We start from the raw sequence: 72,089 nt of genomic DNA, 5'->3' as shown, positions 1-72,089 counted from the left end.
GCTACGGCCAACTTCCGGTTTGGTATTTCCGGCGGACGCGCTACCATTTTGGTAATTGGCAAAAATACTTTTTGGTTAACCGGCTGGATACTTCATTCAATAGAGGGAAAAAAGGGAAAATATGGAGATTATTTCTATAGTAAATTTGAGCTAGATTTTAGGCTCATGGATACCAGGATACACAGGTTTTGGACAAAATAACGGTTACATCAAATAACGGCATAATAAAGGGCATAAAAAATGTTAAGCTTAAGTGAATTTCCATATGGGAATACATATAGGTATCTATGAACATAATTAAAATAATTAAAATAATTGCTAAGGGTGGGATGAATCTATTTTAGATGAAATATATAAACTTTAATTCTAACTTATTAGATATCAACCACTCAGTTGCTCACACTAGTGGTTATTGATGTTAGAATGTTAGGAGAACAATTTGACAGATGTTCGAAACAATTAGATGAATTACAAACAATACAATTGAAATATTGATTATCATACTTAAGGGGTATCTAACACCAAGATTATCCCTTGTACATGGCACCGGTAAAAACCACAGAGTTTCTTGCCTGCAACTCCTAAATAATTTTTTATACTGGTATTGCACTTGGGGATGCTTGGAGCCAATGTGGACTTTAGAATGTCCGCCTTTCTATAAATGAAGTGGGGTTGTTCAGATAGATGTTCCCCTATAATATCATCATCCTTGAGGAGGTGCCAATGTCTTTTCACTATGTCTTCTATTGTCTTTTTCCTCTCATTGTATTGGGTTATGAAAGGGATCTTGAGACTTTCATCTGAGCCTGTGTTTTGTTAGATTTTATATTCGAGAAGGGTTTCTCTTTTCATGTCGTTCACATCCCGTATGGTTTTATCTATATGTGATTCATTATAACCCCTTTCAAGGAACCTGTCCTTAAGTATTTGAGACTGTTTGGTCCAAGTATCTTCTTTTGAACAGTTCTTTCTTATCCTCATAAGCTGCCCCTTTGGAATATTAGATATCCATTTATTATGGTGACAGCTTGATTGGTGGATGTAGTTATTGGAATCAACTTCCTTGAAGTGTGTTGAGGTCTCAATTCTCCCATTCTCGACTTTGATATCCAGATCTAAGAAGACAATATGGTCCTTGCTGATGGTGTTCGTGAACTTCAGATTTGACTGGTTTTAATTCATTACCCCTAATGTATGTTCCAAGTCTTCTCGATTCCCTTTCCAAATGATTAGAAGATCGTCTATATATCTTTTATAGAGAACCAGGTCCGCGCTCACTGGGCAAGACTCCCAAAAGATGGTTTCCATCTGCCCATGTAAAGGTTGGCGTAACTGAGCGCGAACCTGGTCCCCATGGCGGTCCCACATACCTAACGATAAAAGACCCCATCCCAACAAAAATAGTTATGCTTTAGGATGTAGTCTATTCTGTCTAATATAAATCTTCTCTGGGCTTCAGGCATGCTTTCATCTTTGTCCAGATAATTTCTGATGGATTCTAAACCTTCATCATGGGGGATAGAAGTATACAGTGATGTTACATCGCTGGTAACCATTATGTAGGTATCATCCCATTCCATGTTCTTTAGTAAGTTCAAAACCTCAGTGGAGTCTCTTAGATAGGAGGATAGTGTTCTTACATATGGTTGTAGTTGTTTATCGATGTATTCAGATAAATTGCTTGAGAGTGATTCTATACTATGATATAATTGGTCTCCCAGGGGGGTTGACTAGGCTCTTATGGATCTTTGGTAGATGGTAAAATACAGGTATCTTGGGATATTGATTAGTTAAATACCTGTATTCCTTGTCATTCAGTATGCCCATTTCATTTGCTTCAGCCAATACATCATCTAAAACAGTCTTGTAATGGCCCGTGGGGTCTGAGTTCAAGATTTCATACGTCTCCTTATCATCAAGGATCCTCTTGAACTCTCTCCAATAGTCCGTTTTATTCATCAGGACTACCCCACCTCCCTTGTTGGCCGATTTGATCACTAGGTCTTTGTTCTTTTCCAATTTTGATATTGTCTGTAGTTGTTTTGCATTCAGATTTCTTTTGTATGCTCTGGTGGAACTTAATTTCTTGATGTCGCTACACACCATAGCTTCAAAAGCTTCAATGGCAGGGCCCTTACAATGGGTGGGATAAAAGTTGGACTTGGGTTTCAAATCCGAGTGCTTGAAGTAATTATCATTAGTCTGTCTTTGTGTGGTGGTAATACTTCTTTCTACTGATGATTTCAGGAAATACCTCTTGAGAGTGAGTTTGCGAACAAACTCTTTTGTATTCAGGTACGTTTGAAACTTGTTCAATCCTTTCGATGGGGCATAGGAGAGACCTAGCCTTAATACTGAGAGTTCCTCTGAATTGAGGTTCGTATCACTCAAATTGAAAATCCCTTTCACTTCTTTAGCCGATTTACTAGTTTCTGACTCATTGGTATCTTCTTTCAATCCTGGTTTGGTCTTGTATCTTGACCCTGCTCTTCTTCCCCGATGTGTCTTCTTTTTATGGGAGTGTCCACGTTTTCCAACGTCACCTGTTTCCTTTTTCCTTTTGGTTCCCTTAGGGGTGGGTTGTTCTGACCTAACCCTAAAAAAGGAGATGAGGAAGATGCTTCTGTGTCCTCTCTGGGGGCATTGTAGGGTTCCTTGGGGTTGGGGGTGACCAAAGGGGAAAACCTATTCGGCATTTCTCTGTAGTTGTCCTTCCAGTCTTGTTGTCATCCCCTCAAGTTCCCTTGGGGATACTGATTGATCATATAGTCATCATAGGTTCTTTGCCTGTAATGGTTCCTTTGTTGTTGTTTCCTCATATTGTGTTGGTTAAAAACATTGTGATTCTTGGGCCATTGCTGTTGGTCTCCATAAGTCTCTCTGTCAGAGTAATGGTTAGATGGTCTGTGTTGGGGTACATAATCCCAATGGTGTGGGCGGTAGCCCCTCCTGAAGTCCTGTTGATATGTGTTATAGGGTCCCCATTCTTCATATTGTCTCTGTTGACCATTAGCATCGTCATGCCAATTTTCTCTGTACATATTATTTCTTCTAATATTATTCGGTGGTCTCTGATAATGAGATTTCCCATTAATATACCGGTTGTCCCTGAAGGGATTCCCTTGACGTTCTCCATTGGAGAATCTCCTTTGTTGTGATCTATTAATACCATATGGAGAATGGATCTCATGTGGATTTTTAAATCTGGCACCTTCTCTGGTTTCTATGTGTCTGTTGGTATAATGTTCCTTGAGGGCAGGCTCTCCCCTGTCCTCTCGGATTTGTGGATAGGTAAGGGATGGTTGTTGTGTCAACTCTTTGTTGTTGGGATCACATCCTTCATTCCCACTGTTTCTGGAGTTGTCCTGAGCAGCATTCAGGTCCCTATTTATTTTCTTTGTTTTCTTTGCAATTGTGTCATCTTTTAGTTTGTTAATTTTGGTGTATAGATGTTCTTGTTTTTCTTTGAAAGTTTGGGAATCTTTGAATATCTCCATATTCTTTTCCTCAGTTTGTATCTCTGAGTCTATATGCGTTAAGAGAAGTTCCCTATACTTAATAATACGTTTCATCAACTCTCGGGAAGCCTCAATGATAATTTTGTTCCAATTCTCTGAAAACTCTTCAGAGTTGGTATTGAAGGAACATTCTTTTGTTATCATTAGCCCCTTGGGAACAATGTTTAGTTCCAAACATTTTTTCAAAAAGGAAATTTCAATTTTGTATTTGGTCTCCGAGATTTTTAAAAATGGTGTTAATATCTAAGACAGTATTAGTGCCTGTGGAATTATCTCTGTTTAGAGCTATGTTGATGTCTAAACTGACATCTGCTCTTAGATTTCTTATAGACAATGTGGATTCCATTTTATGGACCAACCAATTGTTTATCAGAATTTGTGCAATGTGGTATAAGCAATGGAGGAGTGATCAACCTGTGTCCGGCAGCCGTGCGCCCAAATAGGTTAAGGATGATAGCTAAAAATGAATGAGAGGGCGGACAGCGCCTAAGACTATATACCGGCTACACTATTAAGAAGACCCCCTATTCGGTCTAGGTACTTTCTGTTGTGGGGGTTGGCGGTTTAGGTGTTTATAGGTTAATTAGGTAGATTGGGTTGTGGGGGATGAAAGATTTGGGGTTAAAACATTTATTAGGTACTTTGAGTTGTTGGGGGTGGCGGATTAGGGGTCAATACATTTATTAGGTACTTTGCGATGTGGGGGTTGGCGGTTTACAGGTTAATAGTTTAAATAGGTAGATTGTGTTGTGGTGGGTAGCGAATTAGGGGTTAATACATTTTTTAGGTAGATTGTGTAGTGGGGGGATTGCGGTTTAGAGGTTAATACATTTTTTTATTATTTACTATGTGGGGGATGGTAGATATAGGGGTTTTGATGTGCCAGGTTTATTTTGGGGAGGCAGGTTGGATTTCAATGGGAACTAGGCATCAAAAAGCTCCTTTTTCCTCTTTTACACCTAGATGAGCTGGGTTTAAGTCTTGTCAAAGTATTGACAACCTCCGGCAGTGTATTAATGGTTTGTGCTGTCATTGGAAACCTGGTATAAGTTAACACTTAACAGCTTCTAATACTTTCTATGGGACGCAAAGATTTTTCCGGTTGAAAAAATTGAGGTATAACGCCCCATTAGAAGCAGTTGATGACCAACATTGCTTCCGACAGTATATTTATCGGTTTGCGAGTGCACGCAAACCTAATTACAGCTCAATGGAAATGAGCCTAAATGTCTTTTTCAAGGTAATTTTTAGAGTAGGTGATTTTAAATAGACTTTTTTGGGGGGGTTGGTGGTTACTTTTATTTTAGTATGTGCTTGTTTTTTGTGTGAAAAAGAGCTTAATCTCTTTAGGGTAATGCCATACAAAAAGCCCTTCTAAGGACTGTTGCTATAGTTTATTTTAGTGTTAGTATGGTGTTTTTTATTTAGAGGTGGGTTTTTCTTTTAAGTGGGGCTTTAGTTTTATAACAGGCATAATTTTTCTTTTGGTATTTATTTTTTTCTGTAATGGTAATTTTTTTATTTTCTATAATGGTAGGTTGTTTTTTCATGTAAAGTTTTTATTTAAGGTAGTGTTATTTTTTTTTATTTTTTAGGTAATGTTAGTTTTTTTTAGTTTTTTTAGTCTTAGGGTTTTTTATTTTATGTAAAGCATCCCCTGATGCACAATCATAATTAGATACCCTCTTTGGTTCAATTGACAGGCAATGTTTCTGCCAAACATTATGTCATTAATCCTCCAGATGCGTATAATCCACTGGAATGATATGGTAACATTGTTTATGTATTTTGTATGTGATCATATAGGATAATACGCTGGAGGGGTGTGACAGGGTTGTCAGCTTCCTATTGGTCAGTTCCCTATTGGTTGCACATTGTTTTTGTTTACAGTTCACGTAGATTCCCTATATTAACAACTGTGATGGGATCAGGGGTGATCAATCTTGATGTTTAATTTGTTTACACCATTGTTTTATTACACATTTGTTTACTTTATGTTTTTCACAATATTTGACGATTTTTAACACTTAAGGATATGTATAACACAAGCACATGATGTCATTAATTGATTACACACTAGGGGTGCCATCTGATATACAGCATAGTTTTCGGCGCAATCGAGGGAACCCGCGCCGCCTGTAATTTCACCTTGCACATCGGGCTATCCAATATACGGTGCCGTCAGATGCTAAAGTGGCGTAAGTAGGACATTCTGGCGTTGTTCTGAAAAGTGCGCAAATACACATTTTAGTCGTCGCAAGTACTTACGCCAGTAGTTTGTTCACGTAAAGTCTCAATAAAGTGTATTTTTATGCAAATTTAGCTACATTTGGCTAAATTACCCGATACTCCATCTAAAACTGTGCAACGTAATTACGCTATTCAAAGTCATATATAAACCCATGCGCAGCTGCCATTTTCTTCAGTGTGTTTGGATGGTTCGTTGAGCTACAGCACACTACAGTGAGTTTAGGATTAGTAAGAGTAGTGAGAGAGGCCCGGCATAATAGTTAAGTCAGATTTTTGTTTGGGTAAGCTTGTACATTTACTTACACTTATTTTTACATATTGCACACATATTGCATACATACATATACAAAATACACAACACTTTTTTTTTTATTTATTTTTTTTTTTTTATCATTTTTATTAAGAATGAAAATAAATAGAAACAGTACAAAATTGCAGCATAAGCAGCCAGCATGAAACAGGTGAAGACAATCAGCAAGGTCATTGTGATACATGGCATACCAAAATGTCCATAATATAGTACTGTACTTGTAGCAAAATAACAATAAATTAACCTCAGATTTTCTTAATATGAGTAAACAAATCAGCAACTTCCTTAAATCTAAAAAAGTATAGAAGATAATATAATATATAGCATGTAGTATAGTGCGGTACATAGTGTGATATAATGCAAACTCCCTTAAAAAATAAACAGAATCTATAGAATAGCGATGGTACCAACACCTCAATAGAGGCAGCCGGGAGCCTAAATAAGTTTATATAAGTAGTTAGTAGGTAGTTGTGATCAGTCCTGCTGATCAAAATAAGGTATATAGACTCATTGCTATGTGTTGTGGGAGCAAATACATAGGAAGTAGTGAAAAACAAAAATTTAGGGTGCGGTATAGACAAGACTAACCGCTTAATTTGTCCTCCTAAAATAGGGGGCTCATTATTATTGTGGGAGGGTGGAGGTGGTAATTGAAATATAATAAGCAGGGCACAACAAAACTGGTCTATATAGTAGCCTCTGTAGGTTTGGGGGTGATTATAAGAAATAGTGATGAGAAACAAAGATTAAATACAGGAAGTTAGCTTGATTAGTTTGTTAGTGTAATCCTAAGTGATGTATAAGTTATAATTCTTAAAGAGTGTGAAGAGTAAATATACAAATAGGAGATCTAATTAGTCAGGAGGTGCGAGGTGTTAAGTTAGGGTGGCTAGACATGCGGAAAAAATATTGGGTGTAAGAACCATTAGCTCTCCTCTAGGCCCTGGCTATAAAAAGTACAAGAGGTCATCAGCATACACCAATATTTTTTTTTTTTTATTATTTTTTTTTATTTTAAACAAGCTTTATTTATAAAATTAAATCAGTATACATGTTACACATCATAATCAGCAATAACACAGTCACCAATACAGTACAGTCATCAAAGTATATACAGCTCATGGATCTTCTTTGAAAAGAGAAAAATAACGTCAACAATCTAGGTTAGCGTCATATTAAGATCTGCGTATCATATGACTCCTCTAGTTCCAACTTATTGCAGGATAACATTGTGGTCTTATAAATGTCGGTGTATGACCTATTTTCCATTACTCTAACACTTTTTACAAAGCAATAATTTGAATAATACAGTATATCATATATCTACCTGTGAGGTGTTGTTGAAGTTTGCTAAGTATTTCTACATGGTATCTGGGTTGTGAAGTGAGGGTATAGGTTGAATAGTGTAGGCTGTCAGAGAATGTAAATATTCCTCCCAAATAAAGGAGATGTCATGAAATTCCCCTAGTTTGCCCATTTTGATGTAATGATATTGTTCTAGCTTTAAGGCCACTGTCACTCTGCCTCTCCAAAACTGTAGTGTTGGTAGTGTGTTTTTCTTCCAATTGTAAGGGATATATCTCTTGGCCGTATTTATCATTGTCGTCAAAAGTTGAAGTCTGTACATACAACGTATCTTGGGGCGAACATTGAACAGGAGTGTCCATGGTGTATGGGGGATGGGGGAGCCCAGGGCTTTTCCTATTTCTCTTCCTATATCTAAGCATACACCAATATTGGTTAGTAATACGTGGAAATATTTAACATACTCTAAATATGCTTCTGAGAGTGTATAGGACATTATAGTTTGAATGTGCCGTCACATGATATATTGGCCAGGCAGCCCAAGATAGAGGTGGGCTATAAATATAATATAGCACTAAACCTGCCGCTATTTAATTAGTAGGAGTACCATATAATAGTCCATATTGTCGGGAAGCAGATTATGTATGACCTCTTGCTGCAGCAAAGGGGCAAAGTTCAGTCGCTGGCACCACTAGATCCCGTTGGCTAGACATGGGCCCTATGTCTAGCACAAGTGTATTATAGCAGTAAGCAGGTAATCTACAGCTAGAGGAGAAGCATATACAGTGCAGTTTACAAGGCTTAAAAGGGATTTAGGACATAAAACATTATGGCACTTAAGGCTCCTGTATATACACCAGGGGGGCAGGAAAATAGTATGATCTCAGATGCAGAACAGCATATATAGATATGGCCGTGCGACTAGTCTCATCTCAAGCTTCCATGTATTTCTGACATCAAGGCATTATAGCTCGTGTAGAGCACTCTCATATTGCAAAACATATGGATCTAACTGGAGATAATGTGACTTTACAAGGAAACAAAGTAGAACACTCATCAAGCAGATGTATAGAGCCCGACCAACAAAACTCTAACTCCCAAAAGTATACCCCAATAACAGAAGTCTTCTTAAGGATGCGCAAGGTGAACCTTATATCCAAGTATTGAGACCTAAAGTAACGTTCCCGCCACTTACTACTAGGTAATGTAATAGTAGTATTCTTTGCGGCAAGGAAATAGATTAAGATGAAGCATGAGAGAGAAAAGTAGATTGGTAATCTCCCTGGGGTGTTTGCAACAGGACAGCTGTGTCAGTGAAAACTTTTATAAATTTCTAGTATTTGTAGGTTAAGCTACATAATAGTAAGGAACCGTTTCTCAAACAGAATAATAATAAGGGCCTGAATTATCAAAGTCGTAGTAGATTATAAGAGCAGCAGAGAAACAAAAAGGTACATATGTCCCTTAGGACTTAAAACATTGTAAACAGTCAATAGCTATTGTAATGGCCACATAAATATGGTCAATAGAAAGTAAAGTTTATGCATCCTATACCCCACTTTCTGTTTTGCCCCATTAAACTTGGAAAATAAATCTAGAAACTTGAATAATAGTGTGCCAAGGCAAATATGGCAAACACAAAAGAAAAAAAAAAAAAAGGAAAACTGTGTCAAAAGCTCCATACTACACTTCATCATAGGCTAGCAGTTCTCAGATTCATCCGGTTCATGGGTGCAGTTAAACAAACAAGTCCCTGAAGGCGTTAATGCTGCTCCTAATATGAGTGCGGAGACTGTGTCCAATTTAGCCGATACCACTTCTGAGTTCATAAGGAGCATACTGCACATGCTGCGTAGATCGTAATAATGATAACCAGTCTGCAACTGTGACAGAGTTCTGAAGGGCCCCACACAGCTGTAGCGCATCGGTTTCCGAGGCCATGCAGCTCTGAGTTGTCGTCGCTAGAGAGTCCATGTATCACATAGTAGCTCCAGTAAATTGGCTGAAAGACAGAAGTAATGTGCGGGCCCCTTGCCCTGAACCTCTCGCTAATACACTGAGGTGTATCAATCAGTGGTGCTTCTCTTTTTTATAAAGCATGTCTAATTGCAAATCCTGCAGCTCAGTAATGGCTTCTAGATCTTTACCATCACCCTGCCCATCTAGCTCCTTTATGTGACAGTGTAGTAGAGACTGCTCCGATTTTGGTATTGAAGATGGCGGCTGGCGGGGATCAATTACACCTTGTACCCATTGCTTCATACAAGTAGTTAGGGCAGCTGAAGAGGAAGTTTGAACAACGGAAGGCTTGAAAGCTTTATCCACTGCCTCTAGAAGAGCTGCACTGTGGCGATCTAGCAATTCATTCATCTGACTGATAAGGAGCGCGGCCATGTTTTCACACGTTCAGCACACAAGTGGGAGTTAGAGAACCGGGGTTGTAAAAGTAGCTAGCAATGTAAAGTTTCCCCAAAGGCAGCACAAAGGTAGACCTCCATAGATATATCCGAAATAGTTGTAAAAGTGGGTAAAATAGGTAATAAAACCTTTAAATTTGTTGTATTTATCAGGAGCTCTTGAAATGTGCGACTTGCTTCACTGGTAGTTGGCTCCGCCGCCCCCCCCTTTTTTTTTCTAACACCTCACACATTTTTTTCAATTTTACAGTGTGATAGGCTGAGTGTTTGGTTGTGATTGTGTGTGATTTAACTGGGAGTGAGTGTGAGTGTGTGAGTGTGTGTAGTTTGAGGATGGCAGGGAGAGGTAGGGTGGAGGGGAGGAGGGGAACAGAGCTACAGCGAGAGGATTATTATAGTGGACAGGAGGAGCAGCAGTTAGTGGAGTGGGGAGAGGGAGAGTTAGAAGGGATGATGGGAGGAGAGATACCCAGAGACCAGGCACACTTAGAAGAGGGACAGAGGGTGCACATGGGGACAGAAGGGAGGAAGCCAGGTGGCCACAGAGGAGGAGCGCATGAGATGCCCAAACTGCTCCTTTGATGAGAATGTTGCGCTAGTCCAGGCCATCATGGACAACGACAGTACCCTCTCTGGCCAGGAAAAGGGCAAATGTGTTGCCCGAAGGTGTAAGGCAGCATGGTTGGCGCTAGAGGATGCTGTAAACAGTGTGGCCCCGCAGAGGAGGACTGTCGAGGGACTTAAAAAAAGATGGAATAATTGTAAGAGGCGGGTGAAAGAGAAGATGGGCCAGGAAGCCATGCACCAGAGGGGAACAGGTGGTGGTCCACCCTTGGAAGCAGAATACAACGTCTGGCAGGAGATGATACGCAGGTCCCTGAGTATCACAGCAGTCCGTGGACTTCCAGGGGCTCGTGACTCAGGGATTGCAACCACAGCACCTCATGCTGGTGAGTAACATCCCACACACCAGTATGATATGTATTTGAGATATAACATCCTTTAATGTCACGCATTCATGTACACAATGAGGAGCATGGTATTTGGCCTACTAACAAAAACATCTACAATTATATTTGACATTAATGCTACTTAACACAATGCAATTCATGATATGAGGTAGAATAGTGCTATACTAACATGTCTCAGAGTAACACAGGCCACAAGCCACATGTAGAGTTTTCAGTTTAATGGACACTATAGCCATAACAATTCTTTTAGCTCGGAAAGCAGGTTCTGTGCCTACATCAGGCTAAAGTAAATTGTGTGCCCATAGTGTCACTTAAAGAACACATATTCTCCATCACTGACATGTACACATAACTATTATATGAAACACATACCTGTATACTGTGCAGATTAAAATCCCTCATATCACAAATCACATTGTGCACATGCATGTTATACAGTTTGACATGAGAATGAGTATTGTCCCTAGCATGTATCAATGTATATTGTATGCCCACATGGACATATATATGACTGTACTAATCCCTATCATCATTTGACTCCTCCTCAGAACCTCCTGTCACCAGGCTGCAAACAGGCATGCCGCCACATCCACCACCAGTCACAGGCATGCAGCCACCTCCACCACCAGTCATAGCCATGCAGCCACCACCACCACCAGTCTTCAGGCAGCAACATGGACATTATGCTCCCAGGCATCAGCAGGGTTGGATTGCCTCCGTTGAGGACCCAGAAGTGATGCCACCACCATTGGCATAAGACCCCTGGCAAGATACCTGGCTGGAGGTATATCCTTTTGGCTTTGAGGGGGAGCCAAGTCAGCCACGAAGGGTCGATGTCTTTACCCTCCCCCCAACACAATATCAGGCCAGTCATGGCTTTTCCACACAGGGGATGTCACAAGATATGCAAACTGGACAGGCTGAGTGGTCACACACTAGTCATCAATGGGACTACCAATCCAGCCTGAGACCTCCACCATCCGCTTCCCTTGGGAGACCTGCACCATCCGCTTCCCTTGGGAGAGCTCCACCATCCGCTTCCCTTGGGAGAGCTCCACCACTCTCAGATGAGCATATAGCTGAGGTTGTCCCTGAAGCACCAGCAGCTGAAGTTGTCCATGAAGCACCAGCAGCTAAAGTTGTCCCTGAAGCACCAGCAGCTGAAGTTATCCATGAAGCAGATGCAGCTGAAGTTGTCCCTGAAGCACCAGCAGCTGAAGTTGTCCATGATGCACCAGCAGATAGAGCAGAACCTGCACTGCTGCTCAAGAGCCTGTAGATCCACTGTATTCTCCCCTGGGTGAGGAATACATTTCACTCCAGAGGAGGCTCATAACAAGCTGCAAGAGCATTCAAAGAGGCCAACAGAGGTTTCACAGGAGCCAAGAGAGGTTACCCCAGCGTAGCATGGAGCTGCAGAGGGACATTGCAGCCTCATTAAATGGAATTGTACAAAATTAGTCTCAGATGATGAGAATCCAGTCTGATATGCAGATGCAGATGGACAATAGAGGTCGGGCACAAAACCAACTCTCCGGTGTGTTGGTTGAGCACTTCACACACCAGCAGGACACTGCCTCCAGCCTTTCATCTGTGGCCAGCACTCCAGCAGAATAATCTGAAGCTTCCCAAACCAGGAGAACCAGGAAATCCACTCCAGTCACCTCTGCCCCCTCATCCAAGAAGCCAAAAAAAAAAAATATTCTTATAGTTCACCATAAATCTTGTCCTCTGTTATTTACCATATAATTGTCATCCACATCCATGTGAGGGCTGTTTTAGTACACTAATATTGTTAAAACATATTGTTTCTGACATATTCTTGTACTATAACTCCCATCCACAATAGTTGGTTCTGATGGGTACATATAGTAATATTCAATTGTAAGATGTAAATCAATGTATCTCACATCCAATATAAATTGACCCATTGGTATATATAGCAGTGATGTTACTGATAGGGTGGGCATTATCAGGTGTTTTAAGTCTGCAGGTGAGGGTTGTGGTGTGTGTGATTGGTTTGACACAATTGCAAAGAGGCAGCCTTCAAGAAGGTGTTAGAAATGATCATATGAGCCATCCTAGGTTTTACTTTCAACTAAGAATACCAAGAGAACAAAGCAAGTGTTCTAATTAAATCTTAAAGTAGTTTGAAATAACATGCCCTATTTAAAAGAAGAAGGTTTTCTTTGGACTTGACTGTCTCTATATATTTTTTGGCATCAGTGCCAAGCTGTGTTAGCATTAGAATAAATTACACTCCAGTGGGTTCTAAAGAGATGAAGGTAATCCAATTGATAGTAAATAAGCAAGTATATGTCCACAATGTGATAAAGTACCTACAAGCTCAATCCATTTGATTATGTTGTGGCTTCAAACTATTTCAAATACACAAATAAACCTTAAAAAAGAAATATCATAGTATACTGTCTCTTTAACCTTGAGATGCTGCTGAAATGTATGTGTTTGTTAAGGCTTCCAGAGAGTTACGTTGTTTTTTTTTAGTCAGTGCAAGGGCTCCTGTGCCTGCAATTTGTGGCGAGATGAGAATGGAGTAGATTTTCTGAAATCTGCGCGCATAAGTCCTTACGCTGTATATTGGATACCAAACTGCGCGTATTTTGTATGCCAGTCTATGGGTAAAAAAATTACAGACGAAGGCAGAAATATACGCGCGTAACTTCTATGTTACGCCGTATATGTGATACCAAACCAGCACAAAATTTGGCATCGCCGGCTTTTGCGGGCGATGCTGCATATCGGATCGGGCCCTAGGACAGCTAGGATTGGCTGAATAATGGGAGGAGGGTCACATAGAGCAATAAAAGGCTTGGTTTGATCACTTGTTATTTATATATATATATATATATATATATATATATATATATATATATATATATATATATATATATATATATATATATATATATATATATATATATATATATATATATATATATATATATAGGAAAAATGGGCAGACACTCAAATGATTGAAATCCAGAAATACTTTACTTCATGGGCAGCAGTACAGACATAGCAACGTCTATCTATTATTAAACTAAAATAGCTATCATCTATAGATGTATATCATCATCTATAACTATATTTTTAAAAGGTATTACTAAAAAAAAATCAAATATATTACTATGCATTTATCTAAATGATGATGATTACTAGTACTAATATAAATTCTTTTGCTAAAGTTTTTATATGAGATGCCATTACAGTTAAATGAGATATATATGTATGTACTGCATATGTATATTATACATAGGAAGTGCATTACAATTATTATAAAAGAAACACATTTAAGCATAGAGATAAATGTCATCTTACCTGTATAATAGCACATGATAATGTTTAGTATTTATTTAATTAAAATTCTTTTAATGGACTCCAAAACCTCTTTATTTCTCAAGCTATAAACCAGCGGATTTACCATGGGAACCACACCAATGTAAATCAAGGAGAACAATTTATCTATTTCCAGGGAATTTTCTGACTTCGGTTTCACGTTCAAGCTAATACAAGTTCCGTAAAACAGTACAACAACTGTAAGATGGGAGGAACAGCTGGAGAACGTCTTGAGTCTTCCAGATGATGATCGGATCTTTAGGATGGTAGATATGATACAGATATAGGAAATCATTATAAGGGTAAATGGAAAGAAACCCAATACTGTGGTTTCCACTGGTACAAACAAATTAATAATATATGTGATATCACTACAAGAGAGCTTCAGGAATATAATTATATCACAAAAGAAATTGTTGATTTGTTGTTTATTACAGAAGGTTAAATGAGACACCATGAAAGAGAAAACAGATGCATTCAGAAAGCCACCAAACCAAGAAACAGTGATGAACAGAGCACACACCTTTTTACTTATGATAAGAGGATAATGCAGTGGGACACAAATGGCTACATAGCGGTCATAAGCCATGGAGGTCAGCAGGAAAAATTCTGTATCAATGCAGAATCCAAACAGGAATATCTGTGTTATGCAGCCTGAGAACGTAATGCTGGTGTCACCTGTGATAGTGATGGCCAACAGCTTTGGCAAAAAAGCAGATATATATATAATGTCCTGGACTGATAGGCTGCACAAGAATAAATACATTGGTGTGTGCAGCTGGGGCACCAGGGACACAAGTGTGACAATAGTAACATTTCCAAGTACAGCCAATAAATACATAAGCAAAACACCAATGAAAACCACAAGTTGGTTGTTATCGGATAAATTAAATGTCTTTAGATAGAATTCTCCCAATAATGTGCTGTTAGTAAGAGACTCACTTGTGATTTTTTCTAAGAGATGAAAATAAAATATATTTGTATCTAAGTGATATTTTTAGCTGATTGATGATTTTTCCTACACATTAAACATACACAACTGCTTTACTACATTGTTGTATTACAGTGAATTGGTAAATTGTAAGAATGATATGTTTCTTCCCACTCAAATGCTTTAGTTGGTGTAGAAGAGTAGACTTCAGGATGCCTATGGTTTTATGACTTTAGAAAAAATGAACTTAATTTTTTTTTAGATCTGAATTAGAAATAATTTTCAAACAAATCATATTACTCCTGTATCTATTTATGCACATAGACATGTAAGTACATAAATCTGTATACATATTGTATATGTATCTTATTTCTTGAGATGTGCAGAAAATACATTTTTGTTTCAGATTAAATTTTCTTTGCCTCCAAATGTTTGGTGGCTGCACTATTCGATATTCATTTAGTTTAAAATGAAATTAAGGCTGAATTTTAGTAAAACATTTAAATGTCATTTTCATTAAATAAATGTAAATGTTTCAAAGCTACAGGTGAAAAGTTTACCTGTAGCTACAATATTTACCTTAATGCGCTCTGGCGAGTAACCGCTGTGTTAACTGTGTGATAGACAGTACACACCTTGTAATTACAATATTTTCTGGAGTCCTCCTATAGAAAACATATCAGCAGAGTTTGAACTTTATTAGAACAGATTAGCACTTTGATTTTTGCAATTGTAATTCAATGGTTAAACTCCAACAACCATTTTCCTTATTTCAGAAACAATCTGGACTTGAGAATATACAGTATATATTTTTGAGGTTTTTTTTACTTTTCACCCATCTGGACTTGAGTTTGAAAACAGCAGGGCTTACCACTGTCATTTGGTTACCAAAATCTCTTGTTTGGTTACAGAAGAAAAGATAAGATAACAAACTTAAAGTTAGGGACAGGTATGTTGCATGATTAGGCTTGTAAAGCTGCCATGATTTCTTTCAGTTTTCAGAATGGGAAACGCCACAAAATTTAGAATAAAATTACAGATAAAGGGACAAAATTAATAACTATGGCAATGTTGTTTTACTATGCACAATCATTTTATACTACAGTCCGAAGTGATTACTGTTCCTTTAAGACATTTTTGCACATGTAAATTAATTTGCACAGAAATGCACATTGTTTAGACTAGACATGTGCACGGCTAAAAAATTTGGTTCGTTTTCGGTTCGGATCGATTCGGACTTTTCGAATTTCGTTTCGGATCGAATCGGATTCGGCAAAATTTGAATAAATTCGTTTCGGATTTATTCGGATCCGAATAAATTCATTTCGGATTTATTCGGATTCGGCTGAATTCGGTTCTATTCCGTTCCGAAATTCGGTATGTTTTTAGTACACTAACACCCATTTAGTACACTAAGTCACTAACACCCATAAACTACCTATGAACCACTAAACCGAGGCCCCCCCACATCGCAAACCCTATAATAACATTATTTAACCCCTAATCTGCCGATCGGATATCGCCGCAACCTACATTATAGCTATTAACCCCTAATCTGCTGTCCCTAACACCGCCGACCCCTACATTATAGTTATTAACCCCTAATCTGCCCCCCCCAACGTCGCCGCAATCTAACTACAAGTATTAACCCCTAATCTGCCGACCCGATATCGCCGCCACCTACATTATAACTATTAACCCCTAATCTGCTGTCCCTAACACCGCCGACCCCTACATTATAGTTATTAACCCCTAATCTGCCCCCCAACGTCGCCGCAATCTAACTACAAGTATTAACTGCTAATCTGCCGACCCGATATAGCCGCCTACATTATAGCTATTAACCCCTAATCTGCTGTCCCTAACACCGCCGACCCCTACATTATAGTTATTAACCCCTAATCTGCCCCCCCCAACGTCGCCGCAATCTAACTACAAGTATTAACCCCTAATCTGCCGACCCGATATCGCCGCCGCCTACATTATAGCTATTAACCCCTAATCTGCTGTCCCTAACACCGCCGACCCCTACATTATAGTTATTAACCCTTAATCTGCCACCCCCAACGTCGCTGCAATCTAACTACAAGTATTAACCCCTAATCTGCCGACCCGATATCGCCGCCGCCTACATTATAGCTATTAACCCCTAATCTGGTGTCCCTAACACCGCCGACCCCTACATTATAGTTATTAACCCCTAATCTGCCTCCCCCCAACGTCGCCACAATCTAACTACAAGTATTAACCCCTAATCTGCCGACCGCAAATCGCCGCCACTATAATAAATGTATTAACCCCTAAACCGCCGCACTCCCGCCTCGCAAACACTATAATACATTTTATTAACCCCTAATCTGCCCTCCCTAACATCGCCGCCACCTACCTACAATTATTAACCCCTAATCTCCCGCCCCCAACGTCACCGCTACTATAATAAGGTTATTAACCCCTAAACCTAAGTCTAACCCTAACACTAACACCCCCTAACTTAAATATTATTTAAATAAAACGAAATAAGTTTACTATAGTTAAATAAATGAATCCTATTTAAAACTAAAGACTTACCTGTAAAATAAACCCTAATATAGCTACAATATAACTAATAGTTACATTGTAGCTATTTTAGGATTTATTTTTATTTTACAGGCAACTTTGTATTTATTTTAACTAGGTACAATAGTTATTAAATAGTTAATAACTATTTAATAACTACCTAGCTAAAATAAATACAAATTTACCTGTAAAATAAATCCTAACCTAAGTTACAATTACACCTAACACTACACTATCATTAAATTAACTAAATAAATGAATCATATTTAAAACAAAATACTTACCTGTAAAATAAACCCTAATATAGCTGCAATATAACTAATAGTTACATTGTAGCTATTTTAGCATTTATATTTATTTTACAGGCAACTTTGTATTTATTTTAACTAGGTACAAAAGCTATTAAATAGTTATTGACTAATTAATAGCTACCTAGTTAAAATAATTACAAAATTACCTGTAAAATAAATCCTAACCTAAGTTACAATTAAACCTAACACTACACTGTCATTAAATAAATTAACTACAAGTACCTACAATTATCTACAATTAAATAAACTAAAGTACAAAAACCCCCCACTAAATTACAAAAAAAAACAAACACTAAATTACAAAAAATAAAAAAATATTACAAGAATTTTAAACTAATTACACCTAATCTAAGCCCCCTAATAAAATAACAAAGCCCCCCAAAATAAAAAAAATGCCCTACCCTATACTAAATTACAAAAGTTAACAGCTCTATTACCTTACCAGCCCTGAACAGGGCCCTTTGCGGGGCATGCCCCAAAGAAAACAGCTCTTTTGCCTGTAAAAAAAAAACACAATCCCCCCCCCCACATTACAACCCACCACCCACATACCCCTACTCTAACCCAAACCCCCCTTAAATAAACCTAACACTACCCCCCTGAAGATCTCCCTACCTTGAGTCGTGTTCACCCAGCCGGGCCGAAGTCTTCATCCGATGGGGCAGAAGAGGACATCCAGACCGGCAGAAGTCTTCATCCAAGCGGGGCAAGAAGAGGTCTTCCATCCATCATACAAGTACCAAAATACAAACAAACACTAAATTACCAAAAATAATAAAATATTACAATAATTTTAAACTAATTACACCTAATCTAATCCCCCGACTAGCTATTAATATAGCTTCAATATAACTAATAGTTACATTGTAGCTATTTTAGGATATATATTTATTTTACAGGCAACTTTGTATTTATTTTAACTAGGTACAATAGCTATTAAATAGTTAATAACTATTTAATAACTACCTAGCTAAAATAAATACAAATTTACCTGTAAAATAAATCATAACCTAAGTTACAATTACACCTAACACTACACTATCATTAAATTAACTAAATAAATGAATCCTATATAAAACTAAAGACTTACCTATAAAATAAACCCTAATATAGCTGCAATATAACTAATAGTTACATTGTAGCTATTTTAGCATTTATATTTATTGTACAGGCAACTTTGTATTTATTTTAACTAGGTTCAATAGCTATTAAATAGATATTGACTATTTAATAGCTACCTAGTTAAAATAATTACAAAATTACCTGTAAAATAAATCCTAACCTAAGTTACTATTAAACCTAACACTACACTATCATTAAATAAATTAACTACAAGTACCTACAATTAAATACAATGAAATAAACTAAACTAAAGTACAAAAAAAACAAACACTAAATTACAAAAAATAAAAAAAATTACAAGAATTTTAAACTAATTACGCCTAATCTAAGCCCCCTAATAAAATAACAAAGCCCCCTGTTACAGAAGCATTAGTTATTTTGTTGTGAAGAGCTTATTTCCCAGCAGCAATGCCTGAACCAGCAAGCCAGCGCCTAAGAAGGGCTCCAAGAAAACCGTAACAAGTATCATTTCATAAAGAGTTAACTCTTTTTTTTCAGCTTTTAGAAACTATTGCCTAAATACACGTTTGCTGGCTTCAGCTCTAAGTTTAGTGATAACAAATCCCATTGTCTAATCACCTCTGGAGCCAGACTGCTAATTGATAAGATGAACTTGTAAACTTGTTATCTTAAGTACTGTAATCCTATTGTGGCCTGTCAAAAGACAGTGCTCTCTATCTAAATGTGTGATGGGGAATTTTGTGCTTCCCCCCCCTCTCCCCCTGGGAGTGCCCTGTGTGCATGTAACCTTAATAAAAAGCAGGCTGGGCATCCCAGTCCTGAGTTCTTGTTTGACCCTCAATCGCAGCGTTGACTCGTTTTTGTGGGCAGAAGGGTATCCTAGCTGTACTGCAGCTAAGGGAGATTATTCTATATTTGCGAGACTCATATAGAATACTATGGAAAGCAGCTTCTCCCCTCTTTAGCAATAGGGATCCAGGCTACTAAGCGGTCCATCTCTCAGCGAGACTAAGGGTAACCGTAACATTTGGCGGCAGCGGCGGGATTTTCCTGGATTTCCTAGGAGAGGTACAGAACGGATGGAGAGCGCTTACGAAAAATTGAAACGTACAACCCTAAAGGATTTACTTGAAAGCAGAGGGGGGTACGCCAGCAACCGGCCGAGGAGAGAGCTGATCGCAGAATTGACCGAACTGGATCAGAGCTTCACAATGGCGGAAACACCGACCACGATTAGTGACGAAAAAACCAGGATTGTTCGGGAAAGGCTCTCATTATACGGGCCGAACCCCTCCATGGAATTGGTACAGCAGTTGATGGCGGAGGCGGACGAGGATATACGAGAGACTCGAGCCCACGAACTCAACCTAGCGAACGCACATCGCAATGCTGAAGCCCCGCAGGTAATCATCCCTGTCGAAAATGCTGAGATGCCCAAGATACCCTATGCGGCATTTCGACCCTTCCTAGAGAGCGAGACAGGGATTGATGAATATTTGGCGGACTTCGAAAGGCAATGTGCCCTGCACCAGATTCCCAACAGAGAGTGGCCCACGATATTGTCTGGGAAACTATCTGGGCGAGCCCTGGAAGCCTTTCGTACTCTGGGTGCTGAGGAAGTGACACAGTATGAGCTAGTTAAGGAGACACTGTTGCGACGGTACGCTGTAACTGTCGCCCTATCCAACATACAAGCGGATACGGTAGCGAATGCACTAGTACAGGTGTTCTCCCGGGTAGGATTTCCAAAAGAAATCCTATCCGACCGAGGCACCCAATTTACGGCTGAATTGACCCAACAACTCTGGCAGGTTTGCAAAATTAAGTCCCTCCTGAGCTCCCCATACCACCCCCAGACGAACGGGCTGTGTGAGAGGTTCAATGGGACCCTCAAGCAAATGCTCAAGACGTTCACTCAGGAATACCGAGACTGGGAACGCTTCCTGCCGCACCTCCTATTTGCTTATCGGGAGGTGCCCCAGGAAACGACAGGGTTCTCTCCCTTCGAGTTGCTCTACGGAAGAAAGGTACGGGGACCCCTAAACCTGATCCGGGAGCACTGGGAGGGAGAGATGGAGGCTGATGGTGTCCCCATTGTGCCATACGTGCTGGAACTCAGGGACCGAATGGAGCAATTAGCCAAATCCGTGCGGGCTAATCTCCAGTTGGCCCAGAGAAGACAGAAAGTATGGTACGATCGGGGGGCCCGAAAGAGAATCTTCACCATAGGACAAAAGGTGTTAGTACTTAAGCCGGTGAAGACAGACAAATTGCAGGCGTCCTGGCAGGGTCCCTACCAGATCGTAGAGAAAAGGGGAGACACCACTTATGTGATAGCTAGCTGCCACGACAACAATCTTAGAAAGACATTCCATGTAAACATGCTCAAGGAATATTTTGAGCGACCAGAGAATGTGACGGCCGTATGTTGTTCCCCTCAGGAAGACCCCGACAGTTTACCCATTCCAGACCTATTAGAAAAGAGCCTCCCCACAGGTATAGTGGCGCAGGTTCAGATAGGGGACCGACTTAGCCCCACTGAAAGGGAGCAGCTCAACCAACTCCTCCAGTCCAAACACCTCACCTTCTCCCCGAAGCCAGGGTACACTACTTTAACCACCCACCAGGTAGATACTCCGGGACAAGCTCCCTTGCGCCAGGCTCCGTACCGAATCCCCGAAGCAGTTAGGACAGGAATGAAGAAGGAGATCGATGAGATGCTCCAGCTCAGGGTAATTGAGCCCTCCGATAGTCCCTGGGCCTCCCCAGTTGTCTTGGTGCCCAAGAAAGATGGGACCACCCGGTTCTGCGTAGACTATCGGAGGCTCAATGAAAATACTGTGACGGACGCTTACCCTATGCCCAGGGTAGACGAGCTACTCGATCGTATAGCCAGGGGAAATTACCTGACCACTATTGACCTCTGCAAAGGTTACTGGCAGATTCCCCTGGCCCCGGAGGCTATCCCCAAGTCGGCATTCGTCACCCCATTCGGCTTATATCAGTTTAGGGTAATGCCGTTTGGGATGAAGAATGCCCCAGCTACATTCCAGCGCTTGGTGGATAGGCTCCTGGATGGCTTCCAGAGTTTTGCTTGCGCCTACCTGGACGACATAGCGATCCACAGTGAGTCCTGGGAGGACCACTTAGCTCATGTGGGAATGGTTCTGGATCAGATCCGGGCTGCTGGCCTGACTCTGAAGCCAGAAAAATGCCACTTTGGGATGGCCGAGGTACAGTACCTGGGTCACCGGGTGGGGTGTGGAAAGCAGCGACCAGAGCCGGCCAAAATAGAAGCTGTCGCCAATTGGCCCACCCCCATCACTAAGACTCAGGTCCTAGCCTTCCTGGGCACGGCAGGGTACTATAGACGGTTCGTACCAGACTACAGCACACTTGCCAAACCCCTGACTGACTTGACCAAGAAGAACTTACCTCGACAGGTCCTGTGGTCTCCCCACTGTGAAACGGCTTTCCAGGCTCTCAAAAATGCTCTAATTAACGCTCCTGTCTTGGCGGCCCCAGCCCTTAACAAACGTTTTATCGTCCATACAGATGCTTCCATGTTCGGGCTGGGAGCCGTCCTCAGCCAAGTAGGCGAAGATGGAGGGGAGCATCCAGTTGCCTACATCAGCCGGAAGCTCCTGCCCCGCGAAGTCAGCTATGCAGCGGTCGAAAAGGAGTGTTTGGCTTTGGTGTGGGCATTAAAGAAATTGACTCCCTATTTATATGGTCAGGAGTTCACTCTGGTCACCGACCATAACCCGTTGGTGTGGCTGAACCGGGTCTCTGGAGATAACGGCAGGCTATTACGTTGGAGCTTATCGTTGCAACCCTTCAATTTCACCATTACTTACAGACCTGGGAAACAGAATGGCAACGCCGACGGGTTGTCCAGACAAACCGACCTCAGCCCCGCATAACCAGCGGTCTGGACAGCCTTAGTCTGCCCCGAAAAGGGGTCAGACCGTGTCTGCCAGAGTGTTCCACAGAAAGGGAGCACTGTTACAGAAGCATTAGTTATTTTGTTGTGAAGAGCTTATTTCCCAGCAGCAATGCCTGAACCAGCAAGCCAGCGCCTAAGAAGGGCTCCAAGAAAACCGTAACAAGTATCATTTCATAAAGAGTTAACTCTTTTTTTTCAGCTTTTAGAAACTATTGCCTAAATACACGTTTGCTGGCTTCAGCTCTAAGTTTAGTGATAACAAATCCCATTGTCTAATCACCTCTGGAGCCAGACTGCTAATTGATAAGATGAACTTGTAAACTTGTTATCTTAAGTACTGTAATCCTATTGTGGCCTGTCAAAAGACAGTGCTCTCTATCTAAATGTGTGATGGGGGATTTTGTGCTTCCCCCCCCTCTCCCCCTGGGAGTGCCCTGTGTGCATGTAACCTTAATAAAAAGCAGGCTGGGCATCCCAGTCCTGAGTTCTTGTTTGACCCTCAATCGCAGCGTTGACTCGTTTTTGTGGGCAGAAGGGTATCCTAGCTGTACTGCAGCTAAGGGAGATTATTCTATATTTGCGAGACTCATATAGAATACTATGGAAAGCAGCTTCTCCCCTCTTTAGCAATAGGGATCCAGGCTACTAAGCGGTCCATCTCTCAGCGAGACTAAGGGTAACCGTAACACCCCCCAAAATAAAAAAATGCCCTACCCTATACTAAATTACAAAAGTAATCAGCTCTATTACCTTACCAGCCCTGAACAGGGCCTTTTGCGGGGCATGTCCCAAAGAAAACAGCTCTTTTGCCTGTAAAAAAAAACACAATACCCCCCCCCACATTACAACCCACCACCCACATACCCCTACTCTAACCCAAACCCCCCTTAAATAAACCTAACACTACCCCCCTGAAGATCTCCCTACCTTGAGTCGTGTTCACCCAGCCGGGCCGAAGTCTTCATCCGATGGGGCAGAAGAGGACATCCAGACCGGCAGAAGTCTTCATCCAAGCGGGGCAAGAAGAGGTCTTCCATCCATCAGAAAAGTACAAAAAAACAAACAAACACTAAATTAGCAAGAATAATAAAATATTACAATAATTTTAAACTAATTACACCTAATCTAAGCATCCTACGAGCTATTAATATAGCTACAATATAACTAATAGTTACATTGTAGCTATTTTAGGATTTATATTTATTTTACAGGCAACTTTGTATTTATTTTAACTAGGTACAATAGCTATTAAATAGTTAATAACTATTTAATAACTACCTAGCTAAAATAAATACAAATTTACCTGTAAAATAAACCCTAACCTAAGTTACAATTACACCTAACACTACACTGTCATTAAATTAACTAAATAAATTAATCCTATATAAAACTAAATACTTACCTGTAAAATAAACCCTAATATAGCTACAATATAACTAATAGTTACATTGTAGCTATTTTAGCATTTATATTTATTTTACAGGCAACTTTGTATTTATTTTAACTAGGTACAATAGCTATTAAATAGATATTTACTGTTTAATAGCTACCTAGTTAAAATAATTACAAAATTACCTGTAAAATAAATCCTAACCTAAGTTACTATTAAACCTAACACTACACTATCATTAAATAAATTAACTACAAGTACCTACAATTAAATACAATGAAATAAACTAAACTAAAGTACAAAAAAAACAAACACTAAATTACAAAAAATAAAAAAAATTACAAGAATTTTAAACTAATTACACCTAATCTAAGCCCCCTAATAAAATAACAAAGCCCCCCAAAATAAAAAAATGCCCTACCCTATACTAAATTACAAAAGTAATCAGCTCTATTACCTTGCCAGCCCTGAACAGGGCCTTTTGCGGGGCATGCCCCAAAGAAAACAGCTCTTTTGCCTGTAAAAAAAAACACAATACCCCCCCCCACATTACAACCCACCACCCACATACCCCTACTCTAACCCAAACCCCCCTTAAATAAACCTAACACTACCCCCCTGAAGATCTCTCTACCGTGTCTTCACCCAGCGGGCCGAAGTCTTCATCCGATCGGGCAGAAGAGGACATCCAGACCGGCAGAAGTCTTCATCCAAGCGGGGCAAGAAGAGGTCTTCCATCCATCAGAAGTCTTGATCCAGGCGGCATCTTCTCTGTTCATCCATCCGGAGCGGAGCGGCAGCATCCTGAAGACATCCCACGCAGAGCATCCTCTTCTTTCTTGATCCGACGACTAGGTGACTGTACCTTTAAGTGACGTCATCCAAGATGGCGTCCCTTCAATTCCGATTGGCTGATAGGATTCTATCAGCCAATCGGAATTAAGGTAGGAAAAATCTGATTGGCTGATTCAATCAGCCAATCAGATTCAAGTTCAATCCGATTGGCTGATCCAATCAGCCAATCAGATTGAGCTCGCATTCTATTGGCTGATCGGAACAGCCAATAAAATGTGAGGTCAATCTGATTGGCTGATTCCATCAGCCAATCGGATTGAACTTGAATCTGATTGGCTGATTGAATCAGCCAATCAGATTTTTCCTACCTTAATTCCGATCGGCTGATAGAATCCTATCAGCCAATCGGAATTCAAGGGACGCCATCTTGGATGACGTCACTTAAAGGTACAGTCACCTAGTCGTCGGATCAAGAAAGAAGAGGATGCTCTGCGTGGGATGTCTTCAGGATGCTGCCGCTCCGCTCCCGATGGATGAACAGAGAAGATGCCGCCTGGATCAAGACTTCTGATGGATGGAAGACCTCTTCTTGCCCCGCTTGGATGAAGACTTCTGCCGGTCTGGATGTCCTCTTCTGCCCGATCGGATGAAGACTTCGGCCCGCTGGGTGAAGACACGGTAGAGAGATCTTCAGGGGGGTAGTGTTAGGTTTATTTAAGGGGGGTTTGGGTTAGAGTAGGGGTATGTGGGTGGTGGGTTGTAATGTGGGGGGGGGTATTGTGTTTTTTTTTACAGGCAAAAGAGCTGTTTTCTTTGGGGCATGCCCCCGCAAAAGGCCCTTTTAAGGGCTGGTAAGGTAATAGAGCTGATTACTTTTGTAATTTAGTATAGGGTAGGGCATTTTTTTATTTTGGGGGGCTTTGTTATTTTATTAGGGGGCTTAGATTAGGTGTAATTAGTTTAAAATTCTTGTAATATTTTTTTATTTTTTGTAATTTAGAGGGGGGGGGGTTGTACTTTAGTTTAGTTTTTTTAATTGTATTTAATTGTAGGTACTTGTAGTTAATTTATTTAATGATAGTGTAGTGTTAGGTTTAATAGTAACTTAGGTTAGGATTTATTTTACAGGTAATTTTGTAATTATTTTAACTAGGTAGCTATTAAACAGTAAATATCTATTTAATAGCTATTGTACCTAGTTAAAATAAATACAAAGTTGCCTGTAAAATAAATATAAATGCTAAAATAGCTACAATGTAACTATTAGTTATATTGTAGCTATATTAGGGTTTATTTTACAGGTAAGTATTTAGTTTTATATAGGATTAATTTATTTAGTTAATTTAATGACAGTGTAGTGTTAGGTGTAATTGTAACTTAGGTTAGGGTTTATTTTACAGGTAAATTTGTATTTATTTTAGCTAGGTAGTTATTAAATAGTTATTAACTATTTAATAGCTATTGTACCTAGTTAAAATAAATACAAAGTTGCCTGTAAAATAAATATAAATCCTAAAATAGCTACAATGTAACTATTAGTTATATTGTAGCTATATTAATAGCTAGTAGGGGGCTTAGATTAGGTGTAATTAGTTTAAAATTATTGTAATATTTTATTATTTTTGCTAATTTAGTGTTTGTTTGTTTTTTTGTACTTTTCTGATGGATGGAAGACCTCTTCTTGCCCCGCTTGGATGAAGACTTCTGCCGGTCTGGATGTCCTCTTCTGCCCCATCGGATGAAGACTTCGGCCCGGCTGGGTGAACACGACTCAAGGTAGGGAGATCTTCAGGGGGGTAGTGTTAGGTTTATTTAAGGGGGGTTTGGGTTAGAGTAGGGGTATGTGGGTGGTGGGTTGTAATGTGGGGGGGGGGTTGTGTTTTTTTTTTACAGGCAAAAGAGCTGTTTTCTTTGGGGCATGCCCCGCAAAGGGCCCTGTTCAGGGCTGGTAAGGTAATAGAGCTGTTAACTTTTGTAATTTAGTATAGGTTAGGGCATTTTTTTTATTTTGGGGGGCTTTGTTATTTTATTAGGGGGCTTAGATTAGGTGTAATTAGTTTAAAATTCTTGTAATATTTTTTTATTTTTTTGTAATTTAGTGGGGGGGGTTTTGTACTTTAGTTTAGTTTTTTTAATTGTATTTAATTGTAGGTACTTGTAGTTAATTTATTTAATGATAGTGTAGTGTTAGGTTTAATTGTAACTTAGGTTAGGATTTATTTTACAGGTAATTTTGTAATTATTTTAACTAGGTAGCTATTAAATAGTCAATATCTATTTAATAGCTATTGAACCTAGTTAAAATGAATACAAAGTTGCCTGTACAATAAATATAAATGCTAAAATAGCTACAATGTAACTATTAGTTATATTGCAGCTATATTAGGGTTTATTTTACAGGTAAGTCTTTAGTTTTATATAGGATTCATTTATTTAGTTAATTTAATGATAGTGTAGTGTTAGGTGTAATTGTAACTTAGGTTATGATTTATTTTACAGGTAAATTTGTATTTATTTTAGCTAGGTAGTTATTAAATAGTTATTAACTATTTAATAACTATTGTACCTAGTTAAAATAAATACAAAGTTGCCTGTAAAATACATATAAATCCTAAAATAGCTACAATGTAACTATTAGTTATATTGAAGCTATATTAATAGCTAGTAGGGGGCTTAGATTAGGTGTAATTAGTTTAAAATTATTGTAATATTTTATTATTTTTGTTAATTTAGTGTTTGTTTGTATTTTTGTACTTGTATGATGGATGGAAGACCTCTTCTTGCCCCGCTTGGATGAAGACTTCTGCCGGTCTGGATGTCCTCTTCTGCCCCATCGGATGAAGACTTCGGCCCGGCTGGGTGAACACGACTCAAGGTAGGGAGATCTTCAGGGGGGTAGTGTTAGGTTTATTTAAGGGGGGTTTGGGTTAGAGTAGGGGTATGTGGGTGGTGGGTTGTAATGTGGGGGGGGGGGATTGTGTTTTTTTTTTACAGGCAAAAGAGCTGTTTTCTTTGGGGCATGCCCCGCAAAGGGCCCTGTTCAGGGCTGGTAAGGTAATAGAGCTGTTAACTTTTGTAATTTAGTATAGGGTAGGGCATTTTTTTTTATTTTGGGGGGCTTTGTTATTTTATTAGGGGGCTTAGATTAGGTGTAATTAGTTTAAAATTCTTGTAATATTTTTTTATTTTTTGTAATTTAGTGGTTTTTTATTTTTTGTAATTTAGTGGGGGGGTTTTGTACTTTAGTTTATTTAATTGTAGATAATTGTAGGTACTTGTAGTTAATTTATTTAATGATAGTGTAGTGTTAGGTTTTATTGTAACTTAGGTTAGGATTTATTTTACAGGTAATTTTGTAATTATTTTAACTAGGTAGCTATTAATTAGTCAATAACTATTTAATAGCTATTGTACCTAGTTAAAATAAATACAAAGTTGCCTGTAAAATAAATATAAATGCTAAAATAGCTACAATGTAACTATTAGTTATATTGCAGCTATATTAGGGTTTATTTTACAGGTAAGTATTTAGTTTTAAATATGAGTCATTTATTTAATTAATTAAATGATAGTGTAGTGTTAGGTGTAATTGTAACTTAGGTTAGGATTTATTTTACAGGTAAATTTGTATTTATTTTAGCTAGGTAGTTATTAAATAGTTATTAACTATTTAATAACTATTGTACCTAGTTAAAATAAATACAAAGTTGCCTGTAAAATAAAAATAAATCCTAAAATAGCTACAATGTAACTATTAGTTATATTGCAGCTATTTTAGGGTTTATTTTACAGGTAAGTCTTTAGTTTTAAATAGGATTCATTTATTTAACTATAGTAAATTTATTTCGTTTTATTTAAATAATATTTAAGTTAGGGGGTGTTAGTGTTAGGGTTAGACTTAGGTTTAGGGGTTAATAACCTTATTATAGTAGCGGCGACGTTGGGGGCGGGAGATTAGGGGTTAATAATTGTAGGTAGGTGGCGGCGATGTTAGGGAGGGCAGATTAGGGGTTAATAAAATGTATTATAGTGTTTGCGAGGCGGGAGTGCGGCGGTTTAGGGGTTAATACATTTATTATAGTTGCGGCGATTTGCGGTCGGCAGATTAGGGGTTAATACTTGTAGTTAGATTTTGGAGACGTTGGGGGGGGCAGATTAGGGGTTAATAACTATAATGTAGGGGTCAGCGGTGTTAGGGACAGCAGATTATTGGTTAATAGCTATAATGTAGGCGGTGGCGATATCGGGTCGGCAGATTAGGGGTTAATACTTGTAGTTAGATTGCGGCGACGTTGGGGGGGGCAGATTAGGGGTTAATAACTATAATGTAGGGGTCGGCGGTGTTAGGGACAGCAGATTAGGGGTTAATAGCTATAATGTAGGCGGCGGCGATATTCGGTCGGCAGATTAGGGGTTAATACTTGTAGTTAGATTGCGGCGACGTTGGGGGAGGCAGATTAGGGGTTAATAACTATAATGTAGGGGTCGGCGGTGTTAGGGACAGCAGATTAGGGGTTAATAGTTATAATGTAGGTGGCGGCGATATCGGGTCGGCAGATTAGGGGTTAATACTTGTAGTTAGATTGCGGCGACGTTGGGGGGGCAGATTAGGGGTTAATAACTATAATGTAGGGGTCGGCGGTGTTAGGGACAGCAGATTAGGGGTTAATAGCTATAATGTAGGTGGCGGCGATATTCGGTCGGCAGATTAGGGGTTAATAAAATAATGCAGGTGTCAGCGATAGCGGGGGCGGCAGATTAGGGGTTAATAAGTGTTAGATTAGGGGTGTTTAGAGACTCGGGGTACATGTTAGGGTGTTAGGTGCATACTTAGTGTTTCCCCATAGGAAACAATGGGGCTGCGGTGTTAGTTTTTTTTCAGCCGAAACTCCCATTGTTTCCTATGGGGAAATGCCGAATTTTAACGAGCTAATTCGGATTTATTCGGAAATACGGCAGCTATTTCGGATTCATTCAGTAGATTCGGAAGTATTTTAATTCGGAAATCCGAATCGATCCGAATCTCCGAATTTACAGAATTTACCGAATTTCCGAATTAATCCGAAACGAACCGCACATGTCTAGTTTAGACTTTCTGTCTGCATTGTATCTAGTGTTCCCTCTAAGGGGTAGATTTATCATAGTGCGAGCGGACAGGAGATAGTTTTCTATCTTATTTTTTCTTATTTAAATTGTACATTAATGTGTGAATTGTCAAAAGTGTAATTTTGTCTTTTTATTCTGCAGAAAAAAAAAGTTTTTAGAACTTTTTAGTGCACCACTTTGCTTCATTGGTGTTTTATCAACAGTAATAATATAAATAATAATATACCTGCTTATCTATATAATAATTTTGAGGATAGATAGACCTGTAACCTGCTCTAATAAAAGGCTCCCCTGCATTATGATTGTACAGATTCTGCACATGCCTATGTATAGACTGGCTGCTATGCCCACTCCCAGAACTCGTGCCCTGGTGCCACAGCATCAATGGTAGCTCAGCCTAAGCAATGTTTTTCAGATAGAAGACATTTTTATTTTTATTTTTACATTTATATATATACTGTATACTGTATATATATACAGTATATAAACAGTGTGTGTATATATATATATATATATAGATAGATAGATAGATAGATAGATAGATAGATAGATAGATAGATAAATATACAATAAATAAAGGGTCAGCACACCTTCACAAAATTTTCAGCTGCATTTATTCCAAACATTTAGAAGAATCATGAGGACGCAGCTCCTTCTGTTGCAATCATTATCGCCTAGACTACAAGTTTTGCGGTAACAGGGGTGCGGTGCTAACGAGCAGTTATTTCTCACCGCTCACTTCCCTACAACGCTGGTATTACAGGTTTTTACAAACCCGGCGATAAAAGGCAAGAAGTGAGCATAGAGCAAAATTGAGCTCCACACTTCACTCCAATACCAGCACTGCTTAAGTGAGCGGTGAGCTGGTTATACGTGCTCGTGCACAATTTCCCCGTAGACATCAATAGGGAGAGCCGGCTGAGAAAAAGTCTAACACCTGCCAAAAAGCAGCATTTAACTTAGTAACGCAGCCCCATTGATTCCTATGGGGAAACTAAATTTATGTTTACACCTAACACCCTAACATGAACCCCCGAGTCTAAACACCCCTAATCTTACACTTATTAACCCCTAATCTGCCGCCCCTGACATCGCCGACACCTACATTATACTTATTAACCCCTAACCTGCTGCTCGGACATCGCCGCCACCTACATTATACTTTTTAACCCCTAATATGCTGCCCCCAATGTCGCCGACACCTACATTATATTTATTAACCCCTAATCTCCCATCCCCAATGTCGCCGCAACCTACCTACATTTATTAACCCCAAATCTGCCGCCCACAACGTCGCCGCCACTATATTAAATGTATTAACCCCTAAATCTAAGTCTAACCCTAACCCTAACACCCCCTAACAAATATAATTTAAACAAATCTAAATAAAAATTACTATTAATAACTAAATTAGTCCTATTTAAAACTAAATACTTACCTATAAAATAAACCCTAAGCTAGCTACAATATAACTAACAGTTACATTGTAGCTATCTTAGGTTTAATTTTTATTTTACAGGCAAGTTTGTATTTATTTTAAGGTAGAATAGTTACTAAACAGTTATTAACTATTTAGTAACTACCTAGTTAAAATAAATACAAATTTACATGTAAAATAAAACCTAACCTATGTTACACTAACACCTAACACTACACTACAATTAAATCAATTCCCTACATTAAATACAATTAAATAAATTAAATTAAATTAGCTAAATCACACAAAAAAACAGTAAATTACAGAAAATAAAAAACAAATTACAGATCTTTAAACTAATTACACCTAATCTAAGAGCCCTATCAAAATAAAAAATGCCCCCCCAAAATAAAAAAAAGACCTAGCCTAAACTAAACTAACAATAGCCCTTAAAAGGGCCTTTTGTGGGGTATTGCCCCAAAGAAATCAGCTCTTTTACCTGTAAAAAAAATACAAACAACCCCCCCCTCAACAGTAAAACCCACCACCCACTCAACCAAACCCCCAAATAAAAGACTAACTAAAAAAACCTAAGCTCCCCATTGCCCTGAAAAGGGCATTTGGATGGACATTGCCATTAAAAGCCCTAACCTAAAAAGTAAACCCACCCAATACACCCTTAAAAATCCTAACACTAACTCCCAAAGATTAATTTACCGGGAGAAGTCTTCATTCAAGCGGCAAGATGTCCTCAACGAAGCCGGAAGAACTGGTCCTCCAGACAGGCAGAAGTGGTCCTCCAGACAGGCAGAAGTCTTCATCCAGACGGCATCTTCTATCTTCATCCCTCCGGCGTGGAGCGGCCGGTCCATCTTCAAGACATCCGACATGAAGAATCCTCTTCTTCCTACGGACTAACGATGAATGAAGGTACCTTTAAATGACGTCATCCAAGATGCCGTCCCTTAGATTCGAATCGGCTGATAGAATTCTGTCAGCCAATTGGAATTAAGGTAGAAGAAATCCTATTGACTGCTTGGATAAGCCAATATGATTGAACTTCAATCCTATTGGCTGATCCAATCAGCCAATAGGATTGAGCTTGCATTCTATTGGCTGTTCCAATCAGCCAATGGAATGCGAGTTCAATCCTATTGGCTGATCCAATCAGCCAATAGGGTTTTTTCTACCTTAATTCTGATTGGCTGATAGAATTCTATCAGCCAATTGGAATCTAAGGCATGCCATCTTAGATGACGTAATTTAAAGGTACCTTCATTCGTTGTTAGTCCGTCGGAAGAAGAGGATGCTCCATGTCGGATGTCTTGAAGATGGACCCGCTCCAAAACGGAGGGATGAAGATAGAAGATGCCGTCTGGATGAAGACTTCTGCCTGTCTGGATGACCACTTCTGCCCGTCTGGAGGACCACTTCTGCTGGCTTCGTTGAGGACATGTTGCCGCTTGAATGAAGACTTCTCCCGGTAAATTAATCTTCAGGAGTTAGTGTTAGGATTTTTTTTACGGGTGTATTGGGTGGGTTTATTTTTTAGGTTAGGGCTTTGGGCCTGCAATAGAGCTAAATGCCCTTTTAAGGGCAATGCCCATCCAAATGCCCTTTTCAGGGCAATGGGGAGCTTAGATTTTTTTAGTTAGGTTTTTATTTGGGGGGTTGGTTGTGTGGGTGTTGGGCTTTACTGTTGGGGGTGTTGTTTGTATTATTTTTTTTTACAGGTAAAAGAGCTGATGCCCCACAAAAGGCCCTTTTAAGGGCTATTGATAGTTTAGTTTAGGCTAGAGGTTTTTTATTTTGGGGGCTTTTTTTACTTTGATAGGACTATTAGATTAGGTGTAATTAGTTTAAATATCTTGTAATTTGGTTTTTATTTTCTGTAATTTAGCAGGGGTTTTATTTTATTTAGCTAATTTAATTTATTTAATTGTATTTAATGTAGGTAATTTATTTAATTGTAGTGTGTGTTAGTGTAACTTAGGTTAGGTTTTATTTTACAGGTAACTTTGTATTTATTTTAGCTAGGTAGTTATTAAATAGTTAATAACTATTTAATAACTATTCTACCTAGTTAAAATAAATACAAACTTGCCTGTAAAATAAAAATAAACCATAAGCTAGATACAATGTAACTATTAGTTATTTTGTAGCTAGCTTAGGGTTTATTTTACAGGTATTTAGTTTTAAATAGGAATTATTTAGTTATTAATAGTAGGTTTTATTTAGATGTCTTTTAATTATATTTAAGTTTAGGGGGGGTTAGGGTTAGGGTTAGACTTAAGTTAAGAGGTTAATAAATTTAGAATAGTGGCGGTGACGTTGGGGACGGCAGACAAGGGGTTAATAAATGTAGGTAGGTGGTGACGATATTGAGGGCAGCAGATTAGGGGTTAATAAATATAATGTAGGTTGTGGCGATGTCCAGAGCAGAAGATTAGTGGTTAATAAGTATAATGTAGGTGGCGGCGATGTTAGGGGTGGCAGATTTGGGGTTAATATTATTTAACTAGTGTTTTCGAGATGGGAGTGCAGCGGTTTAGGGGTTAATATGTTTATTATAGTGGCGGCGATGTCCGGAGCTGCAGATCAGGGGTTAAACATTTTAATATAGTGTTTGCGATGCGGGAGGGCCTCGGTTTAGGGGTTAATAGGTAGTTTATGAGTGTTAGTGTAATTTTTAACACTTTTTGGCCTCCCAGGACAGACTCGTAATACCATAAAAAAAAGGGTTTACGAACTTACGTAAGTCGGTTTGCGGCAAGTCCAAAAAAGTGTGCGGTGCCCCTAAACCTGCAAGACTCGTAATACCAGCGGTAGTGAAAAAGCAGCTTTAGGACCTGTTAACGCTGCTTTTTCAGCTTAGCGCAAAACTCGTAATCTAGCCGTTAGTATTTAATCCAACGTTATATATACTGTATATATATATGTGTTTGCAGAAGAGGTGTTTCTAACAGCGCTTACAAAAGAAGTTCCTCATTTGCATGTGTAGATGAGAATACAGAAAAATATATGTATCCAAAATGAGTAAAACTGTTTTTTAAACAGTAACAAATGAGGCACTAAATTTGCTCATCTGTAGGATCACAAGTTCCGGTGATCAACGTTGTAGAACTTTTTGGATATTCCTGTCTCAGTGTATCTTTCCTCCCAAATGAAGAAGAGTGACCAGACAGTCTGAATAAAGACTGTATAGGTGTTGAAGGACCCCCCCTATAGTTCCACTTAGTATGATTGGACAGAGGGTAGATAGAAGGGTTATTCCAGTTTATTATGAGCTGATATGTGTTTTAGTATTAAAAATAAAAAAAAATATTTTTTAAATATACAAATTGCAAAAATGGGCAAAAAATGCTAAAATATTGTGTGTGTCTATGATAAAATCACGTGGTTTATAAATTCTTAAAAGCACATGATGTGTAACTATAAGCAAAAACATAGGATGAAATGTTTCTCATTAAAATATAAAAATATATATATAAATTAATTTTGGTAAAATATGTATAAATATATATATATATATATATATATATATATATATATATATATATATATATATATATATATATATATATATATATATATATATATATATATATATATATAAAATATATATGATATGTATATAATGGTATAAATGATACCGTAATCATGTTTAAACTTTTTTAAATATGAATCCACTATGTCTCCAATTATGCAAAGTGTGGGCTATATTACTAAAAAATAGTGCAGAATATGGGCTAAAATATGTGATTATAGTTAGTGAAGTGTTATAACGATTTATACAGTTATGGCATGATAATGTTATTGCTTTAGACTGTTGAAATATAAAAAGTAAAAAGCACTTACTTTTGAAAAAATGTTGTGTTGTGCAAAGGCAACAGAGTTAAACTGCTACCGTGTGGAACCGCTAGTGTGTAGCGCCCAGCGCTGTGGTCGGAAATCCGAAAGTGACGTCAAAAATGTGCATCACGTGCCTTATGCGTTTTGTGAGCATATCAGCTCACTTCGTCAGAGGCTTGTAATCGGGTGCCATCCTATTGGCACTTAAATAGCCTAACAAATTCCGGTCTAGGATACTGATTGATATAACCCTGCCTGATTGATGAGTGGGTTATTTTTAAAAAATGGCTATATATAGCTAGAATGTGTATTCTAATACTGCAAAAAAAAAAAAAAAAGAAGCTTAATTTTTTGTATTATTTGGTTATTTTGATGTGAGTTACAATAAAAAAGTGTTATGTAGACACTATGGGGTCTATTTATATATGTGTGAGCGGACATGATCCGCTATAGCGACCCATGTCCGCCGCACTTTGATAAATGCCGACAGCATACGCTGTTGGCATTTATCATTGCACCAGCAGTTCTTGTGAACTGCTGGTGCAATACCGCCCCCTGCAGATTTGCAGCCAATCGGCCGCTAGCAAGGGGTTTCAATCAGCCCGATCGTATATAATCGGGCGGATTGCTATACGCCTCCTCAGAGGCTGCATATGAGTTTAGCAGCAGCTGTCTTAAGACCGCTGCTTCTTAACTTCTGTTTCCAGTGAGCCTGAAGGCTCGCACGGAAACAAGGGGAACAGGGGCCATTCGACCCTTGTTAAATAGACCCCTGAGTGTCATTATATAAATATAATTTCATAATCTTTACAATTGGACATATAGTGATTTAATGTGAAGCTATTTAATATATATATATATATATGTATGGGACCATCCCTTTGTATGAGGAAACATTTTTTGTAAATTATTTATAGATAATAACTAGGAATGTATATGATGCCTCATATAAAAAAAGTAAGTAGTGATAAGTATTTTAATAATTACACTCTAATATGTTAGTCACAATGCTTAAAAGAGGGATGTATTGTGCTTGGCAGAGACCCACTAAAAAATGAGTGTCTAGTGTAACTACTAATAAACTGGTTAATTCTTTCTGTGAATATACCTAGGGGTTTCCCCCCTCCCCCCCCACCACCTATTTATAGTGTTGTATGTTCAAAGGAAGACTGCTAAGTTTATATCTGTGTTCAGACCATATGGTTTCTGGTTATTAACTTATATATCCAGTAGGTCTCTCTTTTACCTAATTGAGGCAGTCTATATTCCCCTTCTATGTGTGGTATATGTTCAATTGCTTTAATTGTTAGTTCATTTTCATTTTTATGAAATTCTTTAAAATGGGTCCCAATGCCATATTCAGGTTCGTCACTAGTGATGTTTTTTATATGTACAAGGCATCTTGTTTTCAGAGTCCTTTTCATCCTTCCTATGTAGATTTTATTACATTCATATTTATTGTTCTCAAAAAATAAAAAACTGGCAGCACCACCTTTAGTATGCAGAAATCTTCTTTATTTCCTATGTAGGAGCAGGTACAAATGACTATGTTTCAGGTCACATACCCCCATGACTAAGGGTATGTGACCCGAAACGTAGTCATTTGTACCTGCTCCTACATAGGAAATAAAGAAGATTTCTGCATACTAAAGGTGGTGCTGCCAGTTTTTTATTTTTCTATTGCTTAAGGTTTTTGCAGTAACCTGTTGACGTGCACACCTGTCTGCCTGTTGTGCTGGATTTGATTGAACTTTGCATATTTATTGTTCTCCCCACCTATGATCCATCTGTTTTCATCCTTGTTCTGGCTGACATGTTCACAACATACACAGTTTTTTTCTATTGCATTTGTAAAATCCTTTTATTTTCATTGATAGCCAATTGTGCTGTTTGGGTGTTTTTTTGTCTTTAATTTAGTTGGTGCCAATACATTCTTAAAGTTTATATTTTTCTTGTAAGTGATTTTTGTTTTTTTCTGGTAGTGTCTCTCTTAATAAAGGGTCTCTTTTTAGAAGGTGCCAGTGTTTTTTTTTTCAGTATCTTTTCAATGTATTTGGCTCCACTATTATAAGTGATTATAAACCTGGGTATCTTGTTTGAAGGAAAAGTTGTTGTTTCAGCATTCTTGTTCCCTGCATTCTGTTTGTTTTTCGTTCTAAGTAATTCTTCTCTGTCAACTTGGTTTACTTTTTCATAAGCCTTATCCACAGTCTTTCTATTATACTTCTTACTGTAGAACTTCTGTTTTAGAGTTATTGCGGTTTGTTCAAAATCATTGTTTTTTTTAGCAGTTTCGTTTTAAACCGCTTGAATTGACCTATGGGATGTTGTCTATCCACTTTTTGTGATGGTTACTGGTGGCATGTAAGTAGCCATTGGTGTCAGTGTCCTTGGTATAGATTTTTGTTTCTATCCTATCAATTTCAATGAAGATAGTGACATCCAGAAAATGTATTTCTCTCTTGTTCCAAGTGTTTGTACATTTTTTGTTCCTGTCGTTCTGGTTTAGAGAATTGACAAATTCATTGAACAGATGTTTTTTTTCCTTCCAAATGATTATAATATCATTGATAAATCTCCACATAACGATGTTTCCTATAAATACATTATTGGTCCATATGTGTTGATTTTCAAAGGTTCCCATGTAATTATTGGCAAATCTAGGGGCAAATTTAGTGCCCATCACTATGCCAAATTTGTGTAGGATTATTTTATCTTCAAATGTGAAATAATTTTTAGTTAGGATAAAATTAATTGCCTCTCCTATAAAGGCAATTTGATTTTGCTTGATATTTCTTTCATTTGTTAAAATTTCCTTAACTGCACCGATCCCTTTATTGTGTTGAATGGATGTGTAAAGAGCAGTATTGTCTAATGTTGCTAGAGAGTAGTTTCCTTCCCAGCTGTTTTCTTTCAATATTGACATAAGATGTGGGGTCTCGTATATATGACCTGATTGTTGGAACTATGGGTTGGAGGAAATGTTCTACATATTCCGATAGGTTGCTGGTTAGGATGTTTATGACGGAAATTATTGGTCAGCCCGGAGGGTTGTTTCAATCCTTGTGCACTTTTGGTAAATTATAGAACACTGCAGTTCTTATAGTGTCTGGGGAAAAGAATTTATACTCATCCTCATTTAGAATTTTCTCTTTTTTCGCATTTCTTATTAATAGATTATTTTCGACTGAGAATTTATTAGTTGGGTCTTTTGCTAGTATTTTGTAAGTCTCCTTGTCAGAAAGTAACCTCTTCACTTCACCGATATAATCTATTTTATTCTGTACTACAATTTTATTGGCTTCTCTGAAGACTAGATCATGATCTTTACTTAAATTGATTAGAATTTGTTCTTCCTTATTTGTAAGGTTTTTCTTAGACAGTTTGAAAGATTTACACATAAGCTCCAAATCATTTAGCACTAGATCTTTGAAGAGTGAAATATATTGACCCTTAGGGGCCCATTTATTAAGCTCCATACGGAGCTTGTGGGCCCGTGTTTCTGGCGATTCTTCCGACTCGCCAGAAACACAAGTTATGAAGCATAACCCTGTCCGCCTGCTCTGAGCAGGCGGATAGGAATTGCCGGAAATCAACCCGATCAAGTACGATCGGGTTGATTGACAGCTCCCTGCTGGCGGCCCATTGGCCACGAGTCTGCAGGGGGTGGCCTTGCACCAGCAGCTCTTGTGAGCTGCTGGTGCAATGTTAAATGCAGAGAGCGTATTGCTCTCCACATTCTGCGAGGTCTTGCGGACCTGATCTACACTGTCAGATCAGGTCTGCAAGACCTTTAATAAATAGGCCCCTTAGAATGGGTTAGATAGATTACAGACTTGGGTTTGAACCCACTGTGTTTGATTACTCTATCCTCTTCTATTTGGTTCACCATTCCCGAGTCTAATGACTCTAGAAGGATTAGTGTAGGAATGTCACTTTGTGTTAGGGAAACCGTGTTGTCGAACCTCTATAAAAGCTGCTCCGTCTGATTGAGTGCTCCAACTTTCTATTTGGTCTTTGCCACTCTTCTTAAAGTGTTGTTGTAGAATAAGTTTCTTTATATATTTATTACATTCAACAAACAATGACATAGCGTCTGTTTTTTTAATAGGAGCAAAGGAGAGACCTTTCTTCAAGATGTTCACCTCCCCCTCAGTTAGCTTCCTATTTGATAAGTTAAAGATTTTTACTTTGGTCAATTCATTCGAATTTAGACATACTGCTGCCTTGAGTGCTAGATTCCTCTTCTTTGTTTGTTTTTGTTTTCCTGCTCTACATCCTCTTCCCCACTTTCCTTTCTTCTTTTTTGTGGGGTCGATCTTTGCAATGTTTGGAAATTGTGGAACACTGATTCTTGTCTTTCTGCTCTGAGTCTCAGAGGGATGTATGGTTTCTGAATATATTTTTTTCTTTCTCTCAGGCCTAAAAAATGAGTGTGTTCATGAACAGTCAAATTGGTACTCTTTTTTCGGTATCTGTTGGGCTCTTAGTGTTTGTTTCATAGTCATTCTGATAGGTATTTGGTTTCTAGTGCCTATTAGACTCTTGGTACCTGTTTTCAAATCTTACGTCCCTTTTTCTATTATATCGTGTCAGGGTTGAAGTGATTTGTATAAGTACTAGAGTAGTTGGTGTAAGCAGTTTCGGATTGTTTTCTTCTGTCCTGATTATAAATACTGTGGTTGGGCTTATGATAGTAGTTTGATTGTCTGGTGGAGTGTCAATTGGTATTGCTACCAGTTCTAAAGTGCATATTGTAACTTTGATTTTTGTTTTTGACTATATGTTGTTCTTTAAATTTGGTTATTTTTGTTTTCAGTATTGTTTATGGTTTTACTTGGAAAACAATGATTTGTTGTATTTGGGAACACTTGTATATTCAGTGTGTCTGTAGCATCCATAAACTCATCTTTCTCTAGGTCTACATTATTTTCCCCTAGTTCAATTTTTTTAATATTGAAATCCCTTTCTAGTTTTTTCTTCTTAATTATATCTTGTTCCAATTTTTGTATCCTGCTTGCAATGTCTTTATCAAGTTGCTGGTAATATACATCCTCATTAAAAGGTTGCAGTTGATGTCTAATTTTCTATTTTTCAAGGTTCTGTTCTCTATATTTAACTAAAATCTTTATAAAAGTATTAGAACAGGTCACCATTGCTTCCTTCCATTCTGTAATAAGTTCAATAACATCCAAATTGAAAATGGGAGTTTTGGTGAGTTTTAATCCTTTGGGTATTAGATTTAATTTTTGGTAATTTTCTAGGCCTATTATATCATTCCAGTTGCTCACCTCTAATCTTTTTAATTTTTCTAATCTCCTTAATAAAGATTTGGGATTTACCTGTTCTCTAGTTTCAGTAGTAGGTTCTGGTATGCTGGCATTAATCGACCACAACCTTCTTTTTGTTTTTATGTCAAAGTAATTTCCAAGGAATAATTTTCCTGCTCATACTCTTCCATATTTAAATAAAATAAAATATATGTAACACTGTAACGTTTACTAGTCGGGTATCTTATATTTTTGTATACTTGCTCCTTTATATTTTTGCGTACTAGATACTTCTAATAATTGCGTGTAACTTTTAATACTTTTAGATCATACTGAAATTTAAAGTGAGGTGGAAACCTGGCTCCTATACAGGCTGCTACTTCCAGTGGAGGTGGAAAAAAGTTTGTTGTCTTGTTTTTAGGTAGTTGCGCCTGGATAAAGAGGGTGGTTTTGAAGCTAGAACACTATGAGTAAATCTATTGAGTGCTGCTGTTGGTGGTTTCTCACTTCCTCCTTAGTGAGAAAAAGTGGGGGTTTGTGATTGTTTCTAACAGCGCTTACAAAAGAAGTTCCTCATGTGCATGTGCAGATGAGAATACAGAAAAATATATGTACTTATTGTTATATTATATAATGACACATACAGGCCACTTTATCAAGCTCCATACGGAGCTTGAAGGGCCGTGTTTCTGGCAAGTCTTCAGACTCGCCAGAAACGCAAGTTATGAAGCAGCAGTCTAAAAACCGCTGCTCCATAACCCTGTCCTCTGAGCAGGTGGACAGGAATCGCCTGAAATCAACCAGATCGAGTACGATCGGGTTGATTGACACCTCCCTGCTGGCGGCCAATCTTGATCCTGTGATCCTACAGATGAGCAAATTAAGTGCATCATTTGTTACTGTTTAAAAAACAGTTTTACTCATTTTGGATACATATATTTTTCTGTATTCTCATCTACACATGCACATGAGGAACTTCTTTTGTAAGCGCTGTTAGAAACACCTCTTCTACAACCACAAACCCCCACTTTTTCTCACTAAGGAGGAAGTGAGAAACCACCAACAGCAGCACTCAATAGATTTACTCATAGTGTTCTAGCTTCAAAACCACCCTCTTTATCCAGGCGCAACTACCTAAAAACAAGACAACTATATATCTCTATCTATATATATGATTAATGTGTGTAAAATGTATATTTGTATTTACTGTATATATCAATATGAATATATACAAGTATAAATAAACACAGATATACATAGGGATATGTATTTTAAAAATAAAAAACAACAATTTTTACATTTACATTGGAATGTAAAATATTTACCGTAAATACACAGTAAAACATTATTAAATATTATAATTGAATAAAAAATATTTTTATGTCATGAGGTGTGTGAGTGCAAAGGGCTCCATATTGTATATATGTGTATGCATGTGTCTATATGTGTTTATCTGTGTATATATGTATGTATATACACATATAAACACATAAATACACATTTATACACACACACACACATACATGGAATTGTATAAGCAACAACATTGATTTGGGTGACGTTTCGGAGCAGAAATGCCCCCTCCTCAGACCAACAAGTCCAGTGAGTGCAGATTCTATAATATGTGGATTCAACTAGTTTTTCCTGACACTTGGCAGATGGACATTGAGGTATGAGTGCAACCCCCCCCCCCCCTTTTGGTTATGTTTAGTGCAACTTTTATTTAGCCCTATGCCTTTACAGGTCTTCAGTCACGCTAACCTGACAAGCGCAAATATAGTTTGCACTCGAGCAGTCTCAATTACTTTTAACTTGTAATACCGCGTTAAAGTTTGCAAAATTTGTGCAGTGTAAACTTGTTAAAAATGATCATTTATAGATTGTCATTGTCAATGGGAGCTGAGAAACTAATCTGCTAATGATATTTAGTAAGATTTAAGTGAAAAAAATCTGTGCTATGTAAACTGCTAGATACTGCAGTTCCTTATATGGAAGAAGGCAACAGATCACGGGATTCCTCTCTTTTCAAAGCCAAATTTATACATTTGAAAGTGCAACACACTAAATCCAGATCTTAGTGAGTTGCACTGCAAGGGCCACCTCCTTACACATTTGGTAGTGAACAAAACAATGGAATGTATATATACATATCTGAGAGTCATCCGGTAAAACAAAACTTTAATTGTTAACAGTTGCCAATAATTCATTGTCAAGAAACTATGAAAACTTGCCCTGATAGTGTTGGTAAAAGTTATTGATATTTTTTTTATATTTTTCGTTTATTTACAGTGTGCAGATATATAGCTCATAATTTAAGATTTCTTTTATCACTGAAATCAGACATTTTTTTATTCATACCATACATTTCATAATATAATATTGAAATAATAATATGGGCTAGATTACAAGTGAAGCGCTAAATATTGCTTGCGTGCAAGCGATATTAGAGCTCCACTTTGTAATACCAGTGCTGGTATTACAAGTAAATCACAATGCAAACGCGAGCGCACATTTGCATTGCTAGAAAGCTTTGCGCTCACAAGAGCATGCTTAAATAGGCTAACATGGGAGCCTTGTTCTGATTGGCATGATAACGAGGCTTCCATTGGAGCCTATAGAAGCATGCTCTCGTTATTTCAAAGCTTACATGCAATGCGAGCACAAGGTTACGTTCACATTGCACTGGACTTCAAATACCAGCACACATTTGCAAGCACTGGTATTACTAGTAGAGAGCAAATATTGCGCTCACAAAAGCACAATTTTTTGCTCCTCTTGTGATCTAGCCCAAAGTAATTTATTATATAAAGAGCCACTGAAATAATCAGCATGTGGCTCCTAGTTACCCAGCATCTCTGCATGTAAGTTATCTAGCTATACATAAGATATGATCCTTACCTTTTAATTTAGATGCATCCATACTTGGATGAAATGTGTCTTTATTACAGTAATAGGAGGTATATAAATGCTCTCTTAGACTTCAAGGACAAGCTCCCTAAGGTACCATACAGATTGAGCACTCAACAAAAATAACACAGAAACTCTATAGAGCTTTCAATAATCTTGGGATTCTTTCCCTACATTGTTACCTCTAGATCTGTAGTTCTGCATTAGGATAAAATGCAAACAAATAATGTTTATGCTATAACAATGGGCTAAATGCATAGCTGTTTGTGTTTTTGCCAAGGGGCATCTTAGTAAAGGTGAGGTCATGTTCAAAATGCGTTGAGCATCGCTTAACCTATATTTTCTTCAGGGATGTTAGAGGGCGTCTGCCACAATAGAGTAGCATACTAAACAAATACATTATAAAAATACAATGTGAAAGCACTTGAAATTTAGAATTTGAAATAAGTAGTAGATTTTTTTCTGATAAATTTCAAAATTAGTTTAATTTTCCTTCCCCCTGTAACATGACAGTCATCAGTCATTCATAAAATGCATATACATATATACTGTGAATTCTTTCACATGCTCAGTAGTAACTGTTTTTTTTTAGAAAGTTTATATATATAAAAAAGTTTGTGCATTTTTAGATACTGGCAGAGAATTAGAAAGTTGTAAAACGTGGTTCTGTCTGAGTCATGAATGTTTGGATTTGAATTTAGTGTTCCTTTAACATCTATAGCTGTGTGAGGTCGCTTAATACATGATAAGTCACAGAAAAAATGGGGATCTTCAACAATGTAGAATGACAATAGTTACAACCTCAGTAATTCAAAATCAACTTGCAAAACTGATATACAAGATTTTAATTGGTAATATTCACATATCTGTTTCCTTCTGGAAAAATCATCTTTGCTTGATAAAACAAAAGACAAATGAGGGGAAGGCCATGAGCATTCTGGGTTGTTCTACAACCCCAATTCCAAAAAAGTTGGCACAGTATAAAAAAATAAAATAAAAAAAAGAGTTATTTGAAAATTCAATTCACCCTGTACTATATTGAAAAAAACATTATTAACACATTATTTGATGTTTTACTTTGTGAATTGAATGTATTTTGAAAATATACAATCATTGCCAAATCTGTTTACTAGAACATGTTCCAAAAAAATTGGGATGGGCAATTTAACAATAATAGCGATGTGACAAGTTGAAATAAGAAAGTCATGTGAAACAGGTGAGGCAATCGTGAAATAATAGTATATAAGGAGCCTCCAAAAAAGGCCTAGCCCTTCAAGAACAAGGATGGGTCGGGGCTTGCCAATCTGCCAACAGATCAGCGAATAATCCAACACTTTGAGAACAACATTCCCCAAAGACAAATTGGTAGGATTTTGGGCATTTCTGCCTAATTTTTTTAAATGTCTTGACTTCGAGTTTATCTCTTTTATTTATTGGATAATTGGAAGTTTGTCTCAGCCTATATAGGGGGTATTGTGGAGCCATGTTAAAGTCTCCACCAAGAATTAAATATCCTTCTTGAAAGAGCAAAATTTTAGATTGTAAAGAGCCTCAGAAAGCCGGATCAAGGACATTGGGTGCATAGATGTTACAGAGAGTATACATGATTTTGGCCACCTTAATTTTCACCATAATATATCTTCCCTCCACACTAGAATCTAAAACCTCCAGGTCGCTGGTCATTATCTTTATTTCCTATTAGAATAGCAACACCTCTTTTTCTTCCTAAACTTGGGGAGGCATAAACATCCCTTACCCAAAATGTTTTTAATTTCAGGACCTCTTCAAGTTTTAAGTGTATTTTCTGGAGGAATGTTATGTCCGTATTTAGCTTTTCGTTTAATGGGAGATGTGATGCCTCTGATATTCCAGGAGACTAATTTAAAATGTTCTACCTTGCCCATTTTTCAAATAATAAAAAGAAGAGGAAGAAAAAAAAAAAAAGGGAGGGGGGGATGAGTTGAGCCCATGGTCTGACTTGACCGAAATAAAAAGGAAAGGAGAAAAAAAACAAAACAAGGACCATGCTTTGGTAAAAAGAAAAGAAGGAACTTAGTGAAGGACTGTACATCTAGTAACTAAACAAGAAAAAAACAACTTCAGCTATTTGTCAGGAAGGTTTAATTTGACTATATATTCCCCTGCATCCTTGGCAGAGTAAAAAAAAATGAATTTTGTCCTTAACCCAGACTTTAAGAATGGTAGGATAAATTATGGTGGCCCGAAGGCCAAGGTTGAGGAGTTTGGTACATATTGGTGACAACTCCCTTCTCTTTGTTGCTGTTTCAGCAGAGAAGTCCTGGAATAGAAGAATATTAGAATCTCCCAGGGTGATGGGTTGACTTTTACGATAATATTGAAAGATAGAGGTTTTATCCTGGAAATTCAACAGCTTGGCAATAATAGGTCTGGCCCTGATGTTTCCTCTATTATCTGTGTATGATCTGCCTAATCTGTGCGCTCTCTCAACAATGATTTTAGGATATGTTAGTGAGATTTTAAGGAGCTGGACTAATATTTCAGAGATAAGTTTGTTCAAATCTTCATATTGCTTTTCTTCCAGCTCCCCTATAATCCTGAAATTGTTCCTTCTGGAATGGTTTTCTAAGTCTTCTAATTTAAACTGAATTTTTTCAAATGTTTGTTCGGTGGCCTTAAGTTTTGAGCTATGTGATGTAGTGAGGTCTTCTAAGTCCGACACCCTTTGTTCCTCTTCTTGTAAACTGTTTCAAAAGTGTCTGATTTCTTGAGTAAGGGACATACTATCTTGCTTGATCTCTAATTTGAGGGTGTCAAACTTGGGGGCCAGAGATTCAGAAATACTGACTTCCAGGGCTTGAGTGCCTAGCGACTCAGCAGGGTATGATGGGTTGATAGAAGCTGATTGGATATCTGCAGATGTGTCTATTACATTCTTAGTTCTTCTATCTCTCTGTTTGTTTGCCATAGTTGGAGAAGGGGTTTTGCTGTGAATATTGAGAAATTTGTCCATGTGCTGTGAAACAGTGAATTAATTGGGGAGTGATTTGCTTACAATTTATGTGAGAGAAAAAAAGGGGGAAGAGAGGAAAGAAAGGGGGGAATAGAAGTGAAAATGGGGCATATTTATCAAGCTCCATATGGAGCTTGATGCCCCGTGTTTCTGGCGAGCCTGCAGGCTCACCAGAAACAGCAGTTATGAAGCAGCAGTCACAAAGACCGCTGCTCCATAACCTGTCCGCCTGCTCTGAGCAGGCGGACAGACATCGCCGGAAATCAACCCGATCGGGTATGATCGGGTTGATTGACACCCCCCTGCTGGCGGCCAATTGGCCGTGAGTCTGCAGGGGGTGGCGTTGCACTAGCAGCTCTTGTGAGCTGCTGGTGCAATGCTGAATACGGCGAGCGTATTGCTCGCCATATTCAGCGAGGTCTGGCAGACCTGATACGCACTGTCGGATCAGGTCCGCCAGCCCTTGATAAATAGGGGCCTAAGTGTTGGAAGTGCTTTTTAGAGTGAAGAAGGTTGAAAACAAGAAAAAAGAAGTGACCTTGAATTAAGACCCCTATGTCCACTGTGGGAACCCACAGGAGGCAGAAAAAAAAACCCTATGAGACAACTCAAGATATGCTTTTACTGTCTCTCTATATGTGAAGTTTGAATTCCAACATCTCAAACTTCAAGGTATTAGGCTGGTATACTGTAAAAACCTTAATTAAACCACCTCTACTTATAAGGACTTTTTTTTTTTCTAAATATGCACTTTCTAAAGATAGCTTAGAGGATAGATGATTTGACAAACAAGTACATATATACCGTACAATCTATAAAACTGAGTGATCTAAAGGATATATGCTAGGTAAAACAGAATTTAGAATTGCAAACAGCACATGTATCCCCACCCTGTCACCAGAAAGAACAATACTTGTTGTTTCTAAATTATTAATCTTGTAAAATAAATGAGTGGTGAGTCAACAAATATAGTGAGCCTGTCTTCTCAACCAGATTCTTTCAGAGGGGGGCCCTCTTGTTTAAAACTAAGACTTGAACAATTCTGAGGGTATACCCAACGGCCAAGATACCAGGCACAGATTTTAGTTGCTTTTTGCAGCAGTATATGAGATTCATGAATCCCCTGTCCTTTTTGGCTCACCAAACAATATTAAATGTAGAATACTCTCTATGCAAGCCTTTGGCTCCAACTTCTCAAACTTCAGAATATAGAACAGATCTACTAAAAAAGCACCTCCGTTGGAGCCACTTTTACTTGTGAGAAAGAAAAAAAATATATTATTTATTTTTTGCTGTTCTGGCTATACACTTAATTAGGATAGCCTATTATCAATATAACTTTTGACAAGCAAATACAGGGATACCATACAATATATAAAGCTTGGTAGCCCAGAAATTACCTGCAGGAGAAAACAAGCTAAAAAAGATTTTAAACAGTACACAATTTTTTGCCCTTTTATCCAGCACAGCCACATTTGTTATTCTACCCAAAGCATTCCTTAATTCTTGATTTTATAGAGAAAGAAAAAAGAGCGCTAAGAGGGCTCAAATCTATAGATTACAAAAGATAAGCCTGAGTTTAAATTATTAAATATTCAGCTATTCCAGGCTAAGAATTTTTCAATTTTACGATATCCTTTCAGACAATGGGTTATAGGCAGGAAAAAATTAAGCAGACAGATTTAGTTAATACATCCTCTGTTTTTTAACAAAGAAAGAGTTAAGTGGATAGTAGTTGTTAAACAGTTTCCCAGAACCAATAACAAGATTCTTTGTTGTATAAAAAAATCAATTTAGGGAGAGGGAAGAAGCAAAGACTCCGGTATCGAGGAGTAAGAAAATCCTTCTCCAATTAATGAAGACCGTTCAGCTCCTATTAGGTTAAGTAAGGAAAGTCTTTATTACAGTAAAGTCCAGCCATGATTCTCAGTTCCCTGCTGTAATATGCCACACAGAAAAAAAACTTTTAAGGGCAGTTCATATGGGATTCCTCAACCCTTCATTCCTTTTCTCTTTGCCCCTTAGTGTAATCACTTCTGTGAATAATCTTTAATTAGGTTTTTTACACCGCTCTCCTAAGAGCATATCAGCCCGGAAAGAAAGGCAGGGGGAGGAGAAGAAAGAAAAGGGAACAGTACCTTTTATGCCGATTTTCAGGTAGTAATAAATGTATCCGGTGCCACCAGATCTTCAATTTTACCGCTTACACTTACAAAGTCCAAGACCAAACGTCTGAAGCACAAGCTCCAGTAAGTTTCTGTGGAACCCTCGCGCTCCTCCACACGCAGCACCGGTGGGAGGAGGAGCCGAGATGAAGATTTCCTGATGGCTGGGGTCTCTATCTCCTGGGCTCTGGCCAACAGCAGTATTCTACCACAGCTTGCTAACAGCAACAGGCCAGGGAGCAGGATGTCGATCCCCTCTCACGCAGCACCCGTGGGAGAGGGGAGACACGGAATCACTTGCCTCCCTTGCGAGCACAAACTTAGACAGTCCTTCGGTCCCAGTTAAAAAAGCAAACTTCAGTGCGTTGTATTAGCACCAGGGAGTTACGGTGACAATGAAGTGGTCTACCACTCAGCAACCCTAGGCTCCAGGGCTTTGGCACAAAAATCTCCGCCAACAGCTGGTATGGGAGCACACAGAGTGAGCGCTCCACAACCTGCGCTCACCCCCGGAACTCCCCCCGTCGATCCATAATGTGTTCTTTAAGTGACACTATGGTCACACAATTTATTTTAGCCTGATCTAGGCACAGAACCTGCTTTATTGAGCTAAAAGTATTGGGATGGCTATAGTGTCCATTTAATGAAAACTGTACATGTGGCTTGTGGCCTGTGTTACTCTGAGACATGTTAGTATTGCACTATTCCACCTCATATAATGAATTGCATTGTGTTATGTAGCAGTAATGTCAAGTATAATTGTAGATGCTTTTGTTAGTACGCCAAATACCATGCTCCTCAACGTGTACATGAATGTGTGATATTAAAATATGTTATATTGAAACTACATATAATACAGGTGTGTGGGATGTTAATCACCAGCATGATGTGCTGTGGTTGCAGCCCTTGAGTCACAAGCCCCTGGAAGTCCACGGACTGCTGTAATACTCAGGGACCTGCGTATCATCTCCTTGCAGGTGTTGTACTCTATATCCAGTGCTGGCCCACCGCCTGTTCCCTTCTGATAGATAGCTTCTTGCCCCATCTTTTCTTTGACCCACCTCTGGCAGTCATTCTACCTCTTTTTCAGGCCCTCTACAGTCCTCCTCTGCGGGGCCACACTGTTGACTTCATCCTCTACTACCAACAATGCAGTCTTTCTTCTTTTGGCACTGCCTTTGCCTTTCTCCTGTCCGAAGAGGGCACTGTAATTGTCCATAATGGTCTAGACTAGGGCAACATTTTTGTCAAATGAGAAGTTGGGACATCTCAGCCTCTCATCCTCCATGGCCACTTGGCTTCCTTCCTGTGATGTCCCTGGCAGTGTGGGTTCCTCCCTATCCTCTCCCTCCTCCCCCCTTCTGTCCACATGTGCACCCTCAGTCCCTCTCCTAGATGTGCATACAAAGAGAGAAGCGCTCTACCAGGAACGAACAACAGCTCAGTGGCTTGTTCTATGGCGATTTACCACCCGGAAGCAGCCTCTTTTAGACCAGTGTGCTTTTCACAGAAGAAAACTTTCCTGAAGTATATCAGTCTGATCCCGCCAAGTAAGGTCAGTCCAGCCCCGAAATACCAGGCAATTCTCCTCTGAACAAGGAACATGACAACCCCAGACGATCGTTTCGGCCTCCTATGGGCCTCGTCAGTGAGGTGCAGCCACATTCCTCTAAGCACACTGGGCAAGGAGTCCACGTCTGGTTTCCCCCATCACCCATAGGGAGACTTCCCCAGGGTCATAATAATTTGCATACAAAGAGAGAAGCGCTCTACCAGGAACGAACAACAGCTCAGTGGCTTGTTCTATGGCGATTTACCACCCGGAAGCAGCCTCTTTTAGACCAGTGTGCTTTTCACAGAAGAAAACTTTCCTGAAGTATATCAGTCTGATCCCGCCAAGTAAGGTCAGTCCAGCCCCGAAATACCAGGCAATTCTCCTCTGAACAAGGAACATGACAACCCCAGACGATCGTTTCGGCCTCCTATGGGCCTCGTCAGTGAGGTGCAGCCACATTCCTCTAAGCACACTGGGCAAGGAGTCCACGTCTGGTTTCCCCCATCACCCATAGGGAGACTTCCCCAGGGTCATAATAATTTGCATACAAAGAGAGAAGCGCTCTACCAGGAACGAACAACAGCTCAGTGGCTTGTTCTATGGCGATTTACCACCCGGAAGCAGCCTCTTTTAGACCAGTGTGCTTTTCACAGAAGAAAACTTTCCTGAAGTATATCAGTCTGATCCCGCCAAGTAAGGTCAGTCCAGCCCCGAAATACCAGGCAATTCTCCTCTGAACAAGGAACATGACAACCCCAGACGATCGTTTCAGCCTCCTATGGGCCTCGTCAGTGAGGTGCAGCCACATTCCTCTAAGCACACTGGGCAAGGAGTCCACGTCTGGTTTCCCCCATCACCCATAGGGAGACTTCCCCAGGGTCATAATAATTTGCATACAAAGAGAGAAGCGCTCTACCAGGAACGAACAACAGCTCAGTGGCTTGTTCTATGGCGATTTACCACCCGGAAGCAGCCTCTTTTAGACCAGTGTGCTTTTCACAGAAGAAATCTTTCCTGAAGTATATCAGTCTGATCCCGCCAAGTAAGGTCAGTCCAGCCCCGAAATACCAGGCAATTCTCCTCTGAACAAGGAACATGACAACCCCAGACGATCGTTTCGGCCTCCTATGGGCCTCGTCAGTGAGGTGCAGCCACATTCCTCTAAGCACACTGGGCAAGGAGTCCACGTCTGGTTTCCCCCATCACCCATAGGGAGACTTCCCCAGGGTCATAATAATTTGCATACAAAGAGAGAAGCGCTCTACCAGGAACGAACAACAGCTCAGTGGCTTGTTCTATGGCGATTTACCACCCGGAAGCAGCCTCTTTTAGACCTCTCCTAGATGTGCCTGCTCACCTGACATCATCCCTTCTGGCTCTTCCTTTCCCCACTCCACTACCTCCCTGACGGGGACCCCACTGTTCCTCCTGTCCTCTCCAATACTCCTCTCCCTGCCACTCCTCTCCCCTCATCCCTACCTCTCCCTGCCATCCTCACACTAATCACACTACACACTCACACTCACTTCCAGTTCAGTCACACACAATCACAATCAAACACTCAGCCTATCACACTGTAAAACAAAATAAAAAATATGCAAGGTGTTAGAAAAATAAGTGTGGTGTATTTGTATATGTATGTATGCAAAATGTGTGCAATATGTCAGAATATGTGTAAGTGTACAAGCTTACTCAATCCACCAATGCAACCTAACTAACTATTCTGTTTGAGTGTCTCTCTCTACTCTTACTAATCCTCCACTCCTGGGCTGTGTGCTGTAGCTCAATGAACAATCCAAACACACTGAAGAAAATGGTGGCTGCGCATGGGTTTATATGTGAATTTGAATAGCGTAATTCCGTGTCATATTTTTATTTAAATTCCGGTTTTGTTATCCTCATTTGCATAAAACTACTCTTTATTGACACTATCCACAGACATAATACTGGCATAAGTTACTTGCGACGACAGAAATGTGTATTTGCGTACATTATTGAAGATCTCAAGTTTGTCCTACTTATGCCAGTCTAGCATCTAACGGCGCCGTATATGTAATACCCCAAAGTACAAAGTGAAATTATGGGCGGTGTGGGTTTCAACTCTTGCGCAGAAGCCTGCGCTGTATATGTAATCTCGCCCATTATGTTTAGACAGTGCAGCAGGTACAGTATGTAGGTAACTGCAATTTTCTGCATGGACATGGCTAATCAGCAGCAATTAGGGTTAGGCAGGTTACTATAATGTTCTGCAAACACAGGGCTAATCAGCAGAAGGTAGGGGAATATATTTTGTATACAGAGTGAGGTAATAAACAACAGGTAAGTTGGTAAGTGGTAACTAATTTTCTACATGAACAAGGATAATCAGTAACAGAGAGGTAGGTTACTACATCATATTTTGAATGTGCAGGGTATATCTGAAGCAGGCAGGTAGGTGGATGTTACATTCTGTCAGCATAGGGATACACAGCAATAAGTCGGTAGGTGATTGTGACAGATAGATGAGAGATTAGACAGATAGATGAGAGATAGATAGATTACAGAAAAATAAGTGATAGATATATGATAAACAGATGATAGATAGACAGACAGAGATGATAGATAGATAGATAGATAGATAGATAGATAGATAGATAGATAGATAGATAGATAGATAGATAGGAAGACAAATTCAGACATAGAGAGACAGAATAGTGCCCTATTATCTACAAATATTTCTGGTTTGGATTCAACAATATTTCTATAGGGCTAGAGTGCTCAGCACAAGGAACATTATTTATAGCAGTGGAGGCTCCTTTATATGAGCACTTGAGCATGTGACCCCCCTGTGAATCCTGACCCCTGATGAACAAAAATATATTTTAAAAAAGAGTGAGAAATAAAAAAAGAAATAAAAAACTAATTAAATTTTAAATAAAAAAAACTTATTACATTTTTTTAATTATTTGTAGACTAAATAAAAAAAATCCCCAGGCTCCAATGCAGTTTTGTCTGTAAAACATTAAAATTGCAGTTTTAGGCTGAAGTGTGGAATGGGCTCTTGCCTAATACTTCTATCTATCGCACATGCTGTGCAGTGCGATAGATAGAAGTATAGGCAAAAATCCTTTCCCCTTTAAAACTGCATTGACTGCAGTGCCACCTACAGGCCAGCCCATAGCCTTCTTTATTGCACAGCTCTTAGGCCTAGATTTAGAGTTGGGCGGTAGCCGTGAAAACCAGCGTTAGAGGCTCCTAACGCTGGTTTTGGGCTACCGCTGGTATTTAGAGTCAGTCATTAAAGGGTCTAACGCTCACTTTTCAGCCGCGACTTTTCCTTATCGCAGATCCACTTACGTAAATTGCGTATCCTATCTTTTCAATGGGATCTTTCTAACTCCGGTATTTAGAGTCGTGTCTGAAGTGAGCGTTAGAAATCTAACGACAAAAAAAGTCAGTAGTTAAGAGCTTTCTGGGCTAACGCCGGTTTATAAAGCTCTTAATTACTGTGCTCTAAAGTACACTAACACCCATAAACTACCTATGTACCCCTAAACCGAGGTCCCCCCACATCGCCGACACTCGATTAAATTTTTTTAACCCCTAATTTGCCGACCGCCACCTACGTTATACTTATGTACCCCTAATCTGCTGCCCCTAACACCGCCGACCCCTATATTATATTTATTAACCCCTAACCTGCCCCCTCAACGTCGCCGCCAGCTACCTACAATAATTAACCCCTAATCTGCTGACCGCAAAGAGCCGCCACCTACATTATAGCTATGTACCCCTAATCTGCTGCCCCTAACACCGCCGACCCCTATATTATATTTATTAACCCCTAATCTGCCCCCCTCAACGTCGCCTCCACCTGCCTACACTTATTAACCCCTAATCTGCCGACCGGACCGCACCGCTATCATAATAAAGTTATTAACCCCTAATCCGCCTCACTAACCCTATAATAAATAGTATTAACCCCTAATCTGCCCTCCCTAACATCGCCGACACCTAACTTCAAACATTAACCTCTAATCTGCCGACCGGAGCTCACCGCTATTCTAATAAATGTATTAACCCCTAAAGCTAAGTCTAACCCTAACACTAACACCCCCCCAACTTAAATATAATTTAAATCTAACGAAATTAATTAACTCTTATTAAATAAATTATTCCTATTTAAAGCTAAATACTTACCTGTAAAATAAATCCTAATAGAGCTACAATATAAATTATAATGATATTATAGCTATTTTAGGATTAATATTTATTTTACAGGTAACTTTGTATTTATTTTAACCAGGTACAATAGCTATTAAATAGTTAAGAACTATTTAATAGCTAAAATAGTTAAAATAATTACAAAATTACCTGTAAAATAAATCCTAACCTAAGCTACAATTAAACCTAACACTACACTATTAATAAATAAATTAAATAAACTACCTACAATTACCTACAATTAACCTAACACTACACTATCAATAAATTAATTAAATACAATTCCTACAAATAAATACAATGAAATAAACTAACTAACGTACAAAAAATAAAAAAGAACTAAGTTACAAAAAATAAAAAAATATTTACAAACATTAGAAATATATTACAACAATTTTAAACTAATTACACCTACTCTAAGCCCCCTAATAAAATAACAAAGCCCCCCAAAATAAAAAAATGCCCTACCCTATTCTAAATTACTAAAGTTCAAAGCTCTTTTACCTTACCAGCCCTGAACAGGGCCCTTTGCAGGGCATGCCCCAAGAAGTTCAGCTCTTTTGCCTGTAAAAAAAACATACAATACCCAAGCCCCCCAACATTACAACCCACCAACCACATACCCCTAATCTGACCCAAACCCCCCTTAAATAAACCTAACACTAAGCCCCTGAAGATCTTCCTACCTTGTCTTCACCTCACCGGGTTCATCGATCGGTCCAGAAGAGCTCCTCCAATGTCCTGATCCAAGCCCAAGCGGGGGGCTGAAGAGGTCCATGATCCGGCTGAAGTCTTCATCCAAGCGGGGCAAGAAGAGGTCCTCCATCCAGTAGAAGTCTTCATCCAAGCGGGGCAGAAGAGGTCTTCCATCCGATTGAAGTCTTCATCCAAGCGGCATCCATCCGGAGCGGAGCGGCAGCATCCTGAAGACCTCCGACGCGGAACATCCATCCTGGTCGACAACTGAACGACGAATGGCGGTTCCTTTAAATGACGTCATCCAAGATGGCGTCCCTCGAATTCCGATTGGCTGATAGGATTCTATCAGCCAATCGGAATTAAGGTAGGAATATTCTGATTGGCTGATGGAATCAGCCAATCAGAATCAAGTTCAATCCGATTGGCTGATCCAATCAGCCAATCAGATTGAGCTCACATTCTATTGGCTGTTCCGATCAGCCAATAGAATGCGAGCTCAATCTGATTGGCTGATTGGATCAGCCAATCGGATTGAACTTGATTCTGATTGGCTGATTCCATCAGCCAATCAGAATATTCCTACCTTAATTCTGATTGGCTGATAGAATCCTATCAGCCAATCTGAATTCGAGGGACGCCATCTTGGATGACGTCATTTAAAGGAACCGTCATTCGTCGTTCAGTCGTCGGCCAGGATGGATGTTCCGCGTCGGAGGTCTTCAGGATGCTGCCGCTCAGCTCCGGATGGATGCCGCTTGGATGAAGACTTCTACTGGATGGAGGACCTCTTCTTGACCCGCTTGGATGAAGACTTCAGCCGGATCATGGACCTCTTCAGCCCCCCGCTTGGGCTTGGATCAGGACATCGGAGGAGCTCTTCTGGACCGATCGGTGAACCCGGTGAGGTGAAGACAAGGTAGGAAGATCTTCAGGGGCTTAGTGTTAGGTTTATTTAAGGGGGGTTTGGGTTAGATTAGGGGTATGTGGGTGGTGGGTTGTAATGTTGGGGGGCTTGGGTATTGTATGTTTTTTTTTTACAGGCAAAAGAGCTGAACTTCTTGGGGCATGCCCCGCAAAGAGCCCTGTTCAGGGCTGGTAAGGTAAAAGAGCTTTGAACTTTAGTAATTTAGAATAGGGTAGGGCATTTTTTTATTTTGGGGGGCTTTGTTATTTTATTAGGGGGCTTAGAGTAGGTGTAATTAGTTTAAAATTGTTGTAATATATTTCTAATGTTTGTAAATATTTTTTTATTTTTTGTAACTTAGTTCTTTTTTATTTTTTGTACGTTAGTTAGTTTATTTCATTGTATTTATTTGTAGGAATTGTATTTAATTAATTTATTGATAGTGTAGTGTTAGGTTAATTGTAGGTAATTGTAGATAGTTTATTTAATTTATTTATTGATAGTGTAGTGTTAGGTTTAATTGTAACTTAGGTTAGGAATTATTTTACAGGTAATTTTGTAATTATTTTAACTATTTTAGCTATTAAATAGTTCTTAACTATTTAATAGCTATTGTACCTGGTTAAAATAAATACAAAGTTACCTGTAAAATAAATATTAATCCTAAAATAGCTATAATATCATTATAATTTATATTGTAGCTATATTAGGATTTATTTTACAGGTAAGTATTTAGCTTTAAATAGGAATAATTTATTTAATAAGAGTTAATTAATTTCGTTAGATTTAAATTATATTTAAGTTAGGGGGGTGTTAGTGTTAGGGTTAGACTTAGCTTTAGGGGTTAATACATTTATTAGAATAGCGGTGAGCTCCAGTCGGCAGATTAGTTGTTAATGTTTGAAGTTAGGTGTCGGCGATGTTAGGGAGGGCAGATTAGGGGTTAATACTATTTATTATAGGTTTAGTGAGGCGGATTAGGGGTTAATAACTTTATTATGATAGCGGTGCGGTCCGCTCGGCAGATTAGGGGTTAATAAGTGTAGGCAGGTGGAGGCGACGTTGTGGGGGGCAGATTAGGGGTTAATAAATATAATATAGGGGTCGGCGGTGTTAAGGGCAGCAGATTAGGGGTACATAGGTATAATGTAGGTTGCGGCGTGTGCGGAGCGGCAGATTAGGGGTTAATAATAATATGCAGGGGTCAGCGATAGCGGGGACGGCAGATTAGGGGTTAATAAGTGTAAGGTTAGGGGTGTTTAGACTCTGGGTTCATGTTAGAGTGTTAGGTGCAGACTTAGGAGGTGTTTCCGCATAGCAAACAATGGGGCTGCATTAGGAGCTGAACGCGGCTTTTTTGCAGGTGTTAGGTTTTTTTCAGCTCAAACAGCCCCATTGTTTCCAATGGGGGAATCGTGCACGAGCACGTTTTTGAGGCTGGCCGCGTCCGTAAGCAACTCTGGTATCGAGAGTTGAAGTTGCGGTAAATATGCTCTACGCTCCTTTTTTAGAGCCTAACGCAGTGATTCTGTGGACTCTCAATACCAGAGTTATTTTTATGGTGCGGCCAGAAAAAAGCCAGCGTTAGCTACGCGGGTCCTTACCGACAAAACTCTAAATCTAGCCGTTAGTGTGCAGGAGCCAGCTGTCACATGACACTCGCACACTAAGACCTGTGTTAATGTATAGGCCAACAAGGCCGGTGACTTTTTCCTGTAATTAAACAGGGATGTAGTTGATGATTGAGAGCTGTTCACTTGGGGATCCCAGGCAGGGACAGATTACTTCAAACTCCGTTGTTTTAGGCTGATGTACTTATCAGAAAACATTTCCAGCACAGCTGTCATTCACTTCCTTAGTGATAGCATGGAGCATAGCGTAGACCTCCTGTAAAGCTACAGTGAGTCCAGAGCTAACTGCAGCTTTGCAAGGTCTATGCTACATGCTATCACTAAGCAAGTTGATTGCAGCCTGTGCTTGAAATATTTGCGGTCATAAGTACATCAGCCCAAGTAGACAACGGAGGTTTGAAGTAATCGGGGATGCCCAAGTGAGCAGCTCTCAATCGGCTACATCCCTGTTTAATTACAGTTCCAAGAGCTGCCTGTCTCACATATGATCCCTAGTCTCCTCTGCACAGTGCTCTGTATGGCTGGTGGGGCTGGAATGAATTCATGTTCCCGGCTGTAAGGTAATAAATCCAGAGGCTGACGAAGACAGTTTTTTTATTGTTAGAGCGTTGTTCAGCCTGTGCATGCACCCGTACTGGCAAAGTATCTCAGCAGATATAGTGAACAACAAGCCTGCAAATGTTTAAGCTTTGAACTTGCATAAGAGATCTGCAGAGATACTTTGCCAGTCGTAAATCAGGAAAAGTATCTTCACGCCTCATTTCCCAATAGGCAGCTTGAAGCAGTCTGTCGTTGTTATGCCCAAGTGAGCAGCTCTCTGTCAAAAACATCCCTGTTTCTTTAGATTTTATCTTATCAATTACTGATTAGATTTGTTTCTTGCAGTGAACTTATTGTTTTGCAAAAATGCTGTGGTTGCAGCTCACCAATTAACCCTTGTCTGGAACTACACACTATGTTTTTTTCTAACATTACTGAGCAGCAGAGCGTTTGCCTCCAAGCACAATACAATCTATTGGATGATGGTTTGGAGATGGGCATCATTGATCAGCAGACATTTGACTGCCTCACAGTGGATAGCCCGGTGATGCCCATCTTCCACCATTTTCCAAAGGTCCATAAAAGCCTGACAAATGTACAAGGTAGGCCCATAGTGGCCGGAATAGGTTCCCTTTTGGAGCCACTTTCCAAATGGGTAGATGACTATCTCCAGCCTTTAGTCTCTTGTCTACCTAGTTATATACGTGACACTGCACATGCGCTATCAAAATTTGAGACCACACTTTGGGAACCACAATTCAGTTAGCTTACCATAGATGTGGTCTCATTATATTCAACAATACCCCATGAGTTTGGTATTAAGGCAGTTTCTTTCTTTTTGGAACAGCATACTAATATTTCACAGGAACACAGAAACTTTTTGATTCGAGCTATTGAATTCCTGTTGCAACATAATTTTTTCATGTTCAATGATGATTGTTATCTCCAGAGACGTGGAACCGCAATGGGGGCTAAATTTGCCCTCTCCTATGCCAACCTCTTTATGGGGTGGTGGGAGCGGTCGTCTATGGAGATAGCAACCTCTTCTCATTATCAACAGTGAAATACATGCGTTTCATTCATGACCTGTTGATTATTTGGTCTTCAGGTCATTCCCAGGCACAGGCATTTGTAGAACACCTTAACACGAATAAGATAGGACTGAAGTTCACATTTGAATGGAACAATAAATCCATCAACTACCTTGATGTTACATTGACATTTGATCAATGTTCCAAAAAGATAAACTCTACTCTTTTTAGAAAACCGATCTCGGGCAATACCCTGTTACACGCTCGCAGTAGTCATCATGGGCATGTGTTTAAGGGTATTGCCAAAGGTCATTTTATGCGAGCTAGACGAAACTGTCAAAAAAAATTGGTCAAAAGATCCTATATTGAAGTCAGCCAAATGGACAGGAAGGATTTGTTTACACATAAGACAAAGACATTGACTAACAGCACTGACACAAAGACAAAACCAACATTGGTTACTACATAATAGGGGATATGTATAAAGCGCCTCAAACGGCTGGGTAATGTCTGAACCAATGTGCTGACCAGATGTGCTGACCAGACACCAATCTAGTTAAAAAGCCCATGGTCAGCACATCTGGTCAGCACATTGGTTCAGACATTACCCAGCCTGGTCAGCACATCTGGTCAGCACATTGGTTCAGACATTACCCAGCCGTTTGAGGCGCTTTATTCATATCCCCTATTATCTGACAGTTAATTTGAGGCCAGCTAGGAGGCCTCACGTATAAAGCTTAAGGGTAACCACCTGTGGCGCTTATTCTTTTTGTTCAATTTCTATTGGTTACTACATACTCCAATCAATATTACCAAGTGTGTAATATAATAAGAAAGAATTTGCCGATTCTAAGAGGGGACACTAGACTGCGCGGCGTCATTAAAGATGGATGTAACTTTGTTTACAAAAAGAATCTGACGCTGGGCAATCTTTTAGCCCCTAGTATGCTTAAGAAGGAAAAAAGAAATCATTCTTGGCTACACTTCAATGGTACCTACAAATGTGGAAAAAGGTCGTGCAAATCTTGTGACCACATATGTGTATCTAACACCTTCACTTCAGCTACAACTATGGAAGTTTTTGAAACAAAAGGGTGTGTTAAGTGTGGTAACAAATATGTGGTGTACTTGATATAATGCGCCCAGTGTGTCCGCCAATATGTAGGTAGAACCACTAGGGAAGTGGGGACCAGGATAAAAGAGCATCTTTCATATGTTAATGAAGAGAGAGCAGTTTCAGCTCTATCTAAACATTTTTTGGAGGTACATCATGGAAATTTGAGCACCTTTAGGTGGCAGGCTATCGAGCAAATTGTAAGTCCCCCAAGAGGTGGCAACAAACTTCATATCTTATCCAGACAGGAGATCTACTGGATCCATAAACTCGGTAGCCTGCTACCTACAGGATTTAACTCAGAGTTTGACATTATTAATTACTGGCATAGGTAGTATATTATGTAGGAAACTCTGTGTATGTTCAAATGATGAAAGGGAGTTGAAATCTAATATTTATTATTCACTAAATAGGCTTATATCAGTAATACGGCTGTAAATTATAGGATATTAATGATTTTTATCATACAGGTATTAAATATTAAAAATAACAGTCTGACATATGTTTTAAATTCCATCAAGTGTTAAGCTAGAAATTATATGTGTTAAATTATAATTAATTATTATATTATCTTGGTGCCACTGTTTAGTTTGAGACCTATTTAATTATTTTAATTATTTTTAACATCTATATCCTAATAGATAGGCATGTTAATATCTATTTATGTGCCATACTGTGTTGTGTCATCATTTCTATCAGTCTCAAACTTATTAATGGCTTATGTTATCATTATTATCTCCTGTAGCAGTTAGGTTTAAACATATTTTTCCTATCTGCTGCTATTAATATGCCTTATTTATACTAAATAATCTGCAGCATTGCTAGCCCCTGTTTGAGTAACTACATCTTTATCCCTTTCATTTAAGACTAACAAATTTTCAGATATATTTGCTCAAAAATTGATTTTACTATGCATGTACTAACTATAAAGTTTTTCTTGCTATTATCATCATCATCACATGTAATATGTATATGTACTTAATGTATTTAAGTTATATAACACTTTTTAGTTTCTAACAATATGTTGTGACCTTAATTTAAAATGTGCTGTCACCTAAAGGGTTAAAGCACGTATGTGCAGTGTACAAACTACACCAATTGCAGATGGGTTGTTGCTTTAAATAGCATACACCTGTAGTCTGCATTTTATGTCTAAGACTACGGTCTGAGTGACCGAAACCGGTCAGACTTTCTTTTTATTGCTTTTTTCACCCTTTGTTTTTTTTCTTATGGAGTCTGCCTTTTTTAATAGTTACTAATAAATTAACTATTTTAAATTCACATTATATCTGAGAGACTTTGGACTTTTTTCATAATACTTTCTACAGTCGTGGATGCTTGGAACTTCTTTGGGATTTCTTTTTTACAATAAATATATATATGTATGTGTGTGTGTGTGTATATATATATATATATATATATATATATATATATATATATATATATATATATATATACACACATACTGTGTGTGTTTGTGTGTGTATGTGTGTGTATATATATATATATATATTTATATACATTGTGTGTATGTATATATATATATATATATATATATATACACTGTGTGTGTGTTTGTGTGTATATATATATATATATATATATATATATATATATATATATATATATATATATATATGGAAAACAAGGGTGTAGGTGACCAGCGCTCAATAGGGTCTAGTGGTAAATATTGAATTGGATATCTGTGACCTAGTGTAGATTGAACAAATATGTCGGTAGATATCCAGTGTTTATGTGTGGTATTGTGCAACTGAACCAGACGAATTGTGTACCCCTAACACAATGGGTGAAAACAATGAATTAAAGAGAAAGGATATATCTGGATAGTGCAGCGCAGCAAAATACAAGGTCAATAGCACAATGATATGTAATCAGATAAACACAATGATACGTGATTAAGTAAACCTTCGGAATAGAAAAAAGTTCTAGTATCTTAATTGCTGTTCTTTTTCACAAATGGAGTAGTCTTATTAGAGTTCTACAGCATATCTATTCGTATATATAGCTAGATGAAAGGATGTCTCCTTACCAGATGTTACCCCAATTGTATGAGGTAAGGTATGTTCAAATAGGGAGTATCTTTGTCTTGTCTTTAGTGACCACTGGTCCAGGTGTCACAGGTGTATAGGTCCAAAACAGAGGATCTTGTTTCCTTCTCAGGGTTCCGTCTCTATAGTATATATGATCTTTGCCCGGTAGACACTTTTTCCGATAGTTGGAGTCTCAGTGACTCATGGGAGTATGGTACTTCGATTAGGATCTCTCAGACTCTCATATTTGCAGTCGGATATAGAAAAAAGGAAAGCAAGAACACATAGCGTAATATTGTAAAACCAAGGGGATTTATTATATAATCAGGTAGGAAATACACTCACATGATAGAACCTCAATCCATAATGAGGTAAGATTTAAGCATGTCAGGAATGTATGTACACTTGTTCAGTAGGTCCCCCAGTAGGAGTAGTAGATAAACGGTGAGATATGTATAGTGGTTATATACACAGTGAATCCTGAGGATAATTTGCTTATCCTGCTGTTAAAATGTCCAAGAAACAAGTATAATTTATTTGCGATTTAAATTATCCTTTTCAATGTTCGCTTGAGCCCTTATTGGGACTGTTAAGTGTAATAAGCCCTATGTATTAGATATCAAAATGGGCTATCACAAACACATATTCCGGTAAAACATCAAAAATATAACCTTATGCTGCACGAAAAAAAAAAGAGGCTCACAAACACAACCAAATAAGCTTGGAGTTGTAGGTTCGATCGCTAATTGGATCAAAGCGCCATTCAAATGTAAGTTGCGAATTCACATAGGAATGGTGACTGTGCTGAGTAATTGCAAAGGTAGTATCTTGGCCAGTCAATGCCCTGTGTTAGATTAGTGTAAATACTCACAGACCGTCATTCCCTAGTGAGCATAGGGATTGCGGTGTGCATGTCAGGAGTGGGTGGAATGTAGCAATTTAAAAGTCCAAAGAAAGCCGGTCACAACAGAGTATGTGATAAGACTGCACTGTCACACTTTGGGGTATCACCTTACGCGTTTCGAAGTATGTACTTACTTCTTCATCAGAGGTAGTGTGTATATATATATATATATATATATATATATATACTATTTTACTATTTTACATAACTGGTGAACCCCCCTTTGAATAACCCACGAGCCGCCACTGATTTATAGGTAATACAAGATTAAGAAAAGTGTAATTGACTGTGCCCGGATAAAACAAAAGGTCCCAGGTAAGTTACTGAAATAGGAGACAAATGTAGGAGCGCCAAAAGAGGCTGAAGGTGACAATCAAGGCTAAATGTCCAAATAAAGGTCAATAAAAATGTAAACAAAGTTACAAACACATGTTTAAAAACAAATCAGGCTAATAGATGCTGAATTAAAAGTTAAAAACAAGATATTTAATAACAACTATACATAGAAATTAGGTGAGATTGGAATTAGAAAATGTTTACAATCATACTAGGCTACGGCAGATCATATAAGCTGATCAAATATTAGTACAACACTGTGCTGTTTAAACACTTACTAATGAAATGAACGATAGAAATATTCAATATGCTGTAAACATGTGACACAATGATATACTGCGTGAACACCTACTATTGAGGTGAAGTTGGCAGTGGCAATATACAATATGCAATGAACAGGTGACAAACGATATGGATGTCACAGTTGCATAATACAATCAAAAGTGTAACAAATACGAAAGGTGTGCGCCACTCTAAAACTAGAGATGCGCAAAAAATAGGGGAGTACACGTGTACAAAAATAAAAATATAATAATAACAAAGTCTAACACAGTATATTATTCTATTGACCAAAAAAAAGGAATAAATGAAATTGACTCAATTTCTGATTAGACTCACTTTGTGTATCTGTTTTTGCATATCAATAAAAGAGAAAAAAATCTAACGCCTAGATTTAGAGTTCTGCGCTGGCTTTTTTCTGGCCGCACCTTTTAAATACCGCTGGTATTTAGAGTTCACAGAATGGCTGCGTTAGGCTCCAAAAAAGGAGCGTAGAGCATATTTACCGCAACTTCAACTCTCGATACCAGCGGTGCTTACGGACGCGGCCAGCTTATAAAACGTGCTCGTGCACGATTCCCCCATAGAAAACAATGGGGCTGTTTGAGCTGAAAAAAAAACTAACACCTGCAAAAAAGCCGCGTTCAGCTCCTAACGCAGCCCCATTGTTTGCTATGGGGAAACACTTCCTACGTCTGCACCTAACACTCTAACATGTACCCCGAGTCTAAACACCCCTAACCTTACACTTATTAACCCCTATTCTGCCGCCCCCGCTATCGCTGACACCTGCATATTTTTTTTAACCCCTAATCTGCCACTCCGTAAACCGCCGCTACTTACATTATCCCTATGTACCCCTAATCTGCTGCCCCTAACACCGCCGACCCCTATATTATATTTATTAACCCCTAATCTGCCCCCCACAACGTCGCCTCCACCTGCCTACACTTATTAACCCCTAATCTGCCGAGTGGACCGCACCGCTATTATAATAAAGTTATTAACCCCTCATCCGCCTCACTCCCGCCTCAATAACCCTATAATAAATAGTATTAACCCCTAATCTGCCCTCCCTAACATCGCCGACACCAAACTTCAAACATTAACCCCTAATCTGCCGACCGAATCTCGTCGCTACTGTAATAAATGGATCAACACCTAAAGCTAAGTCTAACCCTACCCCTAACACCCCCTAAATTAAATATAATTTAAATCTAACTAAATAAATTAACTCTTATTAAATAAATTATTCCTATTTAAAGCTAAATACTTACCTGTAAAATAAATCCTAATATAGCTACAATATAAATTATAATTATATTATAGCTATTTTAGGATTTATATTTATTTTACAGGTAACTTTGTATTTATTTTAACCAGGTACAATAGCTATTAAATAGTTAAGAACTATTTAATAGCTAAAATAGTTAAAATAATTACAAAATTACCTGTAAAATAAATCCTAACCTAAGTTACAATTAAACCTAACACTACACTATCAATAAATTAATTAAATAAAATACCTACAATTACCTACAATTAAACCTAACACTACACTATCAATACATTAGTTAAATACAATATCTACAAATAAATACAATGAAATAAACTAACTAAAGTACAAAAAATAAAAAAGAACTAAGTTACAAAAAATAAAAAAATATTTACAAACATCAGAAAAATATTACAACAATTTTAAACTAATTACACCTACTCTAAGCCCCCTAATAAAATAACAAAGACCCCCAAAATAAAAAAATGCCCTACCCTATTTTAAATTACAAAAGTTCAAAGCTCTTTTACCTTACCAGCCCTGAACAGGGCCCTTTGCGGGGCATGCCCCAAAGAATTCAGCTCTTTTGCCTGTAAAAAAAACACATACAATACCCCCCCCAACATTACAACCCACCACCCACATACCCCTAATCTAACCCAAACCCCCCTTAAATAAACCTAACACTAAGCCCCTGAAGATCTTTCTACCTTATCTTCACCATACCAGGTTCACCGATCGATCCAGAAGAGCTCCTCCGATGTCTTGATCCAAGCCCAAGGGGGGGGGGCTGAAGATGTCCATGATCCAGCTGAAGTCTTCATCCAAGCGGGAGCTGAAGAGGTCCATGATCCGGCTGAAGTCTTCATCCAAGCGGGAGCTGAAGAGGTCCATGATCCGGCTGAAGTCTTCTATCAACGGCATCTTCAATCTTCTTTCTTCCGGATCCATGTTCATCCCGCCGACGCGGAACATCCATCTTCACCGACGACTTCCCGACGAATGACGGTTCCTTTAAGGGACGTCATCCAAGATGGCGTCCCTCGAATTCCGATTGGCTGATAGGATTCTATCAGCCAATCGGAATTAAGGTAGGAAAATTCTGATTGGCTGATGGAATCAGCCAATCAGAATCAAGTTCAATCCGATTGGCTGATTCAATCAGCCAATCAGATTGAGCTCGCATTCTATTGGCTGTTCCGATCAGCCAATAGAATGCGAGCTCAATCTGATTGGCTGATCGGAATAATTTTTTATTTTATTTTTTGTAACTTAGTTCTTTTTTATTTTTTGTACTTTAGTTAGTTTATTTCATTGTATTTATTTGTAGATATTGTATTTAATTAATTTATTGATAGTGTAGTGTTAGGTTTAATTGTAGGTAATTGTAGGTATTTTATTTAATTAATTTATTGATAGTGTAGTGTTAGGTTTAATTGTAACTTAGGTTAGGATTTATTTTACAGGTAATTTTGTAATTATTTTAACTATTTTAGCTATTAAATAGTTATTAACTATTTAATAGCTATTGTACCTGGCTAAAATAAATACAAAGTTACCTGTAAAATAAATATAAATCCTAAAATAGCTATAATACAATTATAATTTATATTGTAGCTATATTAGGGTTTATTTTACAGGTAAGTATTTAGCTTTAAATAGGAATAATTTATTTAATAAGAGTTAATTTATTTCATTAGATTTAAATTATATTTAATTTAGGGGGTGTTAGGGTTAGGGTTAGACTTAGCTTTAGGGGTTGATCCATTTATTACAGTAGCGGCGAGATTCGGTCGGCAGATTAGGGGTTAATAATTGAAGTTAGGTGTCGGCGATGTTAGGGAGGGCAGATTAGGGGTTAATACTATTTATTATAGGGTTATTGAGGCGGGAATGAGGCGGATTAGGGGTTAATAACTTTATTATAGTAGCGGTGAGATCCACTCAGCAGATTAGGGGTTAATAAGTGTAGGCAGGTGGAGGCGACGTTGAGGGGGGCAGATTAGGGGCTAATAAATATAATATAGATGTCGGCAATGTTAGGGGCAGCAGATTAGGGGTACATAAGGATAACGTAAGTAGCTGCGCTTTGCGGTCGGCAGATTAGGGGTTAATTATTGTAGGTGGCTGGCGGCGACGTTGTGGGGGGAAGGTTAGGGGTTAATAAATATAATATAGGGGTCGGCGGTGTTAGGGGCAGCAGATTAGGAGTACATAAGTATAAAGTAGGTGGCGGTCAGCAGATTAGGGGTTAAAAAAATTTAATCGAGTGTCGGCGATGTGGGGGGACCTCGGTTTAGGGGTACATAGGTAGTTTATGGGTGTTAGTGTACTTTAGAGCACAGTAATTAAGAGCTTTATAAACCGGCGTTAGCACAGAAAGCTCTTAACTACTGACTTTTTTCTGCGGCTGGAGTTTTGTCGTTAGATTTCTAACGCTCACTTCAGCCACGACTCTAAATACCGGAGTTAGAAAGATCCCATTGAAAAGATAGGATACGCAATTGACGTAAGGGGATCTGCGGTATGGAAAAGTCGCGGCTGAAAAGTGAGCGTTAGACCCCTTAATGACTGACTCCAAATACAAGAGGGCGGTAAAAACCAGCGTTAGGAGCCTCTAACACTGGTTTTGACGGCTACTGCCCAACTCTAAATCTAGGCCTTAGTACTTCTGCGCAGCTTCAAACTGTTATTAGCGTGTTAAGTCCAATATAATAAAGAAATTTGTTATAGTCTGTGGTAATGAGTCTTTATGAACAATATATATATATGAATGGTATATATTCTGAATTCATATGCGGTATATCCAAGGCATAAAAGAGTATAGTTGTCTTCTTACCGGAATGTACCTGAATCATATGAGGTAATGTGTAGTCATGTGGTATAGATTTAGGTCTGTGGTCCGCCGCTGTCTGTGCTTGTTCTTTCCGTGCAGCCTTGTGTATGGTAGTCCTGGGTTAGGAACTTCCTGTATCTTGTGCTTGGACGAATCTTGGCAATATGGTAGTTGTTTCGTCCCGGGGTCTTTCCCAGATGTCTCAAAGGCAGAGGTGGACAAAAGAAAACAAAGCCGACATAGCGTAATCCAGTAAAACAAGAGAATTTAGGACACCGTTTAAGGATTCAACTTTCTGGGAGCACCTAAGGACATTACCTAGGATCTTGTTTTTCATTTATTCCTTTTTTTTGGCCAATAGAATAATATACTTTGTTAGACTTTGTTATTGTTATATTTTTATTTTTATTTTTGTACACGTGTACTCCCCTATTTTTTGCACATCTCTAGTTTTAGAGTGGCGCGCACCTTTTGTATTCATTACACTTTTGATTGTATTATGCATCTGTGACACCCATATCGTTTGTTACCTGTTTACTGCATATTGTATATTGCCACTGCCCACTTCACCTCAATAGTAGGTGTTCACGCAGTATATCATTGTGCCACATATATACAGCATATTGGATATTGCTATTGTTCACTTAATTTCATTAGTAAATGTTTAAACAGCACAGTGTTGTACTAATATTTGATCAGCTTATATGATCTGCCGTAGCCTGGTATGATTGTAAACATTTTCTAATTCCAATCTCATATAATTTCCATGTAATGTTGATATTAAATATCTTGTTTTAACTTTTAATTCAGCATCTATTAGCCTGATTTGTTTTTCAACATTTGTTTTGTAACTTTGTTTACATTTTTAGTGACCTTTATTAGGACATTTAGCCTTGATTGTCACCTTCAGCCTCTTTTGGCGCTCCTACATTTGTCTCCTATTTCATTATTTATAGGTAGTCAGGAAAGTACTGACCTTAAGGTGAAGTTTTTAGCACACCTTTCTTCCATTACAAATAACAATTTTAATAAGCAGACAGGAAATACCAGAATATAAAACATAACTTTTATTAAAATACCATTTGTTAAACACACTGTTATAATATACTCGCAGCTGCTAGACTCTTATATCAACCAAAACCACCTCTAACATGTACCTTGACAACAGTGGAAAGAAATACTGTATATAATAAATCCACGAGAGCCTTATACTTACTTATTGGTTTGATATATGTGCAAAAGTCACCTGTTGTAGATAAAATGTCAACCTTTTGTGCTCAGCAATGACCTATTTTGGCTGTGCTCCCGGTATGAATTGAAAACAATTGTAGCTAAATATTGCAGCATATTCTCCATCGTACTCGCACCTGTTTTACAAGTCAAAAGTATCTATATAGTATCTTTTTAGTCTGCTGGCAGAATGCCTAGGTCGTTATTGACTAGAGCAGTGTGCTGTGTTAAAGTGAATGTAAATATGGGCCTTGAATATATTTATATAAAGTAATCATGTCACCTCTCAAGGGCCTTTTTTCTAAAGAAAACAGACTCAGTTTGGCTAGCCTCTCCTCATAGGTTCATTTCTCCAATCCCCTTATTAGCTTTGTGGCCCTTCTCTGAACTTTTTCTAGTTCTGCAATATCTTTTTTTGCGATTGGTCCCCAGAACTGCACTCCATACTCAAGGTGAGGTCTTACCCGGGCTTTATATAGTGACAGAATTATGCTTTCCTCTCTTGAATCAATGCCTCTTTTAATACATCCTAGTATCTTATTAGCCTTTGAAGCCGCTGCCCTGCATTGTGCACCCATCTTTAGCTTGTTATCTATTACTACTCCCAAATCCCTTTCCTCCTCTGTTTGGCTAAGTCTTGTCCCATTTAAAAAATACGTTGCCTGCTTATTTTTACTTCCAAAATGTAGAACCTTGCATTTTTCTGTATTAAATCTCATTTTCCATTTACTTGCCCATACTTCTAATTTTTGCAGATCCCTTTGTAATGAAAGTTCATCCTGCTCTGACCTAATGACCTTACTTAACTTAGTATCATCTGCAAAAATAGAGATGTCGCTATTTAATCCTTGCTCCAAGTCATTTATAAAAATATTAAAAAGAACGGGGCCCAGTACTGATCCCTGGGGGACTCCACTGATTACCTTTGTCCAATCTGAGTATGATCCATTTACTACTACTCGTTGCTCCATTTACTACTACTCGTTGCTCTTTTATCCAGTTATTTCTCCATAAACTAACATTTCCAGCTATTCCCAGTCCCTTAATTTTGTGCATTAATCTCTCATGTGGCACTGTATGAAATGCCTTTGCAAAATCTAAGTATATCACATCAACTGATTCCCCTTTATCTATATTTTTACTTACTTCCACGTAGAATCTAATTAGATTAGTTTGACATTATCTATTTCTCCTAAAACCATGCTGATTAGAACTCATAATCTTGTTTACACGAATATGCTCATCAATATAATCCCTTATAATCCCTTCAAATATCTTCCCCACTATTGATGTCAGACTAACTGGTCTATAGCTTCCTGGATAATCCTTGCTTCCCTTTTTGAAGAGTGGCACCACATCAGCTTTACGCCAATCCTTGGGTACCATGCCTGAGGATAATGAGTCTTGAAAAATTAGTAGAGGTTTGTCTATAACAGTGCTAAGTTCCCTTAACAACCTTGGTTGTATTCCATCTGGGCCTGGAGTTTTATTTAACTTAATATCATCCATTTTTTTCCTGATATCCTCTAAACATAACCCAGTTAATGGTATGGACTGGCATCTATTCTGTTTCAAAGTATCATCTAATGGTTCCTCTCTTGTGTATACTTTTTTTTTTTTTGAAGGATTTTTTATTTTAGATATTAGGGGGACATTGGGCCCAAACATTTTCTTTTATGATTCAGATAGAGAATACCATTTTGAAGGGTTTCCGATTTGCTTCTATTGTCAAATTTGCTTTGTTTTTATGTTGTTCTTTGTTGAAGAGATACCTAAGTAGGTAGCGTGCACATGCCTGAAGCACTACATGACAGGAAATAGTGCTGCCATCTAGTGCTCCTGCTAATGTATAAGATTGTTGCAAAACTGCTGCTATGTGGTGCTGCAGACACGTGCACACTCTTGAGCTTACATTTCAGCTTTTTAACAAGGGATGATGAGAAAGCGAGGAGACATTGATAGTTTAAGTAAGTTGGAAAGTTGTTTGGGGTGTTGTGTTCTATCTGAGTCATGGAGGAGAGTTTTTGGGTTTTGTGTCCCTTTAATTTCTGTATTATCTTTTTAAGCCTTTAAGACTATGTTATTTTTAAGATATTAGCTTATATTTTAGTAACATTATTTTAAGGTTTAATATAGGTATATTAGACTATGTTTAGGCTTCATTAAATATTGGTATTAATCTTCATTAGGCTATCAGATAGATTACGAGTTTTGAGCGCTATAGAGAAATTAACGGACGCAACAAAAGTTACGTTATTTAATTTCCTATAGCGCTGCCATTACAAGTTTTAAAATATTCGCCTTTTGCGTGCGATATGGTTGCGTTGAACTCCATACCGCACCCAAAACAAGTTTGAATTAGCCAACAGAATGAGAGCTGCTTAAATCCTATTGTCTGATTTGAACAGCCAATAGGATTTTAGCAGCCCTAATTCCTATTGGCTTATTCAAATTTTTCAGCCAACAGGAATGCAAGGAACGCCATCTTGCGTCCCTTGCATTGAAGATTCAGTGTACGGCGCGACCGTATGAAGAGGATGCTCCGTGCCGGATGTCTTCAGAATGGACCCGCTCCGTGCCGGCAGGATAAATATTGAAGAGGCGACTTCTTGCCACATGGATGAGGACTTCACCGGCTGGATGAAGATTCA

General features: G+C 38.6%; 1 protein-coding gene across 1 annotated transcript; it reads right to left on the bottom strand.

The window, feature by feature from the left end:
• Positions 1-14,141: 14,141 nt before the first annotated feature.
• Positions 14,142-46,639, bottom strand: LOC128661538 (olfactory receptor 1496-like). Its single transcript, XM_053715784.1, has 2 exons — positions 46,456-46,639; positions 14,142-15,082 (listed from the first exon to the last, which is right to left on the bottom strand). Exons 1-2 carry the CDS (start codon positions 46,637-46,639, stop codon positions 14,142-14,144), a joined length of 1,125 nt encoding a protein of 374 aa, XP_053571759.1.
• Positions 46,640-72,089: the final 25,450 nt, after the last annotated feature.

Source organism: Bombina bombina, chromosome 5, assembly GCF_027579735.1.
Source record: "Bombina bombina isolate aBomBom1 chromosome 5, aBomBom1.pri, whole genome shotgun sequence".
Taxonomy (NCBI): Eukaryota; Metazoa; Chordata; class Amphibia; order Anura; family Bombinatoridae; genus Bombina; species Bombina bombina.
This window is presented reverse-complemented; position numbering and strand designations above follow the sequence as displayed.

What these genes read in the sequence shown, in the direction of transcription:
- LOC128661538 (XM_053715784.1), bottom strand. Translation starts at nt 46,639, where the DNA reads ATGGCAAACAAACAGAGAGATAGAAGAACTAAGAATGTAATAGACACA. An exon ending in ATTAGAGATCAAGCAAGATA is followed by an intron (nt 15,083 to 46,455) that starts GTATGTCCCTTA and finishes TTCATCTCTTAG; the next exon opens with AAAAAATCACAAGTGAGTCT.